This window comes from Castor canadensis, chromosome 5, assembly GCF_047511655.1.
Source record: "Castor canadensis chromosome 5, mCasCan1.hap1v2, whole genome shotgun sequence".
In the NCBI taxonomy this organism is placed as follows: Eukaryota; Metazoa; Chordata; class Mammalia; order Rodentia; family Castoridae; genus Castor; species Castor canadensis.
Window position 1 is genome coordinate 114,025,694 of NC_133390.1, and position 72,089 is coordinate 114,097,782.

A 72,089-nucleotide genomic window follows, 5' to 3' on the forward strand; every position below is an offset into this window, starting at 1 on the left:
CACTGATTTTTGTGACATTAAGCTAGTATTTATGTTTGGCTTTCCATATATAGTAAATCCACCTTATTCCAGATTTATTACATGTGTTTTTGACCAAGTGTGGTAAAAAAATTAATATATTTTTTAAAAAATAAAAAGAAATTTCAAAGACAGAAGTTTTAGATTCCACCAGCTCAGTTGATGTGGAGAGGCTCTCCCCATCTGCATTATTGTCAGTTGTGTTTAAGTCCTTATGGGATAAGCTAAAGTGTTAAATCCTTATGGGATATGCTAAAGTGTTTCCCTTCCCTTAATGTGCTAAAATCTGCTTCCCCCAAAGCAAATCATGCCTAAGAAGCAAGGTAAAAGTGAATGAGCTTATTTGAAGTGGTAAAGTGAAATGTGAAATTTATTGAAAGGAGGCGATGTCTTTAAGTAGAAATTGGACTGCATCATGGGAAAAAATGAATCAAGCATCTACAGTATGTGAGATAAAGACATGAAATAAGATCTAGTTTTTAGTGAGCAGTGTTGACTTGTACAATAATAATGTTGTGACAATAATGGAGCCTACTCCGTGGTGTTTCAAGCTCAGACCAGTTGTACGTACAGCATAGGTAAATTTAGGTAATTTTAGAGCACTGCATCCTGAGTATTTTGGGTTTTCCTCAATAGCAGTCTACGTGGAACCATGCAGCTGTGGATAGCAAGGGTCTACGGTGTGGAAATTAGGCTGGGAGGAAACCCAAGCCCATGAGCTTCTGGGAAAGAGTCATATTTCAAGATTTATGGGATGCCAACAACAGTGACTGGCTTACAGTAAGTGCTGTGCAAATGTTTATTGTGTACCTTTACATTTAATTTTATTTTTCCTTAATGAACTTTGAATTCTTTATCTTAACTTACATCTTACACAAAATCATTCTGTGTGCCAAGACATTTAATTAAAAGATTCTAATTTTGTTAAGAAAAAGTAACTTCCAGAGACTGGAATACATTTTAGAATCTTGAAATGCCAGGAATTAGTAGACTCTTCAAACATCATAAACATCTTCAAGTTCAGGAATGAAAATTCAAGTTATAGAATTCTAATTCCCATGCAAAAAGCTGTGTTTTCTCCCAGACCATTCTTAGTGATTGTTATGAGATTCTACTTTCCTTTATCTCTAAAGTCTACACTGAGATAAGGGTAAAATGTTGATAGACTGACTCTGATTTTCTTCATCACTGGATGCTCCAGTGATTTCTAAAGGGTCATCTATGGTGGCACATTATCTGATTAAGGTGTCTGTCATACTAGTGACTACCTTTAAACACATTTGCACATGAAAACTATTCTCTAGGCATTCTTTGAGCATAAGCAACAATAATTTTCGACTAAGCACAAAATCTAAGGGAGAAAGTTTTCAGAATAAGATTAGGTTTGCAAGGAATACTTGGGGAGAATTTCAACTCCATTACTTAACTATGTGTTTTGAAGGGCATTCCACTGCCGAGATATGAAATAACCAGGAGGAATATTACCGAGGTGATGACAAACTTTTCCAGCAAGAGCTGCAAGTGATAGAACTTTCTTCCAAGTCAAACTTCACAATATTTTTAAAGGGAGGCTGAGTAACATTAATATCTAGGAGGAAAAAAAAAAAAGGCATCCTCCCTTGTGCCTGACTACACTCAAGAGCCCAGAAGATTGAAAGCTAACTGGATGGGTAGTTTGAGGTGAGGTATTTCACATGTGAAGGAATGTTAAGGTGTCTGATAAAAAAGTGACCTGTAATTAGAACTTTAAAAATTAATGTATCTCCTTGTGTTCATTTTGTTAGAAATAAGAAGCAGTTAATAATGATAAAATAACAAAAGGTTAAAGTAAAATAATTATCTGGAATTAGAGTCATAATGTAATGAGACACTCTTGAGATTAAAAAAATATGAGAATGTACTTGATTTTATAGAAAAGCTAAAAATTATCACAACATTAGACCATGAAACTGGTATCATCACTGACAATCTTTTTATTCTTTTATTAATTAAAAACTTGAAACTATTTGATGCTAATTTCCTCTTCAAAGTGTACTTGAAAGAACCATATTTAACTCAGCTTTGAACATTTACCATCTTGTCATCGATAAATGTTAGCCAACCATTTTCCAAATACTTTGCATCCATGTTATTTAGGGGAAAAGAGTGTTTTCCCTGTTATAAGTGTCCCTCATTGGCCGTGACAGTGACAGGAAAAGCCTGGGTTTCCTGCCGACCACCCTGATCTCACTTTACTGGACCCTCAAGGCAACACCAGAAACAGAAGGGCATAAAAGGGGTAGAATGCTGAACTCAATGGCTTCTTGTAACTATGAGGCTTTTGAATTTGTATCACCATCTTTTTTTTTTTTTGGTGGTGGTGGTGGTACTGGGTTTTGAACTCAGAGCCTCATGCTTGCTAGGCAGGTGCTTTACCACTTGAGCCATTCTACCAGCTCTGTGCCATCATCTTAACCTGGCAAACAACACACATACCTACACATGCACACCCCCCACACACGTACGAACACATACTCCTATTTGATTTATACTTTCCGAATCCTTACTCCATTAAATTCCTGATAAAATTATCAGAATGCTAGCTATTCATTTATTTGTCTTGTAGCCCCCAGTTGTCTTTTCTTACTAATTGATACAATCTTATTGATCTGCTTTTATTACTTATTTAGCTTATTTTTCTTTTATTACTATGTCTTCACTCCATGTTTGTATTCCAGTTTGTTATCTGCCTTTTTGTGAGTTAGAAACTTCTTTCTGTTTACTTCAGTTTTTTGAACCATTAGCTAACGTGTTATGCTCCCTGTTGTTCAAAATATTTTTGTTATTCTGGTAACTGATTAAATCAGGGCCTGTACTATAGAGTTAATTTGTGTCATAACAAGGGAGGTTGACATTTTTTGCTTTATGTCTTCTTGACCTTTTAAACACAGTGAACCTCTTGCCTAGTTTAAACTGGGAAAAAAATTTGTAAGTCAATTTAAAAGTAAAACTGCGAGTTACAGTTTTGTAATATTGAAATTTTTTGTAATTTTTGTAATATTGAAAGTATTCAACTCAACTTCAGGCTTCAAATTATCACATGTATATAAATTTAGATCTTGCTTCCTAGATCACTGGTAGATTAATTTTCTACTGAATTCTGCTCAGTGGCTTTCTATACTTGCATTACCCAGTATCCAAGGGCTTGTTTAAACATGTTTTATGTTTTGAATTTCACTTTCACTAATGTATTTTAAAATTGAACAAATAATTCATAGGATTGAGAGAAAAAAATGGAGACAATATTCTCTTCAGTCTTCAAAAAACAAATAGAAAAAGGATGAATTCACTCCTGAGTCACATTTTCTTCCATGGTAAACTTTTTCTAATTGAGATTGGTTTTTATTCCACTATAATGAAGTCTTCAACCTCCACCTGTAACCGGAGAAGAAGGAATTCATTGATGTTAACAAAAGAAGATATGAACAAATCTCAGAGCAAAAGTAAAAAATAAGTGTAGCAACTACTTGCTAAGAACAGGAATATGGCTGGGATATATTGAGAACAACCCCAAAATTTTCACCCATTCATATATAATGATTTTTGCAGATGCTAGTTAATGATTTTCACTTCTGCATTTTTTTGCAAGCCCTGGAATTCATCAGATCTGGAAGAAAATGTTTCAACAATTCCCAAGGAACTTCTGGCCTACCCATACTCAGGAAGTTACGGGAGTCTCATGAGGAATCCTGTTCTTGCAATAGTGTGGTTCATTTTGGAAACTCTGTAGAGTTGAATTAGGGTCAGCTGCAGCTATTCCTTTGCTGCCCATGAAGTGCCAGACACTGTGATCAGCTCTTTCCATATGCTATGGCATTTATGTCTTAGGACAATCCTATCATGCAGATATAATTATCCCTAATGTTTAATGAGAACTTTGAAGCTCAGTTAACTTAGCCCAAGGTCATACAGCTAGAACTGGACAGGAATCCAGGTCTTTTCTTTGACCATCAGTTAACACTGCCTCCAAAATTCCTGAATATTTAAACTCTGAGAAGAAGAGCAGACATATAGAAGTATATGGTTAAATGTCTTCAAGTTAACCTTGAATTGATTGGAAGATAAGCAAATGTACTCAGAAATCTTCATTATTATCATCATCATTTTCAGCATAATTTAAAGTTTAGTAACAGGTGGTTCCATATTAAGATTTATAAGCAAGGGTAGCCTAGAAGACATGTGCTAACTGCAAAGTATATAAGGTATCAAATGATAATGCAAAAAAATTGCATACAGTATGATACATTTAAGTACAAATCACAAGAGGTTAACTAGCTATGTGTACAACTGCTCCTTAGGACTCAGGGCCCAGCCTGGCCTAAGCACCCTTAAGGTTCCATCTTGCTTTTCCGGACCTTTCCCTTAATTTTACCATTAGCCCCTTCCTTTCCAATTTAACAAAAAGTTACTGAAAAATATTTCTTAAATAAAATATTAGTTGTCAGTATATTTCCGATTAAAATATCTGGATTCATATATAGAATCAGAACATTTTCTGTATAAAAATGTTGGATTTGAGCTTGGGATAGTAGATTATGTTAGCTTTTGTTTTTATATACATAACAAATTCTAGCACCTTCTTTCTCAAATCTCTAAAATAGGAAAGCATCTCTTACTTAGGCCCCACTTCTTACATGCTGTGTACTGTTTCAGCTTCTACTCCCTCTTCCTACAGGTTCAATCTCTTTCTGCAAACTCATTCCTTCGAACAGGCATGGGTGTACTGTTTGCCTACATGGCATGGTTTCCACTTGTCCTCCAGCAGAACGTTGGCCTTGGAAGTTCTCTGTTAAGTAGTATAGTTAGTTTTCATTCAACAATTATTTATTGAAGAATTTCTTTATTCTAGCCAGTCTGTTGAGTTCTGGGGATGTAGTTATAGAAAGGATAAGTGCCCTTTTACAGGGGCCCTTCCGGATCGGTGGATGAACTTTTCCTACTTGATTAATGCTTCTTATTTCTTGGTTCTTATACATCCTCCAAACTAAATTCTTCTCTCTGTCACCTCACGCTCAGTTATCCCTAGTTAAGACCAGGGACATCAGCTGAGAGCAACATCTGAATACTCAGAATGGAGTTGCTTCTACCTCAACCTTCCAATTTCCTTCTGGTGAACATCAGCTCCTTCCAGCAGCATCCTAACTCAGCCTCTCTGGCCACTGTGCTCATAATAATTTCTTTGATTTTGCCTTCTTGCCACCCAAATGAGATTCTTTTCTTTTTTTGGTGGTATTGGGGCTTGAACTCAGAGCCTTGTGAGGCAGGTGCCAGCCCTTTTTGCTTTAGTTATTTTTGGAATAGAGTCTGGCTTTTAAACTTAGGCTGGCCTGGACCATTACCCTCCTATTTATGCTCCCCAAGTAGCTTGGATGACAAGTGTGCACCACCACACCCAACTTTTTATTGGTTGAAATGGGGTCTCTCTAACTGCCCCATCTGGCCTCGAACTTTGACCCTCCCAATCTCTGCCTGCTGAATAACTAGGATGGCAGGCATGAGCCCCCATGTCCAGTAAAGTGATATTCTTTAATGAAAAGCAGGTCATAAAAATTAAGTTGACATCCTATATGGAGGTTTGGTTCTGTTTTTTCCTACTTGTGAGCTGAAGAATTTTATCTTATTACAGGGCAGATGGTAGTGAAGAAGGAAAGTCCTGGAGCCAGGTGGCACAAGTTCTAATCCTGACTCTGACCATCTCTAGTTGTGTAGACCAGTTATTTCAATACTCTGGGCCTCACTATGCTTTTCTATAAATTGGATAAATAACAGTGCCAACATGGCAGGGTTCTTGGGGAGAATTAAGTGGGATTCTGAATGTAATAGATTTAGAAGAGCAAGAGGAAATATTCAATAATTTCTGTTATCAAAAGTAATTCTCCCATGTGGTAGAGCAACTGTCTAGCAAGCATGAGGACCTGTACTGCCAAAAAAAATAAAATAATATTTCTCAATTTTTTGTTGGTCCCAAAGAAGTTCGATGTGAAACTGACCTAGGATTTAAAATTTGTTGTAGTCATATGTATTAAGATCATCAAACAATTATACCACAAAAGTAACTTCTAATGATTTGGTCTTGTAGTTCCATTTTCATAATCCAAGATGCAGAGTTAGGTATAGAAATATTCATCATACAAGTTTAAGGCCAGTCTGGGCTACACAGTGAGACTCTGTCTCAAGAAAAAAAAAAAGAATAGAAATATTCATTACATTTAATTATCAAAAAGAGCAAAAATTATTATTAATTTATAATATTTTAAAGGATATTATTTAAAAGAACAAAAATCTACCTCTGGATGTAACTTTCATTCAGATGTTAACCTATTAATGCACTTGTAAGTTTTATATAAAATTATATCTTCATTATATATCATTTGAGAATTTCTACAAATATAGTTGTAATAAATGTTTGTTTTTTTATTTAATAATGTAAATAATTATTTAATAGGCATTTATTAAAACTATATTTTATAAAAATTCTCTAATAGATGAGAAATGTTTATGACATAACAAACAAAAAAAGATAACAAAATTCTATATGTAAAACATGCTGAATTCTCTTACCCCAGTTCTAACCAGGTCTGACCCTGCTTTGCTTCTAAGCTCATACGTGATCAGGCATGTTCAGGGTAGTGTGGCCCTAGAAAAAACATGTTGAATTCTGAAAAATAATGCACAGAAGAGAAATGTACCCCTATTACAATAATATAATTTTTTTTTAAAAAAGATTTCATCAGATGAAAAAAAAAAAAAAACCCAAAATATTGCTGACTTGAATTCTCTACCTTGGCCCCCTTTTGCTCTCTGTTTCCCAAAGGCAGAGGCTGTCATGTTCAAAGGGCACTTGTCCTAAACCACATCAACTCTGATGTGAGACCACAGTGCTGGCTCTATGCTTACCCATCCACCATTCCCTTTTCCTACCCTTGGAATTCAAGCCTTCATCTAGAAGGTGTGAAAATATACACAAAGACAGAATGAACACTGACTTTAGCAGGAAAACATGCAACAATGGAGATTTTCAACAAAGGTGGCAGACATTTGCTGGATAAATCTGAAGACTTCAGTGTCGATTGAATAATTTTCCTTATTTGTGAAGCTCTCCCTGCTTTAAAGTGATTTTATTTCTGGTTTTAATTTTTCATCATTATCATCATCATTACTTTCAGTGCCTAACGAGATGCTTTCCTATGTGTTATTCTGTTTAACCCTCGAAAGAACCTACCTAAAACTTATGCTTATCTTTTTTACTTTACAAATGAAGAAACTAAAATTCGAGATTACATGATTTTCCCAGGTGGTAAACAAAGAGTGACTTTATCTCGATACACTCTGACATCCGAACAAATCCATCTACCTATTCCTAGCATGTCATTTGTCCCAGATGACAAAACCTTGGGACTGACTTTCTTAACAATAAATCACACTCCAAATTATTTAAACCTTCCTTTGGACAGCTGGGTATTGGTTTAAAGCTTTTAAAATCTAAATCTAAATAGACAAGAAAGAATCCTGATGGTTGTTGCTTGGGTTAAGGATATGATTTCAATAAATTTGTACTCTCCTAAAGTGGCAGACTTGGCCATATTCTATTTTAGTCTTTCTTGATATATTTTCCATAAATATGCTGTTTCCCCAATACTTCAATTTTGGGAGCAAAAGAGAAAAACTTTTACTTTAGGCTCAGAAACAAAGACTGTGGAGGTTATGGGCAAAAAATGTAATGTTGCATTTCTACAAATCTTACACAGGCCCAATCAACATGCCTGTTCCCAAAGCCCACGTTGGATCTAATCAAAGAACTCTAAGCCTTGTTTTTAACTCAAAAAGACCTCTGTTACACTGATAACATCCTGAGTGTCAGATTCTGAAAACACAGAGCTGTCAAGTGTCAACATTTTGTGGAGAGGGGTCACATTAGCATTTCCTCCTGAGAGTTTGTGCCAGTTTTTCCTGATATTGGCCCTGGCACACAAAGAAAGTTGAATTGTTTGTTACCCCATAGACCTGGTTGAGAAAGAACTCAGTCCACTTGTTCTCAGGCAATGGTAATATTACTTGATGGCAAAAGAGAAAAGAGATGAAAAATTTCAATTTTGGCAGAATTTGACTGTTACCGCATTTATGTTGGGTCATTTACAATACAACAAATCTATAGGGGGGGTGTTTTCTTAGTCCATCAGAGCTGCTACAGAAAATGCCTTAGATTAATTTATAAGAGCCTAAATTTATTGCTCACAGTTCTGGGAGCTAAAGTCTAAGATTGAGGTACCAGGGAATCCGTTGTCTTAGTGAGGGCTTGCTCTAATCTTCCAAGGTAGAGCCTTGCTGCTGCATCCTCATATGGATGAAGGGGTGGCACTCTCTCGCCTCTTTGATAAGGGCACTAGTTCTACTAATGAGTGGTGTGCTCGTGACTTGACTAGCTCCTAAAGTCCTCACACCTTCATATGACCACATTGGATATTAGCAGCTGTATAAAAAAGGATTAGTGGAATTGTACCAACCTGGGATTCATTGAAACTTATTTTTACAGGATTTCATGTTTTCAATTCAGGCATTTTATTGGAAGTGTAAAGATGACTTTTCAGGCACATTTTTTGATAAGCCTGCCTTAAACACCACCCCACCACATCCCGGGCCCATGTCAGGTGATAATCCTACATACACAATAATAGACAACATTTACCTTGACCACAGCAGTCATTCATTAATATTTATTAAAGACCTTCTATTTGGCAAGCAATGTGCTAGGTCTTGAGATATGACATCTCCCTTCTCCTACCTCTGCCAAGCCATAAGCAAAACAAAGATTGAGGTTTAAAAAGAAAATGCATGAATTAAAATTATGCTGGCTATGTTCTTTTTTGGATATGAAGTGTCTCCCAAAAGAGCTCATGTGTGAAAGTGATGGTCCCCAGCTGGTGGTGCTATTGAGGGACGATTGGCTCATGAGGGTGTGGACTCCATCAGTAGATTAATCCATTCATAGGTTTTTGTTAAATGGACTATTAGGAGGTGAGCTTGATTCAAGGAAGTGAGTCACTGGAAGGGTGCCTTTGAAGGGTATAATTTGTCCTTGGACCTTTTCCTTCTTCTTCTCTTTCTGCTTCCTGAAAGAAGTGAAAAGTTTTCTTCTGCCATGTCTTTCTGCCATTATGCTTTAGCTTCACCTGAGGTCCAGGGTAATGAAGCCAGGTGATCATGGACTGAAATCTCTGAAACTTGGAGCCAAAAAAAAAAGAAAAACTTTTCTTCCTTCTAATTCTTTTCTCAGTATCTTTTTGTGGATGCAAAAAATGACAAACACAGGCCAGCTCTCCAGAACAAAAGGGGAAGGTGTAGAATCAGGAAAAGACAAAAAGCAGGAACTCAAGTGGCAGTAAATGGTGACCAACTTCTTCTCTCTTAAAATGAAATGGCTCTACCAGTTTTAGGTCTTTGTGTTTTAATACTCAAAATCCTTTAGAGGAGAGTATACTTGGCCTAGTTAATATCACAGGCTTGCAACTTGACTAGAACTCGACTGGAGTAACGATCCCATGAAGGTGGCATCTAGCAGCAAAGTGGAATTTATCCAGGGGACTGAGAATGTGTTACCAAATCAAAGCCGGATAGATAGAAGCAAGCAAAACCTAACCAGTATACATTATACAAGGCAACAATACTCCAGAAGGATTAACTTCTTCCTGCTACTTCCTTTGTTTCTGGCCTTTGTTCAGGAAGAATCTGGAGCTAAATGCCCATCACCCATTGCTGATAGGGTGTGCTAAACTAGGCACATTAGGGACAGGTAAACCAGAGAATTCAAAAACAACTATTAACAGTTTTGACTCTTTGGTTATTGAAGATTCACTTACTTTTACTTTATCTGTATTGAATTATGTACTTTTTCTAAGTATAAACTTATACTGTTTCTGAAGGTTATAAGAGGTTCAAACTTCTTATTTGCTTTGTAATTTAGAAAAGTGTCCTTATTCTTTCAGGCACTATGACAGCCACTTAACATCCTTAAGCCACAATGTTCCAGCCTGTAAAGCAAGACTAGATAAAACCATTCTAAACATTCTCTCCTGGTCTAAATATTTATGATATACAGTCAAAGATGTTCTTGTTTTTTCTTCATAAACCTTAACTTTCAGTCATATTGGCCCTGGAAAAAAATTGAAAACAGGTAGAGTGTGACTGGTGCTCTCCTTTCACCATTCCATTCAGTTTTCCACTGTTTCTTCATGCTTGTCTCCAGAGTTCTCTTTCCCTTCATGAGATAACTCATGTAAAGAGTGAACTGAAACTTTTGGGGGGGGGATAATAAATCTTGAGAATATAGATGTGTCTTTGAGTTCCACTGTTATCAAAGTTGCTTAGATCTCATGTTGATGCCACATTTTTAGGCCCAGGATGGTGGTCTGGCTTTGAACAATGAGAAAATGTCCTTGTTAATATCAGCTGGTCAATCTATTGACCTTGAGAAATTTTTTTTTTTAATGATACTGGAGTTTGAACTCAGGGCTACATGCTTACTGGGCAGGCACTCTATCACTTGAGCCACTCCGCCAGCCTTTTTTGTGAATACGTTCGATTTTCTCAAGATAGGGTCTCACATACTGTTTGCCCAGGTTGGCTTTGAACCACAACCCACCTGATCTCTGCCTCCTGAGTAGCTAGGATTACAGGCGTGAACTTGACCTTGAAATTTATGAAGTTAGCTTCTATTCAGATCTGAGGATTTAGTCATTAATTTCTCAGCCAGAAGGGGGATCCTAGAACTGTTCTTACTATGTAGTACGATTCACATTTGATCATGTAATATGCCATGAATTAATTGAATCCATACACATATCAAGGGTCTATATACTATAAATCAGTCTTTGTGATTCATGGAAAATGTTTTCCTTGTAAATTTGATTATGAGTGGTTTTTAAAACTTCCTATGTGGATTTTGTTCGTTCCTAAACATTTTCTATTCATTGTCTTTCTGTCTTGAGTAAGAATGGTGAGCCTTGATCCTTTGTCCTTAGAACATGCCATCAAATCATCCATCACCACTATCTCCTGAGCACTCATTAGATTTTTCCATATATCAAGATCAAGTGTGAAAATTATTTTTCCAGGTGAGCTGTGGAAATTCATATCAAGAAGTAGAATTTTTCCAGATTGGTATTTTATATTTTTGATACTTAATAAAATTTTATGTATTTGTGACATATATAGTTTTACTTAGCTTCAGAGGATTTTAAACAACCAATTGTTTAAGTGCCGTGGCACCCAACATCCATATTAAACAGCCTTTAAAAATACTGTGAAATTCTGACACATTTAGGAAGACTAAGCAATACCATTTTCACAAGCGTAAGCACTGAGCTGGGATTAGGAGAAATATTAATATTGATTGAGAGTTAATCATTAGTGTTTAATTTTTTAGAGTAGCTTCATGTTTACAGAGAAATCAAGAGGAAGGCATGGAGCTTACTCGTGCCCCTTCCCCTGCATCTGCATTGCTTCCCCCATTACCGCCCTTCCACACCCGACTAGTGTACTTACTGTAATTAACAAACCTACCTATCACAATGTAATTCCCAAAGTCCGCAGTTGACATTAGGATTTGTTGTTGCTGTTGTATGTTCTATGGGTTTGGACTAGTGTATTATGGCATGCCTCCATCATTATAGTACCATACAGAGTGTTTTCACTGCCATAAAACTCTTTGAGGCTCTGCTTATTCTTCCCTCCCTGCTACCTCTGGTGAGCATGGAAACTGGTTTTTTACAGTTTTTGCAGTTTTGCTTTTCCTAGACGATCATGTGGCTGGAATCATACAGCCTGTAGCTTTTCCAGATTGGCTTCTTTTACTCAATATGAACTTAGGTTTCTTCTATATCCATTCATGGTTTTATAGCTCATTTGTTTTCAGAACAAAATACTATCCCAATGTCTGAATGTACCACAGTTTATTAATCCATTTACTCACTAAAGAACATCTTGATTGTATCCAAATTTGGCAATTATGAATAACACTGCTATAAACATCTATGTCCAGGTTTTTGTGTAGACATACCATTTCATGTCCTTTGGATAAACACTGAGGAATGCAACTGCTGCACCTTATGGTAAGAATATATTCAGCTTTTTTGTAAGAACCTACTAATCTACCTTCTGCAGTGGCTGTACATTTGCATTTCCCTTAGCAATGAATGAGAATTCCTGATGACCAACACCCTTGACAGCACTTGGTGCTACAGACTTTCAAATTTTGGCCACTCTAGTGGTATGTAATGGTATCTTGTTTTAATTTGCATTTGTCTGGTGCAAAATGATGTGGAACATCTTGCCATATACTTATTTGACATTTGTGTGTCTTCTTATTAAGGTGTCATTCCAAATCTTTGGCCAATTTTATGATCATGTTGTGTGTTTTCTTATTTTTGAGTTATAAGGGTTCTTTGTATATTTAGGATAATATAATAAAAAGTTGTGTCTTTGGTAAATGTTTTCTCCAAGTCTATAACTTATCTTTTCATTCTCTTGACATTGTTTTTCACAGAGCAGAAGCTTTAAATTTTCCAATTAACCAATCATTTCTTTCATGGATTATGCTTTTATGGTTGTATCTAAAAACTCATTGCTCTACTCAAGGCTATCTAGGTTTTTACCTATATCATAGTCTAGGTGTTTCATAGTTTTTCATTTTACATTCAGGTCTGTGATCCATTTTGAATTAATTTTTGTGGCAAGTGTAAGGTCTGTATACAGATTCATTCTTGTGCATTTGGATGTCCAATTGTGACAACACCATTTGTTGAAATGTTTTGCATTATCTTTACTTATTTGTTGTAGATCAGTTGACTCCATTTGTGTGACTCTCTTTCTGGGCTTTGGATTCTGTTCTATTGATCTAATTGTCTATGCTTTCACCAATACCACACCGTATTATCTATTGAAGCTTTATAGTAAGCTTTATAGTAAGTTAGGTAATGTCAGTCTCCAACTTTTCCTTGAATATGGTGTTGATTATCTGGGTCCCTTACCTGTTTCCATAAACTTTAGAATCTGTTTACTTGCTAACATCCACAAAATTACCTGCCAGAAATTTGGCTGGGATCACATTGGATCTACAGATCAAGTTGTGAAGAATTGCCATCTTGATAAATTCAAGACTTCGTTCATAAACAGAATCTTTCTACGTTTATTTAGTTCTTTCATCAGAGCTTTGTAGTTTCCCTCATGTAAATCTTGTACATATTATTTATTTATTTATTTATTTATTTTTTCATTTTACTTTTATTATTCATATGTGCATACAAGGCTTGGTTCATTTCTACCCCCTGCCCCCACCCCCTCCCTTACCACCCACTCTGCCCCCTCCCTCTCCCCCCCAATACCCAGCAGAACCTATTTTGCCCTTATTTCTAATTTTGTTGTAGAGAGAGTATAAGCAATAATAGGAAGGAACAAGGGTTTTTGCTGGTTGAGATAAGGATAGCTATACAGGGAGTTGACTCACATTGATTTCCTGTGTGTGTGTGTTACCTTCTAGGTTAATTCTTTTTTATCTCACCTTTTCTCTAGTACCTGTTCCCCTTTTCCTATTGGCCTCAGTTGCTTTAAGGTATCTGCTTTAGTTTCTCTGCGTTAAGGGCAACAAATGCTAGCTAATTTTTTAGGTGTCTTACCTATCCTCACCCCTTACATTTATATTTAAGTGTTTTGGTTTTTGGGGTGACAATACAAGAGGTATTATATTTTTAATTTCAAATTCTTGTTTGTTCCTGGTACATAGAAAAGTGATTGACTTTTGTACATTAGTCTTGTATTCTACAACCTTGCTGTAGTCACTCAGAAGTTCCAGGAGTTTTTTGGGATGATCATGTCATCTATCAACAAAGACAATTTTATTTATTCCTTCCCAATGTGTATATTACCTTCTGTTTCCACTTTATGTCTTATTGTATTAGCTAGTGTTTCAAATACAATGCTAAAGTGATAAAAGGGGCATAATTACTTTGCTTCTAAGTTTAGTAGAAAAGCTTAAGTTTTATACTCTTAATATGATATTTGTTATAGGTTTTGAATATATTCTCTCTCAAGTTGTCAGAGTCCACCTCTATTTCTGGTTTCTTGAGATTCTCTTTTAATTATGAATGGATGAAATTTTTCAGTCTGAAGTTGTTGGGGACCAGACATGACCCTGGACTGGGAATAATGGAGTTTGCACAGCCTCTGCATGGTAGAAGTTTGCCCAGCCTTTTCTACCATATTTTTCCCAGTACCTGGTGTCTTGACCTTTGTTCTCACATCTCCTTGAAGAATGCTACCAGCTGTGTCAGCATACCAGCCCCCTGATGCAAAACTAGATAAAGTACCAGAACTATTAGGAGACTCCCTGATGCCAGATTAATCAACACCTTAGATAAGGTGTCCTGAGTGCCTTGATGATTCCAGAACTGATGTGCTGTAATTAAGCTTCATTAGCCTTAGGAAAATTAGCCCACCAAACCTCATTCCTTTCACCTTGCATCAAAAATTATTAAAGCTTGATCTTTACCTGAGTTTTTTCCTTGTACTGACCTATAAAATTAATACTCTAGTTTAGGTAGGTGCTCACGTTTCCCATCAGGAACGTGCAGCCCTCCCATCCCCAGCTTTTCTGTTTTATGTCTGTATGTCTGTGTGTGTCTCATTTCTCATTTCCCTCCGCTCTTAGGCTCACACAGCATACCCATGCAGGGCACAGGCAAGTGGCGCCCATCCTTGGTGCCTGACTACAAGAGAACTCACTGGACAAGGCGAGGGAACGCTCTCTGGAGGACCCCTCCACAAGGAAAATAAGGCAAGGGGAGAGCGAAATTCTGAATATTCTTGGGAGTAATAAATATGGGGCAAAGTAAGTCTAAATAAAGAGATCGCTATGTATGTGTGTTTAAAAACAGATGTAAATCTAAAGTCTTCGATTGTCTAAGAGTGCACTCGAAATTAATGTAACTGTTTTGTGTTTCATTGTGTAAATTTTGTATATATTAATGTATTTGTTTTGTGTTTCATTGTGTGAGTATGTCTATTGTATGATTAACTTGTTAGAGAAAAATCTAATAGCTGTGTCAACAGTCTTACTAAAAACTGAGACTGACTCAAAACACTATTCCTAAAATTGATTCTTGCCTCAGCTGTTAAGCTGCCCAAAATGAGTCCTAAAAGAACAGAATGGGACACTTCTCAATCTGCTCCTAAAAATTAAAAAAAAAAAAAAGTAATCAATGTACTTGTGGCCACTTAGTTAATTTTTATATATTCTTGAGTTCTTGAATGTCTGCATGCTTAAAGTGACATTTATGGCATGCCTAACTTAAAACCTTTTTTGCATATGTGTATATTTAAACATCTTTAGGAGGATTTTTATTATAAAATTATTGTAAAGAAAAACAATAACTTCTGTTCTCTTCTCTCTGCCACCTCTTCTACTGCTACTTTTAAGAAAAACCAGTTTGTTAAAGGCTATGTTAATCAGGTCTAACTAATTATAGGCATTGTTTTATGGACAGTAACCTTAATCTGTTTCATTTTGTCATAGGTGTAATTTACATTCAATTCTTTTATAATCATTATCTATTAACAAAAGGTTTCTTTAAAAACAATGCTAATTGCAAAAACAATTTTGTTTAAATTTAAAATTCTTATAAAAGTTAGTTTAAAATATAAGTTACAAAGTGAACAAGTAGTAAGGATATGGATAGATATTGAGTGTTTATTTTGGGAAAAAGTTAAAGGAAAAAAGGAATGTTTTCAGATGAGAAAGGATTTTGTAAAGAAGGGTTTGTCCTAAAGATTGTTTCAAATATGGAGAGGAGGAATAAGGACAAACCATCAGAGGGTTTAGTATATTGTATGAAGTTCTGAGTAGGTTTTAAAAGTGTATAATAAAAAGCTTCAATGTGTGATTAAGTTAAAGTTGACTATAATCTAAGAGTTGCCTAAAAGAATGTTTTTAGGGTCATGTCAGAATAAAATCTAATTCTCTATGTCCATAAAATAACAAAGCTATCTTAATATTATTCTGCTCTGAGTAACATCTGCAAAAAACTGTTATAGGGAAAGATTTTCTCAAAGTAATTAATTGTGTTTTCTGTTGATTTTGTCAAGCTTTAGTACTACTAAATCAGAGTTCATTTACATATTTGCTCATCAAAGTTCTCTTAAATGACCACCTCATAACTGTGTTCTGTGTCTATGCTTTAATCTAAATATGGTACAAACATTTACAAAATTAAATGTGTCAGTTTATGTAAAATGATGAGCTAAAGCTCTATTTTATCCAAAAGAGTTACATTTAACTGACCAGCTAAAGTTGTTTATCCAAAAGCATTGCATCTAAACCTTTGACATATAAAATGGTTAGTGAAACTTTTGGCAGGTGTGCTGTTTGTAAACAGTTAACATTCAGTAAAACCTTGCATTTGAGCAATCCTGCTACTTAAATCCTGGCCTATACTAGTTTTAGTCAAATAAGTGTTACTGTATATGTATAAAATGTAACTGTACATAAAACAATAAGGCTATTTGGGATCACTGGCATTGGCTTCCATAACTTAAAGAGATCTAAAGTTAATGATGCCACACTTTTACAAGCTTGTGTCCATGTGTTCCTAATTGTAACGAGGAGCATTAGTGCTGCTGTTTTAATACTATCAGTGATAATTATTTTCCTAAAAATGCAGTCTACAATGGAAATAACTAAATGTTCTGACAATTCCCAAACTATTTTTCAGTATTTTAACCATGGCTATTCTAAGTCTTTTCATTCTCAGTCTGGGTCCTTCTTCAGAGCATTTGCAATTAGCCAGTACCTATTTTCAATTGAGTTCGGCCTTCTAAATATTATTGGCTTTTTTCAAAACCGTTAACTGTTGTCTGTTGACATTCTGCAGCATTTTTAAGTTGTCAGGATATCATCTATAGTCCAGACAGAACTAAAAATGGATGCCAGGTAAGCCAACTTCTTCTAACCTTCTTTTGTTGTTTATAATTTGGCCAAATGGTCCTTATTGTAGCTCCACGTAAGGTACAAAAACAATCTCCCTTTTCATATTTGGGACAGCTTATTGAGGGACGGACTATCTGCCCCCAAAAAATAGAAATCCGTAAAGATAATTTAAAAACTTTAAATGATTTTCAAAAATTTTACAGGGAGACACTCAACCATCTTCACCTAGATATCTCACACCGGAAGGTTGTATGGCCCTGGCTAAGGTTGAACAAGCTACCTACTAACAATGAACAGCTTTTTCATCTCTTCCATGAGTTAAGGGCTTTATTACAACAACATTCCTATTTTGTGGGCCATCTCCAGTCTCACTCTGGCCTTCCTGGGCCATTGGCAGAGGGCAATTACCAGGCTGATGCCTTGGTTTCTCCATTAATTTTACATGTGGATACCTCATCACCAGTAAACCAGGCCATACAAAGTCATTCTCAGTTCCACTAAAACTCCAGAGCTCTTCATAAACATTTTCATATCACCCGAGGACAAGCTCTTCAGATTGTTCAGTCATGTTCAAAGCATGCTCCTCATTTGCCTGTGTCCAGTGAGGACAGTAACCCTCCTGGTCTTCGTTCTCTATCATATGGCAGATGGATGTTACTCACATTCCATCTTTTGGACGACAGCGCTATGTCCACATTGTTATTGATACTTACTCTGGTTTTGTTTTTGCCTCTCCAAGATCAGGAGAAGCAATGCGCCATGTCATAAATCACTGATTGGCCACCTTTGCGATGATGAACAAGCCACTCAATATTAAAACTGATAATAGACCAGGCTATACATCCACTGCCTTCAAGGCTTTTTGTTCCTCCTACAAAATTCCTCATACCACAGGCATACCCTACAATCCTCAAGGCCAAGCTATAGTGGAATGAGCTCATCAAACTTTAAAAGTTCAATTACAAAGACAAGAAGGGGGAGACAGCTCCCCAGCCACTCAAATTAACAAAGCTCTTTTTACTTTAAATTTTTAAAATTGCTCTGAATCTGGGTTTACTCCAGCTGAAAAACATTGGGAACATCATAATAAACAACATTTGCCACAGGTATTGTGGAAAGATGTAATGACTGGGGCCTGGCAAGGCCCTAGCCCGGTCTTGTTATGGGGCCGAGGCCATGCTTGTGTTTTTCCTGAAGGTGCAGAAAGTCCAATTTGGGTACCCTCACTGTTTGTGAAGATGCATGGAACCCATCAGCCATCAGATGCAGAAGCTCCACCTGATGGAGGAGGAGAGGAGTCCAAGCCTGCCAAAAACCAAACCAACTGAGATCCTATCACTGAAGGTGATAAGGAACCACCCTTACTGGTCCTACAAGAGAAAACATCATCACCTTGACAAACGCAGTAAAACAACCCAGGGATCTACTCTCCCAACTTGGGGACAAATAAAACGCTTGGTGGATATGGCCAAGAATGCCATTAAGAGGTGTGGACAGGAAGAAACTCCTGCTGTCCTTCTGCTGGCTATGATTCCATCATTAGTCAACAGGTAAATGCTGCAGAAGCCCAAACTCAGTACATTGGGCTTTTGTGCCTCATCCACCTCTGCTTCATGCAGTCACCTGGAAAAGTCCATCTATGTCAGTTTTTACTAATGATGCTGAGCTGGTAGGAAGTCACTCCAGTGGACACCTGATTCCTGCTTTCACTAATTATAGTTTTACAGGACAAGCTGTTGCTTTACCCATATGTCTGGGGGATTTGCCTTATTGTCTCCCTCTCACGCCCATTTGGAAAAGCGCTCTGTTATGGAATGGTACTCAGTTTCTTGATAAAAAACTAGAATTTTTCAGCTTTAATGCCACTGAGCCATATAATGCTACACATTGGCCTCACATTCCCCACTGTCATGACAAACGCAATCCCTGGTGCCCCCATAAGGCAGCCTCATGGGAACAATGTATATTTACTTCTCCAGTGGCCATGAATGTTGCAGGCTACAAGCTTGTGTATTGGTCTTATAATGGCACTTCTGAAACCAATATTATGGGGTATTGGACTACCTCTCTGGTGGGACCAGATGGAACCATTCAATCGGATATATGGCAGCTCAGAGCTGCTACTGATAATATCAATCTAACTAGCCATTCAGGCAGCTCTGTTATTAAAGGCTTGCAAGCTTGTGTTCACCATCCTTTTGCTTTATTGGCTGGATCAATTAACGTCTCTAAAAATAGAACTATTTTTGATATCCCTTGGTCTAATTGTAATTTAACCTAATGTGTGGACAATTACATAAATGGCAGCCTACTTATAGTAAAACAAAGCCCCTATATCTTGGTACCTAGAAATTTCACGGGACCATGGTATCATGACAGAGGACTACAGGTTGTCAAAGAAATAAAATCATTATTAGTAAGACAAGAAAGATTTGTAGGGCTCTTGACAGCAGGCATTGTGGCTGCCATCACTGCTATTGCCACCACGGCTACTGCTGCAGTAGCTCTCTCCCAAAGCATTCAAAATGCTCATTACATTAACACCTTAACACAAAATGTCAGTTATGCCTTTCAACAGCAAGTTGCTGTAGATGAAAAAATTGATATCTGCTTAAATTCTCTAGAAGCTGCTTTGCTGGCTATGGGAGATGAAGTTCAAACGCTGAAATTCCGTCAAGCTTTACCGTGCCATGCAGGCTTCCGACATGTTTGTGTCACTGCAGCACCTACAATGCCACAGACTTCCCATGGAAACTCGTTAAACACATGTCATGGGAGCCTGGGAAAGTAATGATTCCCTTAACCTACATGACTTAAGACAGCAAATTGTAGCCGTGCAGCTGGCACACGATCAGGTGCTGCTCCTGTGGACATAACAAAACTATATTAGATGAATTGCAAGGATTTAACCCTTTTAATGCTCTAAAATATTCCTTTTGGTATTTCATTGGCATTGTGTTATTAATGATCTGTTGTTTTTGCTTACTTTCAGTCAGAACTTGAAAGATCAAAAGGCAACTCCTTGGATTAAACATAGAAATGCATCGGGAGCTTTTAAGAAATAGAGTAGGGGGAGATGTTGGGGACCAGGCATGACCCTGGACTGGGATATAATGGAGTTTGCACAGCCTCTCCATGTAGAAGTTTGCACAGCCTCTTCTACCATATTTTTCCCAGTACCTGGTGTCTTGACCTTTGTTCTCCCATCTCCTTGTAGAATACAACCTGCTGTGTCCGCATTCTAGCCCCCTGACGCAAAACTAGATAAAGTACCAGAACTGTTAGGAGACTCCCTGATGCCAGATTCATCAATACCTTAGATAAGGTGTCCTGCGTGCCTTGATGATTCCAGAACTGATGTGCTGTAATTAAGCTTCATTAGCCTTAGGAAAATTAACCCACCAAACCTCATTCCTTTCACCTTGCATCAAGAATTGTTAAGGGTTGGTTTTTACCTGAGTCTTTTCCTTGTACTGACCTATAAAATAAATACTCTGGCTCAAGTAGGTGCTCACGTTTCCCATCGGGAACGTGCAGCCCTCCCATCTCCAGCTTTTCTGTTTTATGTTGTAAGTCTGTATGTTTGTGTGTGTTTTATTTCTTGTTCCCCTGTCGCTGTTAGTCAGGCTCACACAGCATACCCATGCAGGCCAGGGCAGAAGTAAAGACTAAAGGACAACATCATGCCTTCAACCAATTACTCATTTCTATGTTTCCAACACTGTCCATAGAAACACTTTTAGGTATATAACACTAGAGATCTCTATTTTTTGCTGCTACCAGGAAATCTTACACAGCTGAATGTGTGTGTACATGTGTGTGCTTATATGTACAGAGTTGCCACATGAAATTTATTTCTTATTTTTGGTTATGGAGAAGATGGGTTTGAAAGTCAATGAGTTGGACAGAGGAGTAATCAACAATCAATCAAGAAGAATATATTATCAGAGTATGCAAAGATTGCTATAAGCATCATCATTATGAAATACAAAGCTCATCTTGCACTATTCTTTTTGTACAAATTACAGTGACTATAAATTCCCATAAGTTTCCAGCACTTTCCAGTGAGTTTCAAAGTTGGCAACCAGATGAAGTTTCTTCTGAAAACCTCCTTACCTGTCTTTGTTCTCTAATCATAGCTCTTTTCCTCTTATCTCCACCCACTAACAGTACTACCTCCATGCAGAATCTTGTTCAAAACACTCTTCCTCCACAAACCATGAAGAATTTGTCCTAAAGAAAAGTCAGTTTACACCTTGTTGATTAAAATATTTTTAACATTTCTAAAACAGTGCATGCTTCTTGTAGAACCTTTAGAAAATACAAAGGAAGAGCTAAGCGTGGTTGCTCATACCATTAATTCTAGCATAGATAGGAGGACCATGGTCCAGGGAAGCCCAACCATAAAGTTAGACTCTGTCTCAAAAATAACCAAAGCAAAAAAGTGCGTGTGGTGTGGCCCAAGTGGTAGAGTATCTTCCTAGCAAACTTGAGGCCCTGAGTTCAACCCCCAGTATTGCCAAAAAACCAAACCAAACCAAACAAAAAACAAGGAAAAGGAAAGCCATTCATACTAATCTAGAGATAGTATTTATAACGTTTTAGGTAGAAATTGTCTCTAAAAGGTCACAGAATATTTTTTATATTGAGATGTTGGAAGGATCATGATAATTTCCCTCAAACCTTTCAAAATGAAGGCTTAAAAATACAATCAATGTGGACACAGATTTTGATAATTAAAGTAATAATTATCATTCCTGAGTTTTAAGTGTAGGTAGAGAGCAGGGACTTAATTAAAATATTACCTGTGATTAAAGACTGTAAGAATTAATGTAGGGGTTTCATCAGTGATCTATGTCAGTTTTGCTTTTATTCAAAATGTTTGGGTTGATGAAAAGATGTAATACACCGTGGTGAAACCCGATGAAGAAGGATGGAAAAACTCATGAAAACAAACATGGGAAGTGTTATATTAAGTCCTTCAGCTAAAACAGGAACTGATCTTTAACCCTAGTTCAGGGTCCTACAATCTTTTCTCCTCCATCTCTACTAACCATCCTTCTAAATAAATTAAGTAAGACTAACAAGTGTTTTGTTGAAATGCTGGTATGTTTTTTATTCCTCTACTTGAACATCATGGAAAGTGAATCTAAGTTTATGAATATTCAATTTCATGGCCTGGTTTACATTCTGGTCCTGTGTCTTGTCTCTACCTTTCAGGACTTGGAGATCCCATTACTGTCAAACAGAACTTTGCCTGAGGCAGGGCACCTTTCAGTAACACAGTGGGGATTTGCTCCACTGGGAATGGGTAAAAGAATGTTAGCTTTTGTGATAGGAAGTAAAAAGGTCTGTCTAGAAGTTGGAATAAAAAATAAACCCTTTTCAACTACCTCTGCTGTTTGCAGTGGATTCAAGGGTATGTTGAGGTTAGTGGTTTAACAGTTTCTGTTCAGAAACAGTGCCCTCTGTAAAAGGAGTAACATCCTGTGGTCTCTGTGGTCATTTTTGAAATGTCTTTTCTTATCATGGGTCATGAAAACTTATAATAGGGATTTAACAAAACACTCAGTGTTTAAAAAATTAAATTCCATCTCAGGCCCCCCTAATGGGAAAAAGGGGGGAATAGGTTAGTGCACATTTTAGCAAATATAACCCCTAGAGAACTAGAAAATGACCAATGAAGTGGAAGAGAATAATTTTAGATCCTTCTAAGAAAGTTCTGTAAAAGATAGGACAGAGCCAACATTTGGTTGAATTTCTATCAAAACTCACAATAAAGACAGAAGAATAAACCACATTTGATAACCCAGAGGTCAATGCCTGTGCTCAGTTTTCTACTGGTTTTCTCTGAGCTTTGCAGGAGGTATTCTGCATTTCATCTCAGGGCAGTCACTTTCCCTGGAAGTCTCTACCCTGGCAGTCTCTTCCCAGGAAAGCCAAGAAGCCGGCATCTGTTAAGCCCTTTCTATTAAGTGGAACCATTTGAAATTGCTGGCAGTAATTCCAGGCACATTACATATGTTACTGCTTTAATCCTCACAGTTCTGCATCGAGGTAGGCACTGCTATCTACCTGAAGCTGATGAGAAAAGAGATCAGGTAGATAATACTGTGTGCCTGGAATGTAGTCATGAGAATTCTTGGTGTCAGAATTGGAGTTCAAACAAGATCTGATTCTAAAGCTAGTAATAAGTTAGTTTATCAGAAATTAGGAAGTGATAAAGACATTCCTGAAATGTTTCCTTAGAGGGCTAAAAATCAAAAGTGACTTACTAAGCTGTGATGGTGAAGAGAGCTCTACCATCTTTGGAAAGAAAGAAAATAAAACATGAGGAAAATCTAAATGTAGAAGGTCAAATTAAAAATGACTTACTATGATGAAGGACTTACACTATATAACAAGCAATCTGCCTGAGACAAGATAATAACAAGACGTGTCATATAAATTGGATGGCACTTGGATTCAAAATGAAATTTAGAAACTCACGAGTGTGTAGATTAGTGATTTGAAAGAAAGTCTTGGAACTTTTTATTGTAAAAAAAACAAACCAGTGTTAGAACTGTTTAATAGTTTCTAACAAGTCAGACCCAAATTATGATTCTAAGATGGGTACAGGAGGCAGATCATGGCATGAGTTTTCTGAATTCACATGTCCACGTGCAGATGGATCCCGTCACACAATTGCAACCACAGATTCTGGCTCTGCTCTCTAAAGGACTAGGAGGAATTCATCTGGTCAGTTGGTTTATTATGAGTATTTAGACCAAATACACTGAAAAAAAAAAGTTCCTCTGCATAATTCATCCAGGCCATGCAGTTGAGTAAAACATATTCAGTTAGTCACTTAAGAAGTGGTATGTTCTACCTTGAACAATTGAGAAGTGAGATTAACCAGGGCTCCTGGTTCTGAAGATATAGTGACAAACATTCCTAAAACATTTATTACTTCTCTCATTTTTACCTCACTTAATTATTTGCTTTTTTATTTGTTACTGCATTTATTTTTTTGGGAGGGTAGTAGGATTTTGAACTCAGAAGCTATTCTGAAGCTTATTCCCACTTACTAGGCAAGTTACTAGGTAAGTTACTCCCACTTACTAGGCAGGTATTCTACATTTGAACCTGTGTGTCTTTCCTGCTCCTTGTGTATTGACAGGGTCTCACCTTTTTTGTCCAGGATGGTCTGGTCTGTGATCCTCCATTTATGCCTCTTTGTAGCTGGGAGAACAGGCATGTTATACACTCAGCTTTATTGTTTGAGATGGGGTCTTGACAACTCCTACCTCCTGCCTCCAGCCTTGAACTGGGATCCTTTTCATCTCCACCTCCGGAGTAGGTGGGATTACAGGTGTGAGGCAAGGTGTCCACTGTTTATTTATTTTTGAGACAGGGTTTCGCTATGTAGTCCAAACAGGCCTGAAGTTCATGATTCTCCTACCTCATCAAGGTGCTACCACACCTGGCTACTTTTCGCACTTTAAATGTCACCATTTTTTTTCTTTTTACAATCTTATTTTCTAAATCTATAATATGAATCTAATATACTCAACTGGGCTTTAAATAAAACAATGATTATAAAAGTCTCTCTGAAAATATGAGTTATAACACCACTAAATGACAATTTCTTAAGTGTTAATTAAAATAAGATTAAACAATTCAAAATGCCAAAAGTGCAGCGTTAAGGAAAGTTAGTTAACTCTCACATATTTCCTATAATGGGGATTGTTTTCGTTTTGCATTATCTATGTTCACTTTTTAAAGTTCCTTTTTCATCCATTGTCTGACTTTTTGATCACCTGACAAGTCCCTGAAAAGGATCAAAAGGCTTGGTTCAATGAAGTGCTGGATGAGAAAGAAACTTTGTAAGTGAAATCAACCTTAGGAATGGTAACAATAAACAGGGCTGGGCGAGGATTAGCAACTCTCACCTCAAGGCAAAATTTAAGGCTCCCTCCAAAAAAATCTCAGGAATTAAAATAATATTTAATGCAGTGTTTTTAAAATCAAATCAATCCCAAAAGTTCCTGATGAAGAAAATAACAAAAATTGATAGGAAGCCAGGCCGTTCCCTGTTGCATGGTTGTGTAACATGAACAGTTGTTTCTCATCAGCCAGGGCAGCCCTCTGGGCCTGGGCCAGGGGGTCTGGGAGGGTTTTCAATGGTGTGTGAGCTTTCTTTTGAAATTAGAGAACTTTTATTAACTTCAACAACTTGGTTCAAAAAATGGGAGAATTTTTTTTATTAACATATTTTCTTTTCCTTTTTCCTCCTGCTTCTATGGTTTTGTGCAGCACTGAGGATGGAGTTCACCCAAGCAAGTGGTGTTTTGGAATTCATTAGCATTTACCTTTGAGAGTCGAGATGACTGTGTTTCATTGTGCCAGTGTGCTTCAGACAATGTGAGAAGTTTCTTCAAGGGGACCTAGAGGAATTAAAACATGCAGTCCTTTTCTTATCCACATTTTGGAAGGCCAAGGTCAAACTTGGCAGTGCACTAAGCAAAAAGATGAAGCCCAATTTTAGGGACAAGGCTTCGCATGGATTTACTGCTGAATACCAATTTGTTCTCCAATCTTTTAAATTCCCACCGGTAAAAAAATCCCAAACAAATTATGGTTTTAGTTGTTAAGTAGAAAGCAATAGCAGTGATGACTAATAATAACTAATTTATTGCGAAAAATGTTAAGGGCCTTAAATTATTACCCTTGCTAATCTCAAAAGTTATGATTATCAGTTTTAGACTTCTATATTTCCCTTCCACACTATTGAGACCTTGCTCCTAACTCTTAAAATCAAAATTAAATACAGCCAAAAAGCCATCTCCCAGCATTTTCCCCCTACAGACAAAAACTAAAAGACATGGTATCTAGATTTCTGCGAGATTCTGCCTTATCTTGATGTGTAGGTCTGCTGGAGGTCATGTCAAGTGTCATGACTGTCCTATCTTTAATTAAAGAATGTTGAATTAAACGCCCAGCACCTGCATTGTAATAACAACCTGACTACCAACTTTTAATTTGGTCTCATCCAGATTTTAGGATGGCTTTCATGTGCTTGGCTAATTTCAGCCTGGAGCACCACAGTACTTCATGTAGAGATAATCAAAAGCACCTGGAGAGAGGAGAGTCCCCAGGAAACTCAACCTGCCCCATGCTGAGTGAGATTCCGAGGGAGAAGTCCAAGGGATTTCTGGGCAAAAAAACCCATTTTGTTTGCTTAGATGGGTTCAAAAGAGCCTGGATCCCTTTCCCACATCTTGTGAAGAACTTTTTTTCCCTGCAATTCAATATCAAAATTAAAGAAATAGGAAAACTCATCTCATGAATATTCAGAAATAGAGAGTAACAAGTAACTAACAGAAACCTATATGTGGAAGATTACTTTCCATTCCAGTGGCTTGAAAGTCTCCTACAAATGATTTTTTTGGTGTTTCTTTTGTTTACCTCAATTTGTCAAATCCATCCATGCTATAACAAAAATAACATGGCCTAAGAAAATAATAAGAATAATGTGTATTTTACGTCATATAACTCACTGGTACAACAGAGATTAGAGGTGGGTGATTTCTAGGATCATTCAAGAAAATAGTCTCCATCTTAGAAACAAGCAAGGATGTAGTACAGAGATCAGGTAGGATAGAATGTCTTCATATAGTGTGTCCACATTTTATTTTTAAGGGGAGCCCCAGGAAAAGTGGCTACTGAAATATACAAAGGTTATTTTTTATGCAGGCTCCAACTCTAGGACAGATGTCCATGCTTCCTAGGTTTTCTTTCTTTAACATTTTCATCTTAAGGCCACATTCAGTTTTACTCATAATACACCAGTGTGACCTATGAGAAAGAAGCATGTAACTGCCGTTCTAAACCCAGCTTAGTCTCTGAGGAATCAAAAGTTAGCCATATGTCCTGCGTAGCAAATATTCAGTAGATTTTGATCTTAGATTTTGATATCTATTATGCTATGTTCAAAACTCTTAAAAACCATATAGAACACAGTTAAATTTTCCTCAGTGAATAAATGTGTGTATTTTTTCCAGATCAAAATAATTTTTTGTCTTTACTATGTAGTTCTCTTACATGTAAAAAGGTATTGATAATATACTAAGTGTAATATAAATAATGAATTCTTTACTTTGTTTCTTAAGGGACCCAAAATAAGACATGATTGTTTGCTAATCTTCTCTTCTTTCCAAAAGTAAAAAATGATAGATCTTATTAAAAAAGTGTTAGTTACATGAGAAAAATAATTGGTCTTATATTGTTGCTTAAACAGAGTAATCTTTAAGTAGATAGCTAGCTTAGAGTATCCTAAAACATGAAGTTATTAGAGGAGATATTTTTGATACTTTGGGCACAGAACCATTTGACCTGGATTTTGAAAGGCATGGGCCTAGTGTGAAAGTGAAAAATAGTTATAGCTGGAATTACTGCTACACTGTAGGGGAAAAGAATTTTAGGAGCATTTTTCACTTAAAATCTATTGATTGAAATCAAGGAAGGATCTGTGAGAGCCACTGCAATTGCTAAGAATCACTTGTGTTTTCTTTCAGCCTAGTTGTCTGCAACCATAATAGGTCAAAAAACATAGTATATAGCATTTGAAATAAAATGTTTCAGAATTTTCAGATGCTTCAGTTTATTCACAATGGAGATGTCTGTGTTGTTAATCCAGTGGAAGAGACAGGGCAGAGTTTACTCATGCCAGTGCATCCCCTGATGAAAGAAGAGAAAATTTAGGCTTTCCCGTGTTTTTAAGAGTCTGTGAAAATACTGATATTTAGTTTGGTATTCAGCTGGATGTTGAGAAGTTGTCAACTCCCCAAACCAATTCAAGTCATGTTAAAAATACTTTGGTATGTGTGGCTGCTTAACTGCAGGTGTTTGGCTGTGAAAGGCGAGGAAGCACAAACATGAAGTGAGGACACTGTGGTTATGTGACTGGTGCACAGAAAGTTGAATGGAGGCTGGAGAAAACATCATTTATTACCAATTTATTTATTTCCTTTTCAAAAGTGTCACTGCAATGCCAAACATCTGGGTGAAAAAATTTTTAAAAGAGTTTTAGAGAGTCCTACACAGAAAAATTTCTCTTCTCCCTCCAATCATTTAATTTTTTAATAAGTATTTGTCGGATGCTTATTATGGCTACAGCTGCATTGTCAGGGAGCTTAGAATTTAGAAGGGGAGAAAGTTATTCCCATATGCTAATATTGTTACAGAAGTTACAAGGAAATTAGAGTGCCACAAAAGATGTAAACAAACTTATGCGCAAGTGGATGACTTACGTGTAGCTGGCAGGTCGAGGACACCTTCTGTACAGGTGGTATTGAGCTGAGCTTTTAAGTATTTCCATTGCAGCTGGAGTTTAGGTGGTATAACAGAAACAGTTTGGGTTGCAAAACACAGAAAACATAACTAAAACTTAATTAGGACACTGGGGAGAAGAAAGGGCACAGTCCATTAGAGCATGAAAGTTTCCATTCATATCACATACTTGGACTATGGTCAGAGGTTTTTGGTAAGTTGAGAAGGGAAGAAAAGTGGGGTGTTTTCCCCAGATGTGAGACAAGATTGCCTCGTAAGGCTTTCATCCATCAAACAATAGTCTGAGATGAAAGGGTGTTAAGGTCGATGCAGTTATAAATGTCAGATAAGGGGCTAACAATACATAGAGAAAAGGGAGTAGGAAGTTATTGCAATAGTAAAGGCAAAAAAAAAAAATGATAATCAAGCCTTGGATTGCGATCACAAAAGTGAAGTTGGGGAGAGAAGTTCATATATTCTGGCTCTGCCCATTGTAGAATCAATGTCACTCTGCCTTCAATTTGAATTTCTATATTCATGATTTTCATGGCGCTGCAAACCAAATATGTATGAGCATGTGTTTGAGGGATTAAAACATATTCAACTTGGTGTATCTTGAGCTTGAAGTGTATTGAGGATATCCAGGTTGAATATGAAGCAAATTTTGAATTTTCATGGAGAGATGCTAGAATGGGGCCACTGATCTGGGGTTCCACAGAGGTAATAACAGAAGTCTAGTGATTGTCAAGAGAGTGTATGTTGAGAAAGAAGAGAAAGAAGGCAATCAAAATATTTTATTTAAATACCAGGATATTTGGGAAAATATGAAAAACTAATCCAATTTTCACTTTTTATCTACATGGCTTAGTAGTATGGGGACATTTATGTCTAAGTTTTGTGATCTTTAATTTATTATTATATGTAGGAAGGTAACTACATTTATAAAGTCCCTCTCAATCTTTATTTTTTCAGTCTAAAAATTCTAAATAATCAAAGGGAATTTTCTAGCTGGGTATAGTACCTCATACCTGTAATCCCAGTTATTCAGGAAGTAGGTGGAGGCAGGAAGACCTCAATTTCCAAGACTGACAGGCAAAGTTAGGGAGACCCTATCTTAAAATTAAAATTCAAGCAAAAGGGCTGACTGTGCCACAAGGGGTAGAGAAACCCTGGGTTCAATCCTCACTGAGAATTGGACTGATGGAGTCATTTATAATTGCCATGGTTAGAGAACATTATTTGCATAATTACACATCATTCAAGTGTGAAAAGTGCCAATGGAACCAAGGGAATTTACTCGAAGGAATGAATGATTTGACATACGCTTTGGAAGGCCTGGGGGGAAGAAACACTAAAGTGAGTCACTTAAAGATTTTTTGAAGACAATTAGGTGATGAACACATTTTGCAGATGGCAAGATAAAAGGGAATGCAATGTATTGAGTATATTTTGTTTCATAGAATGTGTTAGTAAACAAGGCTCTGAAAAATTATACTTTGGGGAGAAAACCTATAACTTTGAGTGGTTAAGGTAATTTTTCAGTCTAGGAACAGAGAGCAGCACTAAAATTTGTGTGTAACAAACCTGCCTGGTTCTATAGATAGATGAAATTTATTTGGGAGCAACCTAAAATCTTTCAGGATAGAAGTGATCAAGATTCAACTTCTTTTATTTATGTGGAAGAGAGCTGAAGTTGTTTTGAGAATTCATTGTTTTCTCAGTTTACTATGCTTCTTTACCAAGACAATTGTAATTTTGTACTTCTTATCAGTGGTTTCTAGAAAAGCAAAAAGGCCTCACTGCTGTAATGACCGTGCTCTCTGTCTTTAGCTTACCTTGGAAATAGGATACAAGATCCAAAGGGTATAAGCATTTATGAGGTTCAGTTAATGATAGTCTCAAGGAAGTGAGATTCACCAAAAATTGTGTAGTAAGTAAAACAAAAGACCTTATAATTCCAAATCTCTGTTCTCTTTCTTCCCTGTCCCCTTTCCTCTCCTTCCCTCCCCTCTCCTCCCCTCTCCTTTGCTTGCCTTCCCTTCCCACATTCCCCTTTCCCCCCTTTTCCCTGTTTTCCCTTTCCTTTTTCTTTCTTTCTGGTGCTGGGGATCAAATCCAGGGCCTCATGCATGACAGGTGAGCCCTCTAACACTGAGCTCCATCCCCAGCCCCTGTCTCCACTCTCACTTGACCTTCTTTTCTGTCTCTATATCTGGACAATAATTTTAAGGGGAGATACCAATGTGTGTTCAAGGAATGAGTGAACCTATTACATATACAAATTCTTTCCCTTTCTCTGTATGTAAAACCTTAAGACAAATACTAATTTATTTTAAAAAAGAACTAATTCGTGGTAAATGTTCTCATTTTTTGCTGTTAAAGTATCCCACCCTTAGGGAGTGAATTCAAGTATGAGATATTTGATATATTGTAAGAACTTTTGTAAATACCACAATGTACCCCCACCCAGCTCAACAATAAAAAACCATATAACTACAGACACACACACACACACACACACACACAAACAAATAAGAAGTGAAAGTGAAAAAAAAATTCAGAGAACTAACTCAATGTTTAAGAAATGGTTCTCCTGTAATCCAAAACAAAGGAGCTTGTAAGAATGCTCGTTTTAAGAGAAATTTAATTACATACTTTTGGATTACCTAATTCCTTATTCACACACATGTTGTTTTGTAAAAACTCAAAGGAACTCTTAGCCTTAAGAATGGGAAGTTCTATTTTGCCAAGTATAAGGCAGTTTTTGTGCCAAGAGTTTCAAGTTTTACTTAATATTAACTTGCATCTCTTATTTGAAGAAACTTGGCGAAAACCTGGAACCATTCCATAACTGGAAAACAAAAACAGCTTATGAAAGATGGATTTCTTGGTATCTAACAAAATAATCAAAAAGACAATAGAATAAATGCAGATGGAGACTTGACTTCTTCCCAATTCACAGATGAGCCGTTATAAATCTCTGAAAAAAACCTTGCAAATTGGTACATTATTTTTTCATCACAATTATATGCTAATAATCAAACAGTTTACATAAATACTAACACAGTGCCAAGATCTTTGATAAGGGCTATGGAAAGTTAATGTAATTTAATCCTCTCAACAGCAATAAGAGTGAGATACCATTCCCATATTTATTTCACTGCTGGGAAAACTGAGAGAGAGATGTCAGTTACCTTTTCCCAGTTTATGCAGTTATAAGGAGGTGATGTTACCAGTTTTTGCCTCCAAACTGGATCCTTCCTCCATCTTGGAATTGTAGAACCAGTAATAAGACTGAACACCAATTGAGCAGTGAAGGAGACTTTTATTCTTTCCCAAGAATAGAAGTGGGAGATAAACTGGCAAGTCAACTTCTTGAACCTTGGGAGTTGGGAGGTTATAGATCTAGAGAAAAGAAATGAAGGGGAGGAATATGATAATAAAGATGGAATATTCATGTCTTTTCTGGGTGGCCCTTCTGCTCTTTGTAGGGTCCTTTCTATTGCCATGGAACTTCTTACCTGTCATGGCATAGAAGGAGTGATATTTAGCATGCAGATGGGATTATAATGAAGTTAGAGGTTTTCTGGGGGTCACTCTGGCAGTCATCTTAGATCCAACCAATTTCAGCCAGCCCTCAGAAGAGGAACTTCTGGCCTATAGGCATCTAGTTTTCAAAGATGAATCAGATTGGAGTGGGATAGAAATCCAGCTAGGTCAACTAGGCAGTACTCAAGGTGAGAGTGGGTCTGGGATTTGACTTTGAGGATCTCACATCCAAGCAAGGCTCTCATCTGGTTGCTATGGCACATTCTAACCAAATACAAATGTTTGTTTTTTGAGGCAAAAGCATGAATCTTATGATCAGTTTAACTCTCCTTGTTGAAAACTCCTTGGTATCCTTCTAATTCTGTGTGGAATGGTTAGTAGTCAGGACAAATTATGGAAATATCCTTAATTCTAACTTATCTTCATACCTGTGACTCTTAGATTATTTTTGGTTCTCAGACTGCTTTGACAATTAAACAAAAGTCAAATGTATTACTTATATTTTAAAAAGCAGATACAGCTGGGCATGGTGGCTCAAGCCTATAGTCCTAGTTACTGAGGAGGCAGAGCTCAAAAGAATTGAGGCTTGAGGTCAGCCTGGGCAAAAAGTTTGCAAGACCCCATTTCAACCAACAGTTGAGCTTGTGGCACGGGACTGTCATCCCAGGTGTGCAAGGAAGCATAAATAAAAAGATCCTAGTCCAGACTGTCATGGGCATAAAGTGAGACCTTATCTCAAAAATAACCAAAACAAAAAGGTCTGGTGTGGAATAGCTCAAGCGTCTAGCAAGCACAAGGCCCTGAGTTCAACTCCTAGTACCACCAAAGGAAGAAAATCAGCAGATACATATTAAACAACTACTTAACCTTTTAGAATACTCACAGATTCCACGTCACTTGGAGGGGTAAGCCCTTGCCAGCATCTTCCCTTTCTCCTCTACCATCACCTTTTTTAGAAAATTAAATTCTTTATGAATTACCAGATGGAGACTTCCCTCTTTCCAGGTCACATAGTTCACCTACTCAGTAGATGTCTTACTTATTGAGGTAAGTGAAACCATAGTGCTTAATTACTGGTGCTTTTTTCTAGACATAAAGAGAACTTGAACTTGTGCTCATTGTAGAAGGAAGATGCATGTACTGAACTGAATGATCTTGTACACCACCTGGGAGGTTGACCCTAATTTGAATCATACATTAGAAATTTTACTACCTAAATGCCTGAGTCCTAGAAACTCTAAGTCACAATCTCCAAAAAAAGTTAAATATATGACCCAAAGAAGTTTAGATTTACTAAGCAGTTAGTCCTTATTTAGTCTTGTCTAATTTCTGAAACTTTTAGATTCACCCATCACTTTTCTGATCCCAGAAAAGCTGTGCTCTTAACTTGACAAGATATTGGTAATTTTCTTTTCTCCTCAAATGGAGTTTAGCTCACAAAGTTATACAGCACTTACAGCATTGTTATTGAGACTCATTTCTATGTTCAGAATCATGACTTTCTAAATTTCTACCATCATGGTGGCCCTTTGGCTCCCCTCTGACACCTCAGGAAGCCAGCTTTGTTCCTGATTTTTCTCGCTGTGTCTCAGGAGAACTCCTGATGAGTGCCTAGAGTGCTACTTTCATTATTCCATACTCTTTACTCTTGGTCACTCACATTTGGATGGCTTCGGATGTTAATGAAACCAATCTCCCTGTGACTTGGTAATTGTGATCAGCCAGATCTTTCCCAACAAGAGTTCAGGAAGAGGCCATTACTGTTATCATGTTTTAGTTTTGTGTCTCTTGCTTCAGCTTCCCCATCTACACAATTAAGATAATAGGGTAACGGGAATTAAAGAGCTAATGTATTTGAAAAATGTAGAATACTATCTTGCGTTACGTAAATGTTGGTGATAGTTTCATTAACAGCACTGGTAGTGTTTTTACTGCCTTGGCTTAAACTAAGGCATTCAAATAAAGGATACAGTCAGTTCTTAATTATAGCTAATGGTAGCCTAAACCTTATGATAGTTTGAGAATTAAAATTCAAGTCTATTTATTTAATAACATTTCTAATATCTATTATGTGCCAGGCATACTACTATGCATACAATTCCCATAATCTAACCAAGTTAGAACAACTGTATTCAACAATCAACCAAAATTGTTACAAAGAAAAACCCAGAACAGAATGTAAAGTTGCCAGGCAGTGTGTTCTTGGTCAGTGGAGCGAAGGGCATTGCCTTTTCTACCAGAGCTAAAACATGAGTCACCTTGTTATCTTAGCTGCTTCCCTTGTAACTGTCATTTCTTCTTTGTTGTTCTGAACTCTGCTGGAGGAGAACATGTTCTCTGCACTGTTTCATCTTACTTTTTCATTGGGATTCCTAAGTACCCCATTTGTTTGGACTGGTTTAATGATTCCCTGGGAAGGCTAAGCAATTTTTACACTGCTCGTGAAAGTTCTTGACATTGATTCTGTAAGTTAGTTCAATGAAATTATTTAGTATTTTCATTGTGTCAGGTATTCAGGTTAAAGGGTGAATATAATACTGCTGTCCGAGACAGACTCCAAAGTAGGGAATCTTGATCTGTCGTGGAGCCTAACTAAGTTCACAAGAGTGGTGGCACCAGTCCACGTTACAACTTTCCCTCCATTCTCCCATTTTTCATTATACCATGTACCACACATTTGAAAACATAGTGTCTTTGAGTCACAGTCTGTAGGAGTATATTCTGGGTTTTACACTATGAGTTTTTTCCAGTAGTGGTAATGGGTTGTAGTGAATCATTTATTTACACTTTCTCAATCAGTTTATTTTGAACTAAGACATGTATTTACTGATAGAGAAAACACACGAGTCTGTGAGTGAGTGTGGTTCAATATTTTTCCACTGGAAAAAGAAGCAAGGGAAACCTCTTCTAAGTTTTACTAGCTAGTTAGTTATCTTGATGTTCTCAAATGGGTCCAAAGTATTAGATTCCACATTATCCCCCTATGCATGTGCACACATACATGTTGTGAAGGATGGGAAGGAACTGTAACATCTATAGAATCAGAAATAGTATTTCAGACAAAGAAAAGCAAGTAGCATATTACTAATTTGGACCCAGTTACATGTTTATTGCACTTTTATTTGTTTGGAATAAGTACCTCTACCTTCACTAATTTGTAATGCTTTCATAGAAAGAAATTTCTTGTGCTATGCATTGCATGGGAAATCTTACTATGGTTGGAATTGTTTTTATCAGTCAGGTTGCAATCAATATATAATATAAGGTAGTAATTGTTGTCAGCTGATTGATTTTGCATTATTCATGTAGTTCTCAACTAACTTTTATGTCCTTATAGTTATTGTGCTTGCATTTCTTATTTTCACAACAATAGGGGTATCTGATTCTGCCTCTACAGATCACAAATTGGACATGCCCATGTTTGGATAACAAAATAGTACATGATACAATTTCCTATACAATGCTTCAGCCAAAATACAACTCTCTTAGTTTCCCTCCAACTCCTCTGACTGCTGCTTTTTGGATTGTGCTGTTGTTTTTCATCCATCTGGGGAACATGACATTGTTCCCCAGGCTTCTCTCCTCTGTCCTGTTCTACACATCTTGGTCCCATACACTCTCCTTTGGTCATCTAATTTATTCTGAAGACTTTTTGGTAACACTTATAGACCATTGAAACTTATTTGTATCTCCAGTCTGGATCTTTTTTGACCTCCTAATGAAATTATCAAGATTCCCCCCAAGTCCTTCCTGCTGTCAATGAAGTGCATCACTGACTCCTCTTCATGCCCTTCACAGTGGGACATCATCCCTCCAGGAGAAGTATGGTCATCCTTGATGCTTTCTTTCCTTTACCATCCACTTGGAGCTCTCTATTCCAGCCCTCAAGGAAGCCAGTTGGTGACCTCTGCTCCCCTGACTGTGCCTCCATCAAAGTCATGACCATTTCTCAACCTGGATAACTGGAAGACCCTCTTAACTGTCCTCACACATGTAAGGTTTCTTTTTTCTTTAATCTACCATCCCCATGGTCACCAGCACTCAAAAAACACAAGTCCTTCACTTTGACATACCATCACACATGCAGAATGAAGTTTAAACTTAGCAGGACCTACAAAGCCTTCCACAGTCTGTCCAGAAGTAGCCTCTTCTCTTGGTTCAGGTCTACTCATGACATTCCCATCAGGTCCTCACCCCAGGCCTGTCACTTGTCTTCAGATAGCCCCTGTCTTTTCACTGTTTTGTGTTTTGTTGTTTCTATTTCTTCTGTGTAAAATGTCTTCCCTTCTCCTTTTCTCTCTAAAAAACTCTTCTTCATGTTGCAAGGCCCATGTCAAACCTTCCAAGATGCCTTCTCCACCTTCCCGTGCAGTGTGGGCTGCTCCTGACCTAGGCTTCCACTCTGCTTTCTACTTAGTCGATGTGTGGAACACATATCACTCGGTGCTACCATTTGTTTCTGTTTGATTTTTTGTAATCCACAAAATTTTGAGCTCCTTTTGGCTAAGAACCTTCCAATCATCCACCATTCTCCTGTTGCCCAAAGTAGTGTGTGGCTATCTCAACTGTGAATCAAAGAAATTTTAGAGTAATATTTAAAGAACTATCAAGGAAAAGTGTACGTGGCTCTTTTCTCACACCCATAGTCAAGTGTACCAGTCATTGGTCAACTTTTGTGCTTCTCTGTTCTCTAATACTGAACTTTTCATGTATTTACTTTTAGTTTTGCAAAGCATTAGACTTTGATGTGTTTATAGATTCCTGGTGATTTGGCATCAACATTTTAAGTACTTATAAGTATAATAGCCCATCTTTCTCCAAAGCAGATCCATCTCTGAGATGGTATTGGCTGACTACTCAATGCTCCCACCTCAGCAGTACTGTAACTGTTCAGTCCTCACCTTAACCACTTTAAAGGCAGAAGTTGCATTAAGCCTTCTGTTGATCAAAAGAGTAACTCTGAATCACACTTATCTACCATGGGGGTTGTCACACCTTCATTATTTGTGTTCAAAATTCACAAATAAAGATGAAGACATCTAATTTTTCTCTAATACTCCTAAACTGTTATGATCTTCCTTCTCTAACCATAGCAAGATTTTCCATTCTATTTGTCTTCCCCACTCCACCAGTGCCTTCCTTGTGATGAAAGTGTCATGTGCTCAGCTCTGCTATTGTTTTTAACACTAGACCTTGCTTTCTGTTCACTCAGCATTGCCATTTTCTCCTGAAAAGAAAGAATACTCATCTAAATAATTTATTTACTTACATGTGCTGATAACGAATGAAGTTTCAAAAGATATTTTCTTCTGTGGTAGGTCAAACTATAATTCATGAATTTTAGAAATTATTCCTTCCTGGCAAAATAGGTTTCTAAAGTGTCTGTGTGTGTGTGTGTGTGTGTGTGTGTGTGTGTGTGTGTGTGTGTCTGCAGTAACTATTGGCAGTAATGTAGGTGTCTATATCTCTTTCTTCTTCCCAATCCTACACTTGTATTATCTTAATGGCTTTTATCTGTAAATGTGATTTTGCTAAATTGTCTTTTTGCATGGAAAGTAAAAGATGTGAAATATGAACACACTTCCAAGTTAAAAACAATAAGCTAATATTTATTGGACACTTACTTACCAGACACTCAGCTAAGCATTTTGCATGGATTATCTCATTTGGGCCATGAACTATAATAAAATGGAAACATTAAATGAAATATTTAAAAGCAAAGTCAAAGCACTAACTGCACTTATAAAACATAGAAACTCTGAATAATGTCTCTCATTTTTAAGCACTGCACTCAGGCACTCAGTCTGCATTTTTCCTTTTGTTTTCTTTTCTTGGTTTGTGATAGGTTTTATTCCTTTTGCAGAATTTCTTGACTTTCATTATTGAATGTTTTTGAATCACCTCTCATTTTTTAAATTTTTCACTTGAACAGTCTGAAAGGAGTTTTGAAATTTTTTAATTTGAATGTCAATTGTTCAAATCAAATTAGCTCGAATGTCAATTGTTCAAATCAAATTAGTTGGCTTCAATATCCAGAAGCCAACAATGTTTAGCCAAGTATGCCCATCTTGAGGTTTGAATTTGTTTTTAAGTGGTACAGCTGCTGCAGTGAATCCTGTATGTTGAAATTTGGATGGTTTTTACTTTGGAAGGGAGTAATAGATCTGACAGCAAAATTGTTATTCCTACAAAAATGTTTTTTAAAAGTATGTATTTACATAGGAAAGTAAATGTGTCATAGTTATTTATTGCTTTTCATTCATAACTTAGTAGTTAATTGCCATACAAGTTTGTATTTATTCTCTGTCATTCTATGTTGGTTTTGTTTATTTTTTCCAATGAGAGTTTGGTACAATGACATTATGCCCAGTTTATATGCTCATCATAAAAACACAGGAGCATATTAGATTTGCATTTTTAAAAAGAAAATGATACGTATCTACTCAAATGACTATGTTTCCTATCGTGTTTGGATAATTTGCCAGGATCAAGATCAAATAAAAGAGCACGGCTAAATCACATGTCCCTCCACTGGAGAAGCTGTGTGTTTCTGCACAGGAACTGAAGAGTGGTGGGACCCCCTTGTCCTCTATTTCCCCTAGGTGATCTCCTTGGCCCATGCTTGTGACCTGCACACAGGAGGCCCGAGAATGCCACACAGAAAGGTAGACACAGGGAAAGGGGACAGAGATTTCTGGGAGATGCCTTTTGCAAGCAAAGTCACCTCAGTGTCCTGGTGATCGCCACTGCCACTATGAGATTGGTCTGTTCAAACTGCCTTAGGACAGAAAAAGAAAAAATGTAAATTAAAAATGGAGGCATTTAAAAGCTATGATTGAAGAGCATTTGGCTTAAAGAGGGTTAAATGAACCAAGGGACTGTTTACTTAGCACATCTATTGCTTTGTAGTAAAGTGTCATTTCTGATCACTGGTCTAGTCAAACGTGTGTGCAGAGTGCAAAACTGTTGCCTGGTTGATCGGAACAATACTTCTCCCACTTTCTGGCAGGAGTTATGACTGAACACAACATCTTTGACAACTGAGCCCTGGCCCCAGAATGTGCTCTGTGCTGAGAGGATCCAGGCCCCAGGTTAGAGGGAAGGAGAAAGGACTCTAAGAAACCCTGTGCATTCACTTCTTCTTTGCAGTTCCTTCAGTAATGACTTTTATACACATTTTATTTGGTTTCCTCTCATCTGCTTTTAATAATGCCTTCTCTCTCCTTAATTAATTACTTATTCGAATCTATGCTACTTGAGTCAAAAAATGATATTGCAGCATCCAAAGGGCTTAGATGGGAGAATAAAATTTAGAAAGAAAGTAAATAGGGAACAACACATTGTAATTCATGACAATTGATCTCACCCGGATGACTGCTGTGACACTTCAATCTGTTGTATCGATATCAGCCCTGATTGCTCTATTGTGTTTGTGCTGGTTCAGAAGAGAGAAAAGTATCTAATTAAATAAGGTAATGTTGTGGCTATGCTTGGTGTGCTGTATTTAAATTTATTTTACATATTACTTCTGGTTCTCGATTTATGTCAGACCTGCTTTTAAAATATTCTTTCTCTTATCTAACACTGTGACGAACAAGAGGAAGATCTGTAATGCTGACTCAATAATTAATCATTAATTATAAATTTGAAAATTAGAATGCATTAGAGAACACAACGTACTCAAGTCTAAGACTCATCACAAAGATTCCATTATATCCAGATAGAGCTCCAGAGGGACATATTCAATTTAAAAGAAAAGAATTCAGCTTCCCTTCTCTTAAATTCACACTTAGTTTCCCCTTTGAGTGATTTAGATTATTTTTAATTTCAAAATAATAATTATTTCTATAGTGCTGAGGTAGATTCTAGTAGTAATAAAAGACTAATAAAAATGAGACATTTTAAAACTTGAATCTAATGACCGTTAATAATCCCCCAACAGTAGTCTCCTTGAGGACAGAGACACTCATGTTATCTTTGAGTCGTTCTCAGATACCTAGTTGGAATTGTCACTTTGCCCATATGTTATCTTAATAATGGAAGTCTGCTTACATGAATTAGGAAAGATAAAACACAAGCAAAGTGAAGAATGAAGAAACATGAGTGAAGGCAAGAAAAACCTGTAGCTCAGATGAAGGATTTCTTGTTATTAAACTCAGTAAAGATACTTCAAAGGACCCACATGTGTGCAGCTGCCTGTCAGTCTCCTTTCTGCCTCTGCTGGGTTCAGCACCTTTTTCTCTTCTGTACCTGTCTCCCTAGATTTTGTACTTCACCCTCAATTTTCTGTTTTTCTCACTGAGGCAATCCCAGTTTGACTGTACCCCCATATCTGCAGCTATATGCAAGAACTTTCTATCTTAATATTTTATTTTCATCTCAAATTCAAGAACAGAAAATCTAAATCCTTTCACTTCACATGTATGTAGCTCGTTGTCCTCTCCATGCTGTCACCCATTGAGGTAATTGGCCTCCTTCTTCATTTGCTGAAGCAAAATCCTTTATTCTACCTCACAAACGCGGGAGATTTATAAACAAAGGACATGTTTACAAGAACTTCCTGCCCTCAATAACAGTAAAGCTAACCAAAAAAACTGAAAAAAAGTGTCTACATTGCACCTCACAGGGATCTGAAGCTTAACGCTACACCCTAAGGATTATTATCAAGACACAATTTCAGTGTAATTTATATAGGACACCAGTTTCTCTACACAAATAGTTCAAGTACTGTTTGTAAGTGAAGGAAAAAAATTCATTGCAGAAACAAACAACTATGAAGCTCTCTGCTATGGTTTGGATATAGTTTGAGTGTTCTCCAAATGTCCACGTGTTGTCACCAGGGTGAGAGGGGAAGTGATGGAGCCTTTAAGAGGTGGGGCCCAGACAGAGGTACTTAGGTCTTTAGGAGTATCTCCCTTGAAAGGGACTAATTCTGGTCTCACAGGATGAGGTTTTGGATGAACAAGTTGTTATAAAAATAATTAGGCTGACTTTTGCTCTCTGGCTTTCTTCCTTGTCACATGACTTCCTCAGCTTTTGTGCCATGTGTTGTCAGTCACAATGCCTTCACCAGAGGCTGAACTGACTAGGCTGCTTGATCTTGAACATCCAGCCTCCAAAAGTGTGAAGTAAATAAGTCTCTTCACAAAGTACTCAGCATCAAGTATACTGCTACAGCAGCAAAACATGACCTAATACACTTCCCAGTACTGTTCACCAGCAAGGAAGAGTGGACTGTGGCATGTGTGCTAGTCAGCTTTTGGTCACTGAAAAAATGCCCTAGATAATCAACTGAGTAAAGGAAAAGTTTATCTGGGCTTAGACATTTCAGTCTGTAGTTGTTTGACCCTGTCATTTGGACCTGTGGTGACACAGTACATTATGGCAGTAGCTTGGGGCAGAGGTTTGTTCACTTCACGGCAGCCAGGAAGTAAAGAGAGAGAGCAGAAGGAAGAAGCCTGGGTTACAATATTCCCTTCAAGGGCATGCCCTTAATGACCTAACTTCCTCCCACGAGGTCCCACCTCTCAAAAGTGCCTCCTCACAGAACCACAAGCTGGAGAGTAAGGATTTAATACACGAGTCTGTGTGGGACATTTCACATCCAAACTAGTGCAGCACGATTGGATCATGGGAAAGAATAAGCATATTCTATCTTGAGCCATTTCCCGCACAGCAGCTCAGCCAGACTGTAAAGACTCAGGTTCCTAACCCAGAAGCACAGTGTGAGCTGTGGTCAGCTTTTTATTCGTGAGCTATTTATTGCACAGAAGCAGAACAAACCAATTTCCAGTCACACCTTACGTGTGGTGATACCAGTCAGTCTCTCATCCAGGTGTGCTGGGTATGGAGGTAGGACTTCCAACACGTTTGAGAGGAACACTAGGTGAAATCTTGTCAGCACTTGGCTTGATTCCCCATCTGTTCCTTTGCTCCTTTCTTACCTCTTCAGGCCTGTCTCTGGGCCTCTCAACCTTCTGCCTGGTTTGCGTAAGCCTGACCACAATTCTAAAGTTTCTTGGATTCAGGTTGAATTTTGTTTTCCAACAGGATCTTGAAGAACACAGGGCCTGGAAAGGAGAAACTATGTGCTTAGTGCTGCTGCTGGCAGGTGTGGCTGTGTTAGAAGCAGTCACAGCAGTTGTCAGCCTAGCATCAGCTTCAGGATGGCAACTGCTGTTGGGGACAGAAATAAGCAAAATGTAGAAGAAAAGTTGTGATGGCAAAAAGTGACTATAATGAACATGGTATTCCTTCACACAGGAGACAGCTTTATAAAAGTACTGCCTTTTTAAGGAAATTAGAGAAAATCTGGAAAAAAAATTTTTTTTGTTGTTGTTGGCACTACTGGGGGTTGATCTGAGCACTTCACGTTTGTTAGGCAGACGCTGTACCACTTGAGCCACTCTGCCAGCCCAGAATATGGACATTTTTGATGCAAAATATAAAAATTTTTAGACACAAATTGATTGACTAATGAACCAATTAAAAATAGCAATGCTAAGGAAAAGAATAATGGAGAAAAATAATACTGTTGCAAAATACAGGAATTGATTTTAAACCAGGACACTGTGACAGTCTCAGAAATGGTGCTAGAAAAGGATATTCCAGGAAATGTTAGAATGAAAGTACTTTAATGAAATGACATGGCCCTGTAATTCAGAAGGTCTTGCTTCTCACTGGGGGTGAGAGGAATCAACCTGAGAGGAAGAAACCAACAACAAGTATTTTGGGAAATTTGAACGTGAAAAAATGTCCCAAACACAAATCAAACAGAAAGCTAGGAAGAACCACGCTGAATTCAAAACAAGTCACGTGCTGTGACCTAGCGTGCTTCTTGTTTCTTTTGCTTGCTGTTCATTGAGTTTTGACTTTGTCGTTTTTATTGAGTTTGGAAACTGCTGACCATTTTTCATCAGATTTTTTTTGGGTTCCCCTCTTTTCCAGGATTGAAAACACACGTAGGTTAGGTTGTATCATATTGATCCATGGCTCTTGTTTTTATTCGGTCGTTTTTTTCTTATATTTAGTTTTAATAGTCTCTACTGCTGTCTTCAGGTACCCCTGTCTTTTTGAGGCAGGCTAGAAGTTGGAAAAGTTTGGGGCTCATGTAGGTTGCCTGGGGAGGGGCCAGACCACCCTCACTGGCTGGGAACCTCCCATGCCCTCCCCAACTCATTCATTATTGGGTGGAACCTTCTGGGCCTCCCCTCCCATGGGATAGTATAGGTTTTAAAGGCACCTGAAAAAGAAAAGCATGCTCTTTCTGCTGGTGGACTCTACTTGTGCCCACTGTGCCCTCTGCCTTTTCTTCCCTTTCCTCACCTGGCAGAACAGGTGATTCACCTTTTCCCAAAAAAGCTATTGTACCTTACCGCATCCAGGTGCTCTGCTTGGATTTTTCCATTTGGAGCACAAAAAACCAGGATCTTCTGATCACAGACTGCACCATTAACATTTGGTATCTAATCTGCAGTGTTCTTTTCACTTGAGGTATCTTACTTTTCATCTTTAGAGTTGGGATTTCAGTCTTTTAATTTCCTTCATTTCTCTCCTCAGCATTTTCATGAAGGAAAAGCATGAATGAAGGAATATGGAGAATAATTATAATATGGCTGAATGTTCTTGGTTATTTCTATCAGCTATAAAATTCTAGGTCCATTTCTATTGACGTTTTTTCTTACTGCTCCTCAGGGCATATTTTCTTGTTCCTTCTAAGTCTGGATACTTTCCATCTGATGTTGAGGTTTCTTTTCTCTCTCCTGTGTTTGATCTTGTGTGTGTGTTTCATAGCATTTGGTGTTGGATGATTGTGCATCCTTTTAAATATTTTTTAGTCTTGTTCTCAAACTCATTAAATTCTAGGAAACCATTCTATCCTGTCAACTCTTGCCATTAAGGTTTGCTAGAGCAGGTCCTGCTAACCTTTAGTCTAGGGCTAATTTGGTTCCATTGTTGAAACAAAGGTCTCTTGAGGACTCTGATGATGCCCTATTTATGAGGGAGTCTTTCCACTCTGGCTGGTGGAGCACAATCTGTGTTGGCCCTGTGTGTACTCCAGGGACTGCCCGTCTTTTCCTCTCCAGCAGTGCTTTCCCCAGACTTAGGCTGTTTTCTTTATACAGGTGCAGATCAGCACTGAGCCAAAGACTTGAAGGGACATTTCAGCTAATCTCCAGGGCTCTTTCTGTGTAGTTTTCTCTTCTCTGGGATTTTATCCCACAATTTCTACTCACCCTGTCTTTCTTGACCATCCTACTTCAACTCAGCAAGACTGCCAAGACTCTTTTTAGTTCCTCTTTCTTCCACTACTACCGGAAACTCTCAGCTCATTTGCTTTCCTTTTCCTAGATGCACTGTCCTGTATTGTTTGCTGTCTGTGTCTGGAAACCATTGTTTACATGTTTTGTCTAGTCTTCTACTTGTTCAATGTAAAAGATAAAGTCCCATCCCTGTTAGTTCACCATGTTTGAAGAAACAGAAGTCTTCATGGTAAAATCAAATGAACTTGAATTCAAAACAAAAAACATTGAGTTGGAGTCATTTTAGTGTCATTATAAATCATAAAAATATAATTGTTTATATCTTTGTATAACATTAATTTTTTATCCGCAAATATTGGGTGTCTTCCTCTCAGAATTCTAGTGATGACGTGGAAATACATTAATAAACAAAAACTCCAAAATAGTGCTGGAGGCATTGCTGAAGCAGTAGTGTGCCTGTCTAGGAAGCAAGAAGCCTTGAGTTCAAACCCCAGTACCATTAAAAACAAGCAAACAAAGAAAAAGTCATTTCCAAAATAAAGTGATTAATACTGAGTGCTATAGAAATAAGAAAATTAGAGTGATGTCATACCAAGGTTCTATCAGACCAGTAGTTTCTGGAACAATGTTACTAGCACAAAACAAGACAGGCATTCCTCAAAGTGGGAATATCTTATGATACCCTAAAACATGCATAAACTCCTTTTGCCTGAGGAAGAAAGGGAAGGTCAGTGTTGATGGAGGGCACAGGGGAAGGGAAGAATGAGGTCACTAAGGTGAAGTGTATACTTTGTAAGCAGAGTTAAAGTGTGCACTTAGTATAAATGGGTTTGGGATGGAAAGCTGTTGGAAAGTTTTAATCAACAAAGCAAGGGAGGATTATTTTCTTCAAATCTGAAGTGAGAATTAAGACTGGAATCAAGGAGGTCATTTGGGGTTGCTTTCAGTAATCCAGGCAAGGGACACCTGACTTGGATTAGAACAGTATATGTGGATAAAAACGGAAGTAGATGGACTTGAAATTCTTGTGGACATTGAGTTAGCCAGAATTGTTGTTAAGTTGGATGGGGGAAATTTTGATTTTTTTGTTTGAAGATCTGTGTTCCTTTTCTTCCATTCATTAACATAGAGAAGAATGGGAGAAAATTTGTTTGGGTGAAATAAAATAAAAAATAATACCATAAATTACAAAGAGAAACAAAGAGGCACATACACACACACACACAAACATACACCAAAAAAAGTCTTTAATCACTTTCTGGCAAACAAAAGAAAGAAAAAGAAAAACTACAAAGTCTGGGATCTACCTTATATAATTTACTTTGCCTAATACTAATTTAACTCTATATAATTTCAAAAGAACATATATACCTTCTTTTCAATGCTCATGAAACAGTTACATAAATTAGAAGGCAGGCGTGAAAAGAAATGTTAAATTCTAACATACAGAAAGAGTAGAAATAGGTAGAAATAAATTTAAAAATATGACTAAATCAAAATAAATACCAACACTTAGAAAATTTAAAAGTATTTCCTATTGGGTGTGGTAGTACATGCTTATAATCCTAACAAACTGGGAGGAGGAAGTAGGAGAGCTCCAGCCCTGGCAAAATGAGACTGTCTCAAAAACAAAGGGGCTGCGGGTGTGACTCAGTGGTAGAGAACTTGTCTAGAATGCTAGCTGCCCTGGGATCCTTTCCCAGTACTGTAAAAAAGAAAGTATTTCCTAAAAAATTGTTCGGCTTAAAAGAATCACAAAAACCACACTGTAAACAGAAATAGAAAACCAAAGTATTAAAAATCATCATTATATACCATGGATCTAAAATAGATTCAGGGAAATCTGTAGCCTTGAAAATCTTTACAACTAAATGGCAATAAAGTACTTGACTGAAAAAAAAATAGAAAATGACCAGAAAAATAAATAGAAGAATAACACATAACAGCCCATAAACAGAAAGCTAAAAAAGAATAGATTGATAAATCTGGAAGTAGTTTATTGAAAATACCAACAAATACATAAATCACAAGCTAAAACAAAGTTATACCATAGTACAAGAGCTATGAAAACGATGGAAATCCAATTTGTATAACACAATAAAATGAGAAAAGCTGGACTAACCATACAAATTTCCAGGAAAACATAAATGTTAAGTGAGTTAAGAGGAAATAATAAGTAACACCCCTAATGTCACAACCTCGAGGCACAGATGACGTCTAAGTGATAACCTGTCCCAGAGCATCAAGACAGGGCACAACGTTTGTAATGTTTTAAAAGAAGCCAGCAAAACCTGAAAGATAATATTTTGAAAGAAGAAGGAAAAAGGGGCAAAATTTGAGTCCAGTACTACCTGTACGATCTGTATACTGTATATTATATATGTACCCTAAATAAAATGTTAGCAATTAGGATCCAAGAATACTGAAAAGACTTATGAAATCCATCCTCAATACTCACTCCAGGAATGCTAGTTAGTTAGTCAGTCTACAAACAACCATTACTGTAACAAGTAAAGGAGGACCTGTGACTGCTCTGGTTTGAATGTTGGTTCTTCATAAAACTCCTATGTTGGTACTTAAGATCCAGTGTGACAGTATTGAAGTAGGGCCTTTGGGGAGTGACTAAGTCACGAGGGCACCACCCTTGTGAATGGGATTAGTGCCTCATGAGGACGCTCCCTTGCCTCCCTTGCCACCGTGTGCACACACAGCAGAGAGCAGGCTCCTGTCAGCCGTGGAATCTGCTGGTGCCTGACCCTGGGCTCCCTCACCTCCAGAGCATGAGCGGTACATTCCTGCTGCTTATAGACTCCCAGTGTGAGGTGTGCCGAGATAGCAGAGGAATGGGCTAAGACAATGACCACCCCCAGAGATGTCCCAAGAAATACTGGTAACACCTAATAGGCCCTTTTCATTTAAACAAAACAAAACAAAAACATCTATACTATGTTTATTCTATACACCAAACTGAAAGTTCTATCTGTCTATCTAAGAAGCCTAATTTTAGGAAACATGATAAAACAAACTCAGGAAAGTCTCTATTTAACATGTCCTTAAAATTAATAAAATAAAAAACACAACAAAAGCTGTGAGAGATTGAAATTAAAAGAAATCCATTAACTCTGTTCGATGAAAACACTAAAACAATCTGACACCTTTTTTTCTCAACTCACCTTTTTCTCTCTATTAGTTTTGAAATTCCAAACTGGAAAAGTCTCATTAAAATTCAGACCATGGCAGCTGCTGCAGTTAGGTAACAGGATCAAACACAATGTCCCAACGTTGAACAGAGCGAGGTGGGATCCCCTGTTGTGTAGAAACTTTATAATTCTCTGTGGAAATTTCAAGAAAACTTACTGAAGAAATGAGGAAAATAGGATACATAAAGGTGACCAATTGCAAAATTAACATGCAAAATAGGGCTTTTCCTTCTAAACAATAATTAATTAAGAAATGCAAATGTGAGGATCTAGGTTAACATGTCAAAGTATTAGACTAGATAATCAGACCTTAAAAACCTATATAGAATGAGTTTGTAGAGCTCTCTAAAACTACTGGGGGCATAAAAGAAGGCTTAAGTAGATAAAATGACCTTTTAATCTTAAACACTAAATACTTTAAAATGGCTAATTCTTCTTAAAATAACTTACAAATATATTAAATCCCTATCAAAGCAGTAACAGGATTTTTCTTAAATTTATTAAAAAATGATTTTAAGTTTCCCTGGAAGTGCAAGTGGGAAGGATATTCAGGGAATTCTAATGAAAGGAGAAGTAGCTACAACATAAAACATCAGCTATAAAAATAATGGATAGGCAGACATTAATGAAAAATCCAGAGGAACTGTGAGGCATGGCTGAGAATTTCGTGTCATAAACATGTTGTCCAATGTCAGGGAGGGCAAGACTCATGGTGTCCCAAGGATGGTGCCATGTAACTGGTGGGCGCTTGGGAAAAGTACAAACACCCAAAACAAATCCAGAGTGACTGACCATTTAAATGAGGAAATCAAATTATACAATTATTACAATGAAGTAGAAGTCAAAATGTGTGTAATATCTTGTTGGAGAATGCTTTGTAAGTTCTGAGCATGATGTAAGAGAATGGGGTGGGGAAAGAAAAGAAAAAAGAGTCAGGAAAGGAAGAGAGGGAAGAAGGGAGAAAGGGAAGAAGAGAGCAAGAGAAATTGAAGAAAGGAAAGATTACGTTTTGACCAAATAAGAAAAAAGAACTTTTGCCTAAAAAAAAATAATAAATGAGTTTGAAGATCACCTCAGCAACAAAAACTATTTGTCACTTATATGACAGATGGAGAGTTAATGTCCCTAAATTTAAAAAATATACAAAATAAAATTTAAAATATGCACATCATGATAGGAGAAAAGGCAGAGGAATGGAAAGGCATTTCAGAAAGGAAAAGTAGAAATGACCAGAAAACACTTCCAAGAATAGCATAACTTATTATCTAGCATGGGCATTTTGAAGAGTAAAATGCAAGGTACAGGTCAACTCTCCTAAACACAGCATTTAAAATACCCACCAAGATACAAGTACCTTTTTTAGTGTAGCAACCCAACTATTATGCTTAAAACCAAGAAAACAATCCCACGGGTTCACTTGTCAATGGGGGTTTTGGTTTTATTTGAGTGTGTTTTTATCAATTCTGACACCTGTGTTCTCATGTTTTTAATCAAAGAATCCAGAAGATTTCCTTCTTTTTTCATGTTTTGGAATAGCTTCATGAAAACATCGAAAGAACTAAAATTTTCTGTCATTAAAATGGATGATAAAATATTGATACTGTTGGCTTAAAAGCAGAGCAGGTTAGGAAATGTTGTGTACAGTGTGTTTGCGCATAACTGGTTGTGGGAGTGTATGTCCATGAAAACAACTATGTCTGGAAGCACAGCATTTAATCATTTTTGGTTTTGGACAGGAATTGTGAATTTGGAATGATTTTTATTTCTTCTTTGCATATCTCCTTATATCTTTCCTTATTTCCCTTTTTTGCAATTTGTATGCTTTGGTTTTATAATTAGTAAGATAGTGGAGTAAATCCGGGACAAAAGTGACATGTCTATATCACTTCATTTTAAGTAGAACAGACAGAAAATGATGATGGGAAAAACCTTTATATTTAGAAATTCAGAGGCCACCGGGGACTTCTAAAATAGCTTCAGAAGAATGGTGAGAGAGGAAATCAGACTGCAGGACTTTAAGAAAAGACTTAGCAGAGAGGAAGCAGGAGACAGAAATGTGGAAATTGTCAGACTACTTTTATTTTCTCTCTATTCCATTGCCTCCTTTGCATTGCTCTGGTTCTATCTCGTTCTGCCTTTCACTGTTAATGACCTCTCCTTCCTCACCCAGCGGTGGCTTCTTGTGCTGCCACACCAGCTTCCTAGTTCCTTGTCATGTTCCACTAGGGGATCTTACCACTTCCTCACAAAGACAACAGGCTCAGAAATGCTTCTTACACAGGTTAAAATGCCCTGAGTCTTGACTAGAAATCCCATGCATGGGAGCGTATCACTAATCACTTACATGCTACTTTTAATGTTGCTCCTTTTCAAAATGGAGAGCTGGTCCTTTGACAGCTTCTTACTTGGTTCTCAGATCCTTGTGTTCCTTTACCAATTTTCTGATCATCTTTTACACTAGCTGTTTTCCTCGATTCTTCCTGCCTCATCCCTGCCTCCGTCCTTCCCTCTGTTCCTTCCCCATTCCCTCCCTTGATTTCTTGTGCTAGGGATGGAATCCAGGGCCTCCTGTATGCTAGGCAAGTGCTCTACTATTTTCTTTCTTTCTTTGTATGGTCATTTCCTTCTTTTCTGTACCTATGTAGTATCATAATAACACTGGAGACCTAGATTTGTTCTCCTGAGTACAAAAGGTATTAGCCAGATTATGACAATTAATTCTAATCAAGAGAACAGGAAAAAAAATGACCCGAAGGAATAGATCGTACAGGGCCTGGTGTGGTGGTGCATACCTGCAGTCCCAGCTGCAAGGAGGCATAGTTACCAGAATCAGGGTTTGAGGCTGACCCAGAGAAAAACATGAGACCCTATGCAAAAAATAACTGAAGCAACAAAAGCTACAGATGTGGCTCACATGGTAGAGTATCAACCTGCCTAGAAAGCGTGATGCCCTGGTACCCCAGTGCACCACCACCAAAAAAAGATGATACAGAACTGATACCTGATTAGCAAATGATCCATATGTGAATGTAGCCAAGTAATGACTGAGCTATGTCTACACTTACATCCTTTAAAAATGGTTTTGATGCAAGAATGATGGTTTGGGGGACAGGAGAGTACATTTGTCTCATGTCGCAGTGATTACTTCTGATTTATAGGAAATCATAGTGCATTATCTGCTTCCCTCTTATTTCCTTCAAGGGAGGCTCAGCTCCCCCAGGTGACTGGGTATTAGAATCGGTTCACTTCATCCCATCCCCACTATCACCATGCACTGGATCTGTACCAGGAACATCCCAGAAGTAACCCCCCCATCTTTTCTCTGCACCAATCCAAGTTATCTTTAGAAATGATAGCATAGTTACAGTAATCCTCTGCTTCAAATCCTTAAGTGATCCAGGTGTGGTGGTGCATGCCTACAAACACAGCATTCAGGAGGAAGAGGCTGAAGGCAGGAGGATCACAAGCTCAAAACCAGCTGGGACAAAGTTAGCAAGACCCTGTCTCAAAATAAAATAACAATAGGGTTGAAGACAAGCTCAAGTTGTAGAATACTTGCCTAAGCATGCTTTGAATTCAATTTCCAGTACTGAAACAAACAAACAACCACAACCCAAAAATAACTTCTACTATTAGTCAAGAACAATTTAAAATGTGAACATGATCCCCTTACTCACTGGCCTCAGACTCACTGGTTTTGAAGTAAAATGGGCCAAGACCTCCCACTTCTCCCACTTCTGGTCCTGCACCTGTGCTGATTTCTCTATCTGGGATTCACCTCTGTCTGCTCCTCACCTGGCCACACTCCTTTCAGTTTAAGCTCTTCCCTGGGGAAGATCTCCCCTTGGATGTGGGGCAGATATGGTGGGTTCTCTTGCTCAACACCCCTTCCAACCTCCTTTAGTGTGCTCTGCTGACCTAAGGAATTCAACAGCTTAAACTTGCATTTCCAGTACTCTGGTGCTGCTGAGGACATGAATTACATTTACCAACTAGAGGCTCTCACAGAGGACTTGAATTCAGAACCAAGCTGACTGCCGAGAAAAGCAGGGTGCAAAGCATCCATGTTTATGGTGCAGGTCTTAACAGAGTGGATGTTTTTCTGGGATCAGCTCTTTAATTCTGTGGTGTGGCTTTGAGGCACATGGCATATTAGATTTGGTAACAATCCCTTCCTGCTTAAGCTCCTAACACAGATTCTGCTGTACTGTAGGCACACAGCTACCAGGCTTCTCTGTTCTTGTCTGTCATTTCTCTCAGAGCACTTGTCCTAATTTGTAATTGCATAGTTACCCATGTGATTATCTGCCTCTGTCACTAGATTCTCAGCTTTGGGACTCTGGTACGTACTTAATACATAGCTGTTGAAGAAATGGATAAGAAAGCAAACCTTATGATTCCTCTTTAGCCGTTACCTGATTGCTTTTCTTGGGTTCTAGAACTGTAGATAGTTGTTTGGATGTAGTTACTGTTAGTGAATTTCCTTATTGTGCATGTGCACCCTCCACAGTAATCTTGTATGATTTCATCTTAGCAATACAGACTTTACTGGAAATTCCTGTTGAGTGCAATCTCATTACAATGGCCAGGGTTAAACTAAGTTTCCCCAATATTTACTCTTAGACATAAAAGAATGCATGTTGCAGAGGAAGTGTGAAAATAATTTAGCTCAACAAGTCAGGTATGAGATTTGGACAATTAGATTAATATATCCCAGCTATGCAAAGCCTTCTTTAAGTTTTCTGGTATTCAACTAGAAGGAGGAAAAACTAAGAGCTTAGAAAAAATAATTCAGTCAGGAAAGGACTGAGTTATTATTGAAATGTATACTTTCTTCAGTTGCATCACATGCTTTTCATATGAGACAAATCTGGACAGATGTTTTCTGTTAAAGGATCAAAGCATATTTAGATGTAGAAAGTCATCCAATATGTCCTACCCCATATGAAGGAGATCAACTGGAAGACAGTAGAAAATAAGATGAAACAAGAGGAAATTAGCCACTCGGCCATGAAAAGGATGTGTTGCTCAGACTTGAAAGTTAAACTTTCATGGCTGGTGCTTCCAAGTTTTCCATATGTACATCTAACTTACCTTTTAGTGACATTTGGAGACAGTGCATTCACTCCTCTTCTTGGGTTTCTTGTATTACTGAATGAAATTATCCACCCCTGAACCTGGGCATCAGCTTTTATTTTCCTCCCTTCCTGGTGGATTCATCTGCATCCAGCCAATTTGATTAATAACCAAGCTCTTAAAATTTTCCCCATTTCTTTTTTCTCCTGCTACTTTTATATTATTAAGAAAGTCTTCTGTGTGAGGGGAAGAGGTGTCAAAATGCTGAAGGAGGGTGAATATGGTGTAAATATTGTTTTTACATGTATGTAAATGGAAAATGATATCTGTTGAAACTATTCCAGGAATTAGGAGAGGGAGGTGAAGGAGAATGGTGGAGGGGATGAATTCAAATATGAGATATGTGATATATTGTAAGAACTTTTATAAATGCCACAGTGTACCCCCAAAAAGCACAACAACGAAAAAAAGACAGTCTCCTAATTGGTTTTCCATCGCTAGTCTTCTACACTTTAATCTAGAATGATTTGTCTAAAATTTGATATTGTCAGGTTACTCCTCTACTTAAAGTCTTTCAGGGGCCTCCCTTTTCAGCCAGAGAGGATATTTTATGAGCTGTTTTTATGTCTTATCACATTCCCTCCAAGCACCCTTAACTTCTTCACTGAGATACTTTGTTCTCAGAAGGCACTGAGTCTTCTCCTTACCCTCCACCTCCCAGGTTCCTGTGCACACTGTTCCTTGTGCCTCCTGTCCCTTCTGTCCTTGTGTGCTAGCTGTAACTCACATTACAGGTATCAATTTATCTTTGTCTATCTAGTTATCTAACTAACTATCTATCTACCTATCTACGAATCATCTAATCTATCTATCTTTAGTCTCCTTTGTCCCCCCTCCCTTTCTTAGAACAATTTCAACAGGTTTCATTCTTCTATTTTTAAATGTGAAAACAAAATACATCCACCATAGTCACCCTCACTCCATCCCTCCTTGTGCCCACCTCCCCCCTCACTGGTACCCATCCCTGAAAAGGACCTGTTTTACTCTCTGTCCTTCATTTTTAAAAAAGTGTGTATTGATAGTCCAAGGGGGGTTCATGTTGGTACTTCAGGCCTGTAGATATCGTGCTTCAATCAAACTAACCCCTCCCCCATTACTTACTCACTTTCTATCACCATGCTCCCCTGATACTCAACAGAGTACTTACTGCACAGTGCATTACATTGTTTCAATAGTTTTCATTCTCCAACATTTCTTTCCCTCTCCTGCCTTCAGTAGCCCCCTCAGACAGACCCCCCACTAATAGTCTTGTTCTCTTTCTCTCACTATATATATACATATATATATTTATATATATGTATATGATCATATATGTCTCTCTACATACATTTAACTTATAGGTCTAGCTTTCACATACGAGGGAAAACATGCAATCTTTGACTTGTTGAGCCTGGTTCATTTCACTTAACATGAAGTTCTCCAGTTCCATCCATTTATCTTTACAGGTTTAAATATAGACATCGCTTCCTCTAAGGAAACTTTCCCAAACTCTAGAGCTTCTGTTACTTTTGCTTCTCATAATCCCTTAAAAATTTCTATTTCCTACTTAATTTATTTATCGTACTTCTGAATTTACCTATTTGTTTGTATATATCCATCAGAATTAAGCTTGGTCTAATAGTTAAAAAAAACCAAGAGTGATTAAACATGTTGGAAGCTTTTTTTATCTTATGGAAACCCAGAGGTGAGTCTGCTAGAAAGGATGAAGGGACATGGAACTGATAGCTAGCCCCCACTGCTCCCTGGATGGTCTCCTCATAAGGACTGGGACTTTTCTTTTACACCATCCTCAGACATGACTGCCACACCTTCTACTGAGTAAATCTCCACTGAGCTAAATGCAGAAATGAATTACAGATAAAAAGTCTAAGGGCTGGAGGAGAGGCTCAAGCAGTAAGAGTGCCTGCTTAGCAAGTATGAGACCCTGAGTTCAAACCCCAGTGCCACCAACAAGAAAAGTCTAATATTGAGCAAGACAATAGACTACATTGTAATTCTTCATGTGTGAAACAGAATTTCCAAAGTTGGCTTGCTTGTCAAACTGTCAAATTCATTTTTTTTTTCAAATAAAATCTTACCTTGAATCTAGTACAAATGACTGAATGTGGAAAGCTTTGGCTGGAGAAGAGCAGCCTGTGTCCTTATGTGGTTTCCCTGAGGAGAGTCTTGAAATGTCTCCTTGGAACTTCAGGGATTACAAACCACAATCTGAAAACCATTGGATGCATGATCTCACTAGCACAGGAATCTCTGAATCTAACAAGGAGATCAAGTTACTCAAGACTCAATGAAACACTTTGAAAACTGCTGAACAATACAGGGTAGGAGGAAAGCGTGAGGAAGGGTAATTGCAAAATCCACTGAAGAGTGAACAGACATGAAAACAGCGAAGGACAGGAATGTAATACAGGTCATGTTAAGAGAAGGGTATTAGTAAGAGGGGGAGGATAAATAAAGAGGGTAAAAGACTGTGAATATGGTTGATGCATTTTCTACACATATATGAACATGGAACATTGAGGCCTATCACAGCCATTTTAAGAAGGGGGGCTGGCAGAAGAGGGAGGATAATGGCGGGAATGAACCAAACCACAGTACAATATATGTATACATGGAAATGTCACCATGAAACCACCTGCACAGCTATCATATATTAATAAAAACATTTAAAGAAAAGATTAAGTTACTATAATGTCATCGGGAAATAAGCAACCCAGCAGATTATCAATTGAAGCTGGGTTTTTTTTTTTTAGGGAAAAAGAATATCGTGTATTCTTGGACATATGCTATTCTTAACCTTCATAGCAAACTCAAAAGAATGCTTTATTATCCCCATACAGAAACTATTGCTTCATAAAGATAAGTACATCCTTCATGCCTTTGGTGAGGAGGAATGGAAATGTGCAGCTGTCCTCCAGTGTGTATTGCTCCAATTCTACCCCATGTTCTGTATAACTCCAAGAGGACACTGTGGTTGTTGTATTGTGGTGTTCTCAGATTGAAGGTTCTTCTATGGTCATTTGGTTAATAACTCTTCAGCAATGCTTAAGAAGGCTTCTGTTAATATAGCCTTCAGAGTAGACTGCAAAGCATGGTGTTTAATGGTAATTATTTATATTTATTTTCACCTAATGAGCTCAGAAGTCTGCCCTCACACAGACTCCTAAGTGTGAAGTAAGGGGTGCTAGGCAGTATCAGTATTTATTATTTTCATAGTGTAGACTATCTCATTCTTTGATCATCTCCAGAATATACCATCACATTCCTGCTGGAAGAATCTTCTTTCTTTGCTCAGAAAGGGCCCTGTTTCAAAGGACAGGAATTTTTTCTGGGATCCCCTGTTGGGAAATTAGGTGTTGAAATAAGAAGTAGGCCAGGAGAAAAGATGCTAGAGAAGATCCTTGACCCCTCTGTTCTCTCACCATTACTTCTTCCTCACCTAAAATTCTCCCTGATTTCTTCAATGCCCATCACTGGAAATCAGACTAAAACTAACAATAAATCACTGATCCATCCCCACTCTGACTAATTCATTGACTGACAGGCCAAGTGCTCCTTTTATCTTAAAGACAAATGGTCTCTGTGTAGTTACCAATGAATCATTCATCAAACAAATGGCCATCCAGACTGCTTCACAAGGAGGCAATGCTTCTAAAGTAGCAGTTGTGCCTTTTTCCAGAAGAAGTTGGTAGACAGTTGTTCAGAGATCTCCCACAGCTGTGTGTGAGTGCTGCTAGAGCAGGCCAAAGCCCTGTTTATCAGGCTGCCTTGGATAGTCCTCTGGTTTGACTTCCCTTCCGACAAAGGTACCCGGTGTTCTCTCTCCTTTTTCCCAGTGGAGCACCTTCCTCTACCACTCAGGGATCTGAGGCCTCCTAGAGCCAGAGGCACATGGAATAAGAACTATCTCAAGATTTTGTCATTAAAACATTGGGTAAATTACTCATATAATTTCATCTGAATTATCCATGTCTTTAACTCAATTGGAGGAATAACTTCAATGATATAAATTATTGGCTAAAGTTATTCTGGGTGAATAAAGATTGCTAAAAGTTTAGTATAATATATCTGACATATACAATTTGATTTTTTAAATCCTGTAGCAAGTAAATCTCATGATCTTCCCAGAAATGTATTGTACACGGAGATAAAGGGAACCAATGTGATTTTGGAAAGTCCAACCAGCTCCCAAAGGATTATGAGTGGTTATTAACAGAAAATTCCTGTGTGTCTGTAATGATTTATTTAAAAAATGATTAGTTATCTTTGCAGTCTTACTATATCATGGACAGATCCATGGTATCTGTAAAAAAAATGTGCTTAGAGATTAATATTTTTAAATTTATATTCTAGTGGGTAGATAAAATAAATGCCCTTTTCTCTAATATATTATGCTGACTACCACAGATTAGTAAAATTTACCTTCACGGAATATCAGCATTAGGATTTTCTTTTGTGATGGACTTTCTCAAATTTGAGCAAACAATAGGCTATTTTAAAAGCTTCTAACACTTATAAATGCAACTTAATTGTTTTGACAATTCCTCCCGGTGGAATGTTGTCAGTGGGGTTTCCCTAAAAATCATCAGCAATTCAAAATTGGTCACAGATAAGCCAAGGCAGAATAAATTAAAATGCTGGTTTCTTGTCACCTTGTGATATTCTTACAGTAAATGGGAAGCGTGGACCTCCCCCTCAACTATCCCTGGCTGATGGCTTTCCTTGGGAATACATTTTCCTAGAGAAATCCAAAGAACATTTGTTTCCTTGAAAGGATGTGTGCTTTTGCTGGGAAATGTTGATTTAGGAAGAAGATGAAAGAGGTGTGAGGAATTAGAAATGTCCTGGGTTTGAAGTAGGGGAAGGAGGTTGGCAGGAATTCATGTTTGTTGGGTCCTTTTTTGGCTAAGTGCTAAACATTTAACATAACTTTTAGTCTGTTAGATGAGAAAGTCATGGAAAAGCTAATTAATTTGCCTAAATTTACACTTTTTAGCAAACAGAAGATCTTGAAGTTAGGCTGGAACAACACGGTGAGTCTGCTGACAAGGATCTGTACTGGTTCTCAATAACATACAGAGCAGATTCCCTAGGGTTTTACTTCTATGGTGCAGGTAGATGAGCCTCATCTACCTTTGCTGATGTCTAATTCACAAAAGATTCCATCATCAGTACCATAATCAGAGAGAAAGGATCACATGCAAAGCCACTAGAAAAGGCAGCTATAGCTTTGGTTAGCACTCAAATGTTACTGAGTTACTATTCTTGTAACAGATATACCAAGCATTTCACATATAGCTTTTATTTGATCCACAATGAGCTTTAAAAAGGGCATTATTGTAGTTCCACTTTTAATATGAAGCCATTATGTCTGAGAGGGGATAAATAGTTATCATATAATACATGGAAGAGCCATGCTTATCTGTTCTTAAATATGACAGTAACATGTACTTGTGTCACATGAGAATTAAAAATAGTGATTATCTGAACATTTATTGAGTTTTTGGCTAAATAACTTCTCAAGTTAGTGTTTTATTTGTAACTTCACCCTCATTACCCCACTCAGCCTAGTTGCTTTTCATTGGTTGATTTATTGTCAGATGAAGCTCAGATTGGTCTAAACCAACAAGCCCCCACCTCTTTGCCCTGGTGATAGGTTTAAGATGGGCTTGTATGCAAATGAGAGATGATGACACATGAGGTATGGGGGTTGGGGCTGCTGGGAAAGAGAAACCTTGCCTTCTCCTTCAGGTGGATTTAGTAGGATGAGAACATGAGGGCTGGAGCTAGAGCTATTTTGTGATCAGAGAGTGACCCTAGAGCCAATAGTGTCCATCACCTGGAACATGAGATGGAAAAATGGAGCTGAACCTCAAGAGCTGGAGCAGACAGATGAACCTGTGCCCATTTGTTCCTGAATAAGTCTATATTTGAGCATGTCATTATCCAAAGGCCTGCAATTATATTGATGATGATTTCCTTCTCGTTTATGGCAACTTGAGTTTTCTAGTGTTTGCAAATGTACAAATCTTGGCATTTTGATTAAACTCAAAAAACACTAACCATAAAGGAAGTAATTAATAAAGCAGAATATGCTAAAGTGAAAACTTCTCATGGGATAAGCCATCAGACATTGGGAAACAAAGCATCAAAATAAAAAATAATCCTAACACAGAAAATTGATAGTATTCAGAATGTATAAAGAGTTTTTACAAATCAGAAGACAGTGACAAACACAAAGACATTGATAAAGGTTTAAGGAGAGGAGAATGCTAATGACACTTTGTATATGTCTATTAACTTATCACACTTTACCCCATGAATATGTACAATTATTATGTGTCAACTTTTAAAAATATATCAAAATTTAAACAATGACAAAAATACATTTATTTTTACAATAGAACCAATATGAATATACACAAAATTTTAAATTAATTTTTAATTGAAAAATAATTATATTACTTATGATGTACAATGTGATGTCTTGATGTAGGTATACATTGTAGAAAGATTAAATTAAGCTAATTAACATGTCCATTACTTTACCTACTTGTCAATTTTTTTTTTTTTTAGAAAAACATTTAAAATCTATTCTGCAATTTTGACATATACGGTACCTCTTGTTATTAAGTTGGGGCACCATGAGCGGAAGATCTCTAAAACTTTTCCTGCTGTTTCATTGGAAGTGCATGCCCTTTGATCAGTGTCTTCCTTTTCCTCGGTCCCCACTCCCTGAGACCTCCAGCAGTCACCATTATATTCTCTGCTTCTATGAGTATGATGATTTTGGATTCCACATATAAGTGACATCATGTAGTAGTTGTCTTTTTCTGGCTAGTTTGGCATGGGGTTGTAGCTCAGCAGTAGAGTGCTTGCCTACCATGAGTGAGGTTCTTGATTCAAATCCTGGTTCCACCAAAACAAACAAACAAACACTCTGCCTGATTAACTTCACTCAGCACAAAGTCCTCCAGATTCATCATCACTTTGCAAATGACGATTTTTTTTTCTTTTTCAAGGATGAGTAAATTTGCTTTATCCATTTATCCCTTAATAGATACCTAGACTGTTTCCACATTTCACTACTATGAATAATGCTGAAATGAACATGGGAATGCAGATATCTCTATAAGATAATGGTTTCATTTTTCTTAGATTTCTACCACAGTGAAATTGCTGGGTCATATTCTATTTATGGTTGCTTGGGGAACCTCCATACTATTTTGCATCATGGCAATATTAATTTACATTCCTATCAGAAGTGCAAAGGGGTTTCCTTTTGCCAACATCCTTGCCAAGACTTATCTCTTTTGTCTTTTTGAGACTAGCTATTCTAACAGGCTCATTGCAAAGTGGTGTCTCATTGTGGTTTTACTTTACATTTTCCTGGTTGTTGGTAATGTTAAGTACTTTTCATATACCTGCTGTCCTTTTGTGTGTCTTCTTTTGAGAAATATTTATTCATTCAGGTCCTTTGCCCATTTTTAGTGACACATTTGTTATTTGTTTTCTTGCTATTAAGCTGCTTGAATTTCTTGTATATGTTGGATAGTGATCTGGCCCCTCTTCAGATGTGTGGTTTCAAGTATTTTCTCCCATTTCATAGACTATCTTCTCACTTTGTTGATTATTTATGTGACTGTGCAGAAGCATTTTAGTTTGATGCAATTCCATTCACCTATTTTTGTTTTTATTGCCTGGGCTTTTGGGGTCATGCCAAAAGTATCATGAAGATTTTGTCTGTTTTCTTCTAGTGATTACCTTAGCATTTATTGAGTGTTTGGCCAGATAACTTACCAAATTAGTCTTATGTTTAAGTCTTCAATCTATTTTTAGTTGGTTCTTCTATGGGTCGAATTCCATTCTTCTCATGTGGATATGCAGTTTTCCCAACACCATATGTTGAAGAGACACTTCGGTCCCTTTTGTGTAAACTCTGTTCAGGTGTTTTAATGTGAATGTGCCTATCTGTGTTGATGTAGCTTTTATAATCATTAATGGTCCATTGTTGTAGAAGGAGAAAGTGGGAATTCCTTCTCCTTCCCCTTCTGCATTCCTCCTGATACAGGATATTGTTAGACAGAAGCTTGAAAAAAGTTGCCTTTCTTAGAATTATAGTGTTTTGGTTTCAACACTTACAGAATTTAAAGCTGATAGTCCTACTGTGCCCTCCCACCTTTCTCAGTAACTGAGGAATGGAACTCTATGCTCTCTGTGCTTTCATTGGTTTTGTAGAAATATAGTAGAAACATGGCAACTGAGGGTGTCTTCTGAGTAGACAGAAATGATTTCTCTAAATGAATAGACATTTGATCATCTCTGGTGGTTTCTTGCTGTATGTCACTCATAGTCTTTGTACCTCATGGAATTTGGTTGGGGTCAATAGTTGGATTAGGAGCGTAGTTACATTAAATTAAACTATCTCTAAAAAGGGTATTGTGTTATTTCTACCTGAGAATTAATTGTTTCTCGGACCAGTGGAGCAGGTAATCATATGGCAGCTTCTATAGAGGATGATAGTAATTCTTTCCCATTCCTGCCACCAAATTTTAATGTGGAGTCTGCTTACCTTTGAGTTACACATTGGTGCATTATAAATGTTATTTTAAAAAACCACAAATTTAAAAAGTGGTACTTTATTGCAATAAAAGAGAGAACCTCTATACATTAAGAATTCAACTTAAATTTTATAGTGATATTGACTGAGTTTTTTAACTTTTGTTTTCCACACTTGGTCTTTGCTCATTTTGATGTGAGATAATTCAGAAGGCAATAACATGATGCCTTTGTGACTCCTCAGTAGAGACTTTAGTGCATGAGTTTGCAGCATTGAAAATTGGATGTTTATGCAACTTAATTAACTGTCACCTCCCCTTATCTTCATGTAGTAAAATTAAATGAAATTTCTTCCTCAAATGATGAAATACAATATTTGTAATAGAAAAATTTTGAACATTCTTTTAATAAATATATAACAGCATACTAATTTCTTAACATTTGCCAATACTTACAACATATTTGTTATGAAGATTTTATAGTTTTCCAAAAGATATCTTTGATTTAAAAAGAAAAATAATTTAGGGGAAAAATCTGCTTTTTAAGTGTATCATTTATTAGTTCACAAAACATAGTTTTGTGATATGTGCTAGTTCACAAAACATAAACGTTAGGTGTTTTGTTTCTAAAAACTGATATCCTAACATGTATCATTCACACATGATATCCTAATGGTTTCACAGATTGAGCAAATTTGTAAGAGATGAAAAAAAAGGTTTATTTTGAGGCAGGGTCTCTCTATGAATCCAGGCTGGCCAGGAACTTGAAATCCTCCCACCTCAGCCTCCTGAGCATCGGGATTATAGGTGTTAGCCACTATGTCTGGCTAAGGGGTACAAAACTTTTTTTAAAAGGATCTTTGACATACTTTAGTTCAAGGCAAAAAGAATTCCAATAATGTTTTCTTATTTTATGGCAGTTTTAATGGTTCAAAATTGTTTTTGTTACGGGTTCATTTTTTAAATCTCACAGCTTTTATTAGTTTTGTCAAAACACAAAGAAGTTCACTAAAACGTTTTACATTTTAAGTAACATAGTTGAACATAATATGTTTTAGAAGTTCTGCAGTAATGAGATCGTAAGGAAGAGAAATGAAATAACTGATGAAAATATTTGAAAAGAAAAGGTACCTTATTTTCCGATGACATGATTATATAGCTATCAATCTGAGATATAGTGAAAATAACTTATAAAATAAATTAGAGTTTTGGAAGAGTTCTGAATATTGGTTGAAAATATTTATAAAAAGATTGATAGTTCTTTCTCTATACTAGTACTAGATATATGGAAGTTAAAATGAAAAATATTCCATCTAAAACAAAAAATGTGGGCTGGGGATATAACTCAGTAGTAGAACACTTGCCTAGCACACATAAGCCCCTGGGTTTGATCCCCTCATTGCCAAAACTATAAGAAACAAAAAAATTCATAAATAAATTCCAAAAGAAAAACAAATCTAAATGAAACTTCAGTAACATCCCATTAAATACTCAAACTCTGAACAAAAGGAATAATATATCATGTTATACATGGAAACGTTTAATTTCCTTATAATATCTAGCTTCCCCCAAATTAATATAAATATTTAATATATTCTATTAGAATCTTACAATATCAGTAAAATGTTGGCATAGAATTAGACAACCAGGTCAATTTTATAAAACAGGAAATTAGGATCTCAGTTTACATGAGAAGTTAATGCATGGCTAATGGGTTCTTTCAAGTCAGTAAGGAAGGGAAGGTTTGCTCTTAAAATGATGCTGAGATGATTAGTTATCTATCTAGGAAAGTATAAAGGTGAACTTGTCTCACACATATACAAAAATAAATCCCAGAAGAAATAATGACTTAAAAGTAAAACATGAGATAGAAATCATATAAGGCAGTCTTTGCAGATACAGGTTTATTTCAAGGATTAGAAAATCTAAGATTTTCTTAGAAAATCAGGAAAATAAAAAACCTTAGTGGAAAAGGTACACATGCATTATATCTGACAGATAAAGGACGAATTCTGAATATATGTGAAGTACAAAAATCATACAACTGATAGAAACATAGAAAGGAAATATGAATGAGCAATCTCTAGAAGAATAAATCCAAATAGCATGCATAAAAGATACTCGGATGGACTACTGTTCATGAAATTGGAAATTAAAGTGAAAGTGAATGATCACTTTAGTTTCAAAGAGAAAGTGTTTAAAAAGAACCAGTTCCAACCTGGTACACGTAGAGCACACCAGTTTACCCTAGAGGTGTAAATACATTGAAACGTCGCAGTATTTGTACATGCTGCTGCCTCAAGTACTTCACCTCCTTGTCTATTTCTCAGACCTTTCTGAGAGGTCATGGGTCACTGCAGTCACTTTCCAAGCTCTGCTCCCTTCACGTAGAGTGATGTCCAACACTGTAAATTCAGTAGCTTTTAGTATGTTCACTATGTTGTGCGACCATCACCACTATTTAATTCCAGAGTATTTCCATCATCCCAAATAAACCCTCTGCTGTCAGTGTCTATATTATTCAGGTTTTTCCAGTCAAACATTAACAAGCTATATATAGATACAGACACAATATAGATATGGATACAGAAACTAGTGGTTCACCAGGAATTGCCTCCTACATTTACAGAGGGTGAGAAGTCCCCCAACAAGTCCTCAGCAGTGTGGAGACTGTGATGCTGGTGCATAGCTCAGTCTAAGTCTGAAAACCTGAGTACCAGGGGAGCTGATGATGTAACTGTCAGGATGAGGCACACGCTGAGAACTTTGTGGGGAGAGGACAGTGGCTTAAGTCCTGGGGACCCACGGCTGGAAAGCCTGGAGATCTGAGGCCTCAGGAGGCAGGAGGGGGTGTCAGCTCCTTTACTTTTCTTTCCCTTTCTTTCTTTCCTTTTTCTTTTGTGTGTGTGTGTGATACTGGGGATTGAACCCAGAGCCTCATACATGCTAGGCAAACACTCAGCCACTGAGCTGGGGACCAACTGGGTCCCCAGCCATTTAGTGTTTGCCCACACTGAGGGCAGACTTTCCCCTCTCAGCTCACCAGCTCACATGCCAATCTCCATTGGAAACACCCTCACAGACACCTAGAAATAAAGCTTTGCCTGTTTTTTCCATATTCCTTAATCCAGACAAGTTGATATCTAAAATCCACCATTTCACAGTACCTTCTGTTCTTCCAGCTTACCCTCCTGGAAACCACCAAAATGTTTGTCTCTATAGATTTGCCTATCCTGGATATTTTACATAAGTGGGTCATATAATATGCAGCCTTCTGTGTTTAGTTTCTTTTACTTAGGGTATTTCCAGGATTTGTCCATACTGTAGTGTGCGTTAAGTTCAATCTTTGAGAGTAGAATTGTATTGTGTGAATAACCCCACAGATAACTTGTTTATTCTATTTTGATGAAATTTTCTGGGTTTTGTTCATTTTATGGCTAAATGATGTTTCATTGTATGTATAGAACTTGTCTATCTGTTCACCAGTTGGTGAACATTTGGGTTATTACAACATTTTGGATGTTATAAACAATGTTTTATGAGCATTTGTGTGAAATTTTTTGTGAACATATGATTTTGGTTCTCTTCGTTATATACTTAGGACTGGAATTTCTGGGTCATTCAGTAAACTTTTAAGTTTTTGAAAAACTACATTTTATCCCCACACAGCAAAACATGAGGGGTCCAATTTCTCCAATCACCAGCTACACTTTAGTTTTGAATTACAGCCTTATACTACTTTTCTTTTTTACTGTTAGGTTCCAAAAGTTTCTTATGCATTCTGGATATTAGATCCTTATACAATATATGGTTTGCAAATATTTTCAAGATAATTTCTTGAAGTATCTTTTGATGAATAGAGGTCTTTAATTTTGACAGAATCAAATCAATCATTAATTTTTAAAAGGAAGGAAATAATGAGGAAAACCCTCTTATATTTAGCTTCATGTTAGCATTCCTGTTTTCTTCATGTGTATGAAGAGAACATTTTTCTTCACCTTTGAGATGTTTTCTGAGATATTTTTTATCGTGCAGGTGTGCTGGTGATGCCTCCCTTCAGTTTTGTTTATCTCAGAGCAAAGAATATGAGATAAGCTTTGCTTTTAGAATTCTCCATTCTTTATTGTCCACTTGTTATCATAGGCATATTTTAATATTATTATCAAAGCATTAAAAAGAGAAAATTGCATTCAATTGCAACAAGAGTTGAAAATACTAGCATGTTACTCATTACAAAGAAAAGAGATAACAAACTTTTATGATGGATCTCTTCATTTTTCCATACTAGAGAGTTTATCGTTTCTGTGCACTAAATATTAGCTATTTCCCAACACCTACTAATTGAAATTCTCTTTTTCTTTCTTTTTGAATTTTTTTATTGTTGTGCTGGGTGCAGGCATTGTAGCATTTACAAAGGTTCTTACAATGTATCAAATATATCATACTTAAATTCCCCCCCTCCACTTCTATCCTTCTCCCCTCCCCTGATTCCTGGAACAGTTTCAACAGGTGTCATTCATGCATTTACATACATGTATATACAATATTTGCACCATATTCATCCTCTTACCCCTTTCCCTGCCACCTCCCCCTCTCCTACTGGTGCCAACTTCCCCCCACCCTGGCAGAACCTGTTCAGCCTTCCTGTTCTCTGATTGTGTAGAAAAAAAAACCATAAAAGATAAAATGAGAAACATGACATTTTGGTAGTTTGAGATAAAGATAGCTACACAAGGAGTTCCTTGTGTTGTTCCTGTGCGTATGTGTATTACAGCTCCATTGCTTCACCTCTTCCAGTCCTCTTCTCTCCTCCCTAGTCCACTTCCCCTGGTGGTCCCAATCAGTTTAAGATTTCTATATTCATTCCTGTACAGTAAGCACATCAACCACATTCAAGTTTTTAACTTCCTTCCCTTGCCCTATCCCTCCCTTTCATGGCCTCCCCTTAGTGTGAGCCATGTCCCTTAATATTGCCGTATTTGTTTTAGGTCTATAATCCGTTTATGAGGGAGAACATGCTATTTTTGGCCTTCTGAGCCTGGCTAACATCACTTAAGATGATGTTCTCCAATTCCATCCATTTACCTGTGAATGACAAAATTTCATTCTTCTTCATGGCTGAGTAAAATTCCATTGTGTATAAATACCACATTTTCTTAACCCATTCGTCAGAAGTGGGGCATCTTGGCTGTTTCCATAGCTTGGCTATTGTGAATAGTGCTGTAATAAACATAGGTGTGCAGGTGTCTACATTGAAACCTGACTCATATTCCTTCAGGTATATTGCTGGATTGTATGGCAGATAAACTATTTCTAGTTTACTAAGGAGCCTCCCACCAGCAGTGCGTGAGGGTTCCTTTTTTTGTGCCCTTCCCAACACTTGTTGGTGGTGTTTTTGTTGATGGCTATTTTAACAGGAGTGAGGTGGAACCTTTGTGTGGTTTTGATTTGCATTTCCTTTATGGCCAGAGATGGTGAGCATTTTTTCATGTGTTTTTTGCTATTTGGACTTCTTCCTTTGAAAAGGCTCTGTTCCATTCATTTGCCCATTTCTTCATTGGGTCATTGATTTGTGGGGAGTTTAGTTTTTGAGCTCCCTGTGTATGGTTATCAGTCCCTTGTCTGATTTATAACTAGCAAAGATTTTCTTCCATTCTGTGGGTGGTCTCTTCAATTTAGAGACCACTTCTTTTGTTGTGCAGAAGCGCTTTAATTTCATATAGTTCAATGTGTCGATTATTTCTCTTAGTTACTCGCCACGTGAGGATGTCCTTGCCTGTGTCTATTGCACCCACTATATTCCCAATACTAGCTTCAACATTAGAGGTCTGATATTGTGGTCTTTAATCTATTTTGAGTTATACCAGTACAGGGTGAGAGGCATGGATCTAGTTTCAGTTTTCTGCAGGCAGAAAACCACTTTTCCCAGCAACATTTGTTGAAGAGGCAGTCTTTTCTCCATTGCATGTCTTTATCACCTTTGAAAAAAATTAGGTGGGCAAAGCTGTGTGGATTCATATCTGGGTCCTCTACTCTGTTCCACTGGTCTTCATATCTATTTTTGTGCCAGTGCCATGCTGTTTTTATTGTTATGGCTCTGTAATATAGTTTGAAGTTGGGTATTGTGACACCTCCAGCATTGCTGTTTTTGCTTAGTATTGCCTTTTGTGTTTCCAAATGAACTTTAGGGTAAATTTTCCAATCTCTGTGATGAATTCGTTGGGATTTTGATGGGGATTGCGTTGAACATGTAGATTGCTTTTTTTTTTTTTTTTGTGGTACTGGGGCATGAACTTAAGGCCTGTATCTTGAGCCACTCTGCCAGCCCTTTTTTGTGATGGGATTTTTCAAGATAGGGTCTCATGAACTATTTACCCTGGCTGGCTTTGAACCATGGTCCTCCTGATCTCTGCCTCCTGGGTAGCTAGGATTATAGGTGGGAGCCACCGGTGCTCAGCATGTAGATTGCTTTTGGTAGTGTAGCCATTTTTAAGATGTTGATTCTGTCAATCTGTGATCATGGGAGATCTTTCCATCTTCTGTAATCTTCTTTGATTTCTTTCTTCAGTGGTTTGTAGTTTTCCTTGTAGAGGTCATTTACATCCTTTGTTAAGGTTATTTCTAGATAGTTGATTTTTTTTGAAGCTATAGTAAATGGTATTGTTTTCCTATATTCTTTCTCAATCTGTTTGTTGTTGGTGTATAGAAAGGCTACTGATTTTTGTAAGTTAATTTTGCATCCTGCTACCTTGCTGAAGCTATTTTTGGTGTTCAGGAGTTTTTTGGTGTAGTTTTTCAGGTCTCTTATGTTTAAGATCATGTCTTCAGTGAACAGGGATAGTTTGACTTTTTCTTTACCTATTTGTATTCCTTATATTTCTTCTTCTTGCCTTATTGCTCTGGGTAGGAATTCCAAGACTAGGTTGAATAGGAGTGGGAAGACTTTGTATCCTTGTCTCCTTCTGACTTTAGGGGAAATTGTTTCAATTTTTACCCAATAAGTATGATGTTGGCTATAGGTTTTTCATATGTAGCCTTTACAATGTTGAGGTACATTTCTTCTATTTCTAGTTTCATCAGAACTTTTATCATGAAATGGTGTTGAATTTTATAGAAGGCCTTTTTTGCATCTATTGTGAGAATCAGTTGTTTTTTGTCTTTGCTTCTATTAATGTGCTGTATTACATTTAATGATTTGCAAATGTTGAACCATCCCTGTATAACTGGAATGAAGCTGACTTGGTCATGGTGAATGATCTTTCTGATATATTGTTGGATTTGGGTTGCCATTGTTTTATTGAGGATTTTTGCATCAGTGCTCTTTAAGAAGATTGGCCTGTAGTTCTCTTTTTTGGATGTGTCTTTGTCCAATTTTTAGATGAGTATAATACTGGCTTCATAGAATGAATTAGGCTGTGTTCCTTCCCTTTCTATTTTGTGGAAAAGTTTAAGGAGGGTTGGCATTAGTTCTTCTTTAAAGGTCTGGTAGAGTTCAGCAGAGAATCCATCAGGTTCTGGACTTTTCTTTTTTGGGAGACTCTTTATTGCTGCTTCAATTTCATTTTGTGTTATAGATCTATTTAGGTGACTAATATCCTCTTGGTTCAGTTTTGGATGGTCATATGTATCTAGAAATTTGTCCATTGTTTTTTTAGATTTTCAATTTATTTGAATATAGGTTCAAAAACTAGTCCCTGATGATTCCCTGGATGTCCTTTGTGTTTGTTGTTATTCCACCTTTTTCATTTCTAATGTTACTAATTTGTGTCTTTTCCCTCCTCATTTTAGTCAGATTTGCCAGGGGCTTGTCAATCTTGATTATTTTTTCAAAGAACTAGTTTTTTGTTTTGTTGATTCTTAGTATGGAATTTTGGGGCTCTGTTTCATTGATTTTGGCCCCTATTTTTATTATTTCCCTCCTTCTGCTTGTTTTGGGTTTAGCTTGTTCTTGTTTTTCTAGGAGTTTGAGATGTAGCATTAGGTCATTTATTTGAGATCTTTCTGTGTTTTTAATATATGCACTCATGGCTATAAACTTTCCTCTTAGGACTGTCTTTGCTGTGTCCCATAGGTTCTGATAGGTTCTGTTTTCATTTTTATTAAATGCCAGGAACTTTTTGATTTCTTCCCTTATTTCTTCTATGACCCACCAATCATTGAGAAATGTGTTGTTCAGTCTCCAATTGTTTGTATATTTTCTGCTGCTGTTTTTGTAGTATCATTGCATTGTGATCAGATAAACTGCAGAGGGTTATTTCAATTTTCTTCTATTTGTTGAGACTTACTTTGAGCCCAAAGATACAATCTTTTTTGGAAGAAGTTCCACGGGCTGCTGTGAAGAATGTATATGGTGCTGTTGCAGGATGGAATACTCTGTAGGCATCTGTCACTTCCATTAGATCTGTGGTGTCATTTAGTTCTAGGATTTCTTTATTGACTGTTTTGTCTTAATAACCTATCTGTTGCTGATGGAGGGGTGTTAAAGTCTCTCACTACCACTGTGTTTGGGGTCCATGTGTGGTTTTAAGTCCTTTAGTGCATGTTTAATAAAGTTGGGTGCACTGACATTGGGTGCATATAAGTTGATAATTGTATTTCCTATTGATGAATTGCTCCTTTTGGTTTAGTATGATGTGATCTAGTGATCTTCTTTGTCTCTTTTGACTAATTTAAGTTTGAAATCCACTTCATCTGATATAAGAATTGCTACTTCTGCCTGTTTTCAGGGGCCTTTGGATTGGTAAATTGTCTTCTAGTCTTTCACTCTAAGCCAGTGTTTGTTTCTGTCAATAGGTGGGTCTTTTGCAAAGAACAGTCAGGTCTTCCTTTTGAATCTAGTTTGCCAAATGGTGTCTTTTGATGGGGGGGTTGAGTATAGTACATTGACATTCAGTGCTAGTATTGAGAGATATATGGTGATTCCTGCCATTTAGTTGTTTTTGTTGTTTAAGGATTTGAGTGTATGCAGCTCACTCTTTGACTGGTTGTCTAATCTTCTCATGAGGTTTAATACTTCCTGTCCTTTTGTGGTTATGTTTGTTTTCATCTTTTGGGTATAGGTAGTGGTGGCTTGGTGATCATATAGTTATTTTAGTTTCTGATTATTGTGGAAGACTTTTATTCCTCCATCTATTTTGAATGATAGTTTTGCTGGACAGAATATCCTAGGACTGAAATTATTTTCTTTCAGTGCTTGAAATACCTCACTCCATGCTTTTCTTAGTTTTAAGGTTTCAGATTATTTGTTTACCTTTACATATTATTTGTTTTTTCTTTCTCACAGGCTTCAATATTCTTTCTCTGTTCTCTGTGCTAGTTGTTTTAATGATAATATGCTGTGGAGAGGTACTATTTTGGTTAAGTCTGTTTGGTGCCCTGGAGACTTCCTGTACTTGAATGGCTAACTCTTTTTCAAGATTTGGGAAATTTTCTGCTATTATTTTGTTGACTATATTACATAGCTCTTTGGTTTGCACCTCTCTTCCTTCTTTGATGCCCATTATTCGCAGGTTTGGGTTTGGTCTTTTGATGGAGTCACTGAATTCTTGAGTATTCCTTTTGCAGTTTTTGAATCTAAGAGTTCTTCTGTTTTTTCTTTAATATTTATTTTGTCTTCAAGTCCTGAGATTCTGTCTTCCACTTGTTCTAGTCTGATAGAGTGGCTTTCCTCTGTATTTTTTATTTGATTTAAGCAATTTAGGAAACTTTTATTTCCAGGGTTCTGTTTGATTCTTTTTTCTGAAGTTTTCTGTATCTTTGTTAAATTCCTCTTTCATATCTTGTGTTGTCTTCTTTATTCCATATATCTCTTTTTTTTTTAATCATCTCATTTGTTGCACGTTGAAGTTTGCTGAAGTCCTTTCTGAGCTCATTTAGTTGTTTCTATGTCTTCTTAAGTTTTTTATTTGTGGTGTCTTGATGTTGTTTGAGTTCATCCTGTAACCATGTCTTGTAGCTCTTTAATCATGTCTTATAGCTTCTCCATGACACTCTCAATGATTTCATTCATAATTTCCTCTTTGAGAGTTTTTTTATGAATGTCATTTGGCTCATTGATCATAATTAGCACCATTCTGTTGGGGTCAGGAACTGGGTATTCATTTTCTTCATTTACCACTAAATCCCTATTGAAGTGCTGGTCTTTTTGGAGGTAGAATTTCCTGGCCTTCTTCTTTCTCCCATGCTTCTGTGATGTGCTGTGCACCTATGTTGTTGAGTGGTTAATTGGGGATTTTATTCACCTGTTATCTGTAATTATATATATATATATAATTATATATATACATATATATATATGTATGAATAATCAGTTCAATAACTGTTCTGGACTCTTTCCTCTGATTTCAGGTTGAGGTGGTGATGCTTTTATTTTTTGTAGGGGCTTTGGCCAAGACAGTCCCTTCTTAAGGTTGCTATACTGGTTTGCATGGCAATGAGTGTTGCTCTTTCCTATCAGACAGCTTTGGAGATCTCAGCTCTGGGTGTTTGAGCCCAGGCTTCCTTAGTTGAGTGGGCCCTCTGAAGCAGGTGGTTTCTCAGATGTGGTCCTGTGAGGGGTTGGTAAATGAGCAGTTGCCAGCCTCTTCTGCTCACAGGGAAAGCCTGTGAGTTAGAGATACCTTTTCTTTTGGTGAGACTGTCATTTTCAGCTTGCTCCCAGTTTCTCTAAGGCAGTGCAGTGCCTGGCTTTCCCCACAGGGGCTGCTAAGTTGCTCCACCCCTGCATGGGCTATCTCAGTTCCATATTCTACACCTTCCTCCCATGCAGAAGGGAAATATTCCCTCCATGTATTTGGCCACCAGTTTCATCCAGAGGAGTTGCAATCAGCTCCCCAGCTGTGTTAGAATATGTGGTTCCCTCCCAAACAGTGTGTTGTGTCCTTGATTGAGAATGGATCAGCTACAAATTTTTATGAAAGTGTATCACAATATGTCTGTCTTCAATCATGCATAAAAATCAAAACCTTTATATGGAAAAGAAGGTAGACTTTTTAAAAGTATATGGGTGACAAATGCAATGATGATGCAATGATGAATGAGG

The 72,089-nt window shown here is 37.3% G+C and overlaps 2 long non-coding RNA genes across 4 annotated transcripts; one reads left to right on the top strand and one right to left on the bottom strand.

Annotated features, from left to right (window-relative positions):
* Positions 1–457: 457 nt before the first annotated feature.
* On the top strand, positions 458–27,744 carry LOC141423309 (uncharacterized). 3 transcript variants are annotated; one of them, XR_012448069.1, is made up of 3 exons: positions 458–798; positions 14,759–18,582; positions 25,328–27,744. It is a non-coding gene; the product is annotated as an uncharacterized lncRNA (long non-coding RNA). The 3 variants fall into 3 exon arrangements; XR_012448071.1 differs by lacking the exon at positions 25,328–27,744 and adding an exon at positions 20,025–22,526; XR_012448070.1 differs by lacking the exon at positions 25,328–27,744 and adding an exon at positions 19,657–20,001.
* A 13,977-nt stretch (positions 27,745–41,721) lies between these two features.
* Positions 41,722–54,686, bottom strand: LOC141423097 (uncharacterized). Its single transcript, XR_012447750.1, has 3 exons — positions 54,569–54,686; positions 47,328–47,486; positions 41,722–41,961 (listed from the first exon to the last, which is right to left on the bottom strand). It is a non-coding gene; the product is annotated as an uncharacterized lncRNA (long non-coding RNA).
* Between the last annotated feature and the right edge of the window lie 17,403 nt (positions 54,687–72,089).